The 72,089-nt window shown below is 41.9% G+C and overlaps 1 protein-coding gene and 2 long non-coding RNA genes across 11 annotated transcripts in view; 1 reads left to right on the forward strand and 2 right to left on the reverse strand.

The window, feature by feature from the left end:
- Nucleotides 1–1,542: 1,542 nt before the first annotated feature.
- LOC128341044 (uncharacterized) lies at nt 1,543–15,278 on the reverse strand. 3 transcript variants are annotated; one of them, XR_008314163.1, is made up of 5 exons: nt 13,257–15,278; nt 12,457–12,628; nt 4,177–11,726; nt 2,364–2,471; nt 1,543–2,219 (listed from the first exon to the last, which is right to left on the reverse strand). It is a non-coding gene; the product is annotated as an uncharacterized LOC128341044 (long non-coding RNA). The 3 variants fall into 3 exon arrangements; XR_008314162.1 differs by having other exon boundaries at nt 2,364–6,889; XR_008314161.1 differs by having other exon boundaries at nt 2,364–11,726.
- LOC128341045 (uncharacterized) lies at nt 14,737–52,423 on the forward strand. Of its 2 annotated transcripts, none has more exons than XR_008314164.1 (4): nt 14,737–15,021; nt 19,846–19,941; nt 25,593–25,728; nt 51,735–52,423. It is a non-coding gene; the product is annotated as an uncharacterized LOC128341045 (long non-coding RNA). The 2 variants fall into 2 exon arrangements; XR_008314165.1 differs by lacking the exon at nt 14,737–15,021 and adding an exon at nt 15,074–16,001.
- An 18,121-nt stretch (nt 52,424–70,544) lies between these two features.
- The window catches only part of TENT5A (terminal nucleotidyltransferase 5A), a 12,460-nt gene continuing 10,915 nt past the window's right edge, over nt 70,545–72,089 (reverse strand). For all 6 annotated transcript variants that reach the window (XM_053287076.1, XM_053287075.1, XM_053287071.1 and 3 more), the window contains one exon: nt 70,545–72,089. This exon is cut by the window's right edge and continues 3,757 nt beyond it. The gene's annotated coding sequence lies outside the window, so the exon portion shown is untranslated.

Genomic DNA, 72,089 nt, shown 5'->3' on the forward strand with positions numbered 1-72,089 from the left:
CTCTGGGTGGTTTGCAACAATATAAAAACAGAAAAAGTAAAACATTAGTTAAAACAAAAACCAAAAAGCTTAAAATGTTACAACAATTTAAAAAGTTTTTAAACAATATTCTAAAACAACATTAACAACAATCAAAACAATATCAGTTAAAAGCCTGGGTGAACAAATGTGTCTTAAAAGACTATTTTAAAGCTGTCACAGATTAGGAGGGTCTTATTTCAGTAGGGAGCGCATTCCAAAGCCTCGGGGCATGAGCGGAGAAAGCCCGTCCCTAACTGGCCACCAGACAAGCCGGTGGCAACTGCAGACGGACCTCTCCTGATGATCTCAATGGGAGGTGGGGTTCCTGACGAAGAAGATGTTCACTTAAATACCCAGGGCCCAAGCCAGGGCTTTATAGGTTATAACCAACACCTTGTATTTTGCCCAGATCATATGCTGATACAAACATATCAAGCTGCTTTATACTGAGAGACCGCTGACCATCTAGCTCAATATTGGCTTCTCTGATTCACAGTGGCTCTCCAAAGTTTCAGATAAGGGCCTTTCCCAGATCTTCTGCACACGCATGCACTCTATTTCTGAGCTATCCCCATTTTCCCCACTGAATGTTCCCTGTGTTTCAAAAAAACCCAAACACAAATCCCCCTGCACATGAAATGCTAGCATATCACAGAGTAAGGTTTTCATCAACTTTCTTTGTTGCATCCTTATTTCCCATCTACTCCTGCAAGTTGTTTATTCAAACATATGATCTTTTCTACAGCAGGCACACATATGCACACACAGCCTGAAGTGGTACAATCTGGAAAGGACTGCATCATGTACTATTGTTGCACATTTGAACTGGCCCTGTCACACTTGGCAAAGAGTGCCATCTAAAAGATCTCCAGCAAGTGTGGGTTGTATCACTTGTGGTTCAAACATTATGAATGTCCTAGACAAAAAAGTAGTGTGAGAGATTAGTACTGCTTGAAGATGCCTTTCTCTAAAAGTCCATCACCCATTTTTACTTTTGAAGAAGTCCTTAGAAACATCATCACAGCAACAGAGCTTTCTTCCACTGATAGATCCTTTAGGGATGTGCAAACAGATTTGATGTCAAATGGGTTTGATGTCCAAACTGGTTTGTTTCTACAGTTCAGGGTTAAATCGAACCACCCCGTTTGGTCCGATCTCGGACTAATGCACACCCCCGGCCATTCAAAGGGAGGAGTTTGTGAGTAAATTTTTTTTTAAATAGTACTTACCCGCTCCAGGGGGCTTCTTCAAGGCTTGGGGGGGGGGGGTTGTCTGCACAGGTCCCCCTTCTCCCTCCGGCCTTCCTTGTGGCAAAAAATTGCCCAGTTCAGGTATTCTTCAGCCCTTTCTGGGCTTTCCCTCCATCACAGCAGCCAGCCATTTTGGAGGTCTCTGCACATGAGCAATAGGCTCCTGTGTGGCCAGATCATGACCCAGGCCATGCAGAGGCCCATTGTGCACATGTTGTGGCCTCCAAAATGGCCACCGCAAGGGGGGGAAGGCTCAGAAAGGGCTGAAGAACACCCAAACCTGGTGATTTTTACCACAAGGAAGGCTGGGAGAAGGAGGGGGAACCTCTGCGGACAACCCCCATGGCCTCAGAGAAGCCCCCTGGAAGGGGTAAGTACTAAAAAAAATTGTCTTTAACTTGACTCATGAATCCCTTGAACCAAACCCAACCCACAGGGGTTCAGTGGGGGGCAAAACCGAACTGACCCAGTCCTGTTCAGGTCCAGCTCAGACTCAAACTCAACCAGGCCAGCCGGTTTTGTGCACATCCCTAATATCCTTGAAATTTATCTTTTTTTCTCCAGGCACTGAGCAATGGAAACAGAGAGATAGGATTATACGATATCCTATCCATCAGCCTGTTTTATCAGTTAGTAGGAAGACACAAGAAGTTGCCTGAGTGCATGACAAGGATTTCTTACAGTTCCGAATTCTACAAAGGCCCTTGCTACCCTCCTCTTAGGTGCAGTCTCCTGTTTCTGATTTTCCAGTCCATTCTGAGCCATCTCTCCTAATACAGCTGAGAAAAAACACAATGTTTTCATTTCCAATCAGCTGGGGGTTTTGCTTCATTTTGTTTCGTATGGGTCTGTCTTCATTGGAGATCTCTGTGCAGTTGAAAACTTGGCTCCATTAATACGTTTTCTAGCACCTGGAAATGTTGATTGCTATATATTGCTATATTATACCTATATGGAGAAAAAATAAATAATAATAATTTAAAAATATAGCCACACACACACACAAAAATCAAGGGTGTAAAGACAGGCAGATGTGCATACTGAAGATCAAACGCTTGCATATCAATCTTGCCTCCCCATCCACCAACTCACCTGTTTGTTTGTTTGTTTGCTTGATTGATTGCTACCACTGCCACCTCATCTGGCTGGGCTGTAACAGTGCTCCTACAGAGCTACTGCTCCATCCCTGCAGTCAGGGACCTGAGAGAGCAGTAAGAACATAAGAATATAAGAACAGTCCTGCTGGATCAGGCCCAAGGCCTATCTAGCCCAGAATCCTGTTTCACACAGTGGCCCACCAGATACCTCTGGGAAGCCCACAAGCAGGAGGCGAGCGCATGCCCTCTCTCTTGCTGTTGCTCCCCTGCAACTGGTATTTAGAAGCATCCTGCCTCTGAGGCTGGAGGTGGCCTATAGCCACGAGGGGTGTTCACAAAACCAGCTGGCCTAGTTTGGTTCAAGTCTGAACCAGCTTCAAACCAGATTTTACACTTCAGTAAAATCATAGGGACAATTTGCTCTCTCACACACAGTTATGACTCTGTCCTCACTTGCAACAGCTGCCACAGCACAGCAAGCCTTGGGGGTTCTACCCAACATTGCCACCTCCTGGAGTTGGCCTTTTGATGACTTCAGTTTTGATTACTTGAGCCAGCATACTGTAATATTTTGAGGGCTGGACAAACCCAGACTCAGATACTTATTCAATCATGAAATTGGATGGGTTACCCTGGACCAGTCACTCTCAGCCAACCCACCTCACAAGGTTATTGAGGTGTGTGCCACCCTGAGCTCCTTGGAGAAAGGGTGGGATATAAATGCAATACATAAATAAATACACAAGTAGGGTAAATGCCCATAATACTGACAAACAGCTCAGATTAAGCAGGTAAGGCTGTAATGTATTTAGGCATTGGCTTCTGTCAGCTAGCCGAGGAAGGAGAAGTACTTCAGGTCATTGCTGGACTTGTACGTTGCATGTAAGCCAAAGTCTGTAATATTTCTTGGATACTGTAATTTATTATGTTCCATAACTGTATGTCTCTCACACACACTAAATTCCCACAGTGGGCTGCAATTTCAGTTACAAATTGATTGGCTCCTGAGATATTAAAGTTGGCTTGGATGTATTAGCGCTTATTTTGCAATTGGTTTTTGAAAAAGCGATAACATCCCCCACTTTTCATATATTTTATGGCTCACATGCATCAGAAAAATTACTTTTTGGTTAGAATTCCAGAAAAGCAAAATATAATTTATCATATAAATGTAGTAGGGAAACTTTGCCTACTGCAATCACACTCTTCATTGACATCTTAGAGGTTTTCAGCTCCAATCCCATAAAAATTCCCAGGGTAAGTATATAACTGAATCCCAAATATATTATAAATTTTTCAGTACCAATAAAGCAGAGCAGGAATAGCTGAAGCTATGACTAAACTCAAACTCTGAACAAGCCAAAATTTTATTTCTAATTTGAAACAGGAGTCTAGAACTGAGGATATAATCTCACATTAAATACTATTAAAATGATATATTTAATTTACAAAAGGGAAATTTGATCAGCATTACTTGGACATGGAAGTGAAGGTGTGATAGACCTTATGCCCTTTTAATTCTGAGACTCTAATGATGGTGGTATGGCCACTTTATGTTCCTGAGCCTTCAGCTATTGCCTGCATTCTCCCCATTTTCCTATCTCCTAGGCCCCATTCTTATACAAGCTACTGGAACTTTCCAACATACTTTTTATCATTTTTAAAAACCTAGAGAAAATTCAGCCTTCCTGTCAGTGACTGGATAGGAATTTAGATGCATGCTACAAATGGCCATAGCTGTTTAAGCAGAAGCATGCCTACATCATATACATCTCAAGCATATTGTTGGATCCATTTTGTCTGCTTACCTTCTGTATTTTATGATGACCAAATTGCGGAGGCTATAACAAATTTCCTAAAGCAGTCCTATGAGAAATTCAGCATTCATCAGCTTGCCTTTATTAGAATGTCCAGATTTTCTTGAACTTGGTTCCAAAGTACAAGAGGTCATTGGCAACGCACACAAACTTTCAGGGAGAAGTCATAATCACTACATTATGAAAATAACTAATACTCCCATTGACATACAGTACTTGTGTTTTCCTGTCTAAAGATACTGTCCTACTATAAAATCCACTGAGATCAGAAGTAAGGAGGTTGCACAACATGTCCAGCAGGAAAATCAATCTTCTGGATTCTTTTTACCCCCGCTCTGTGGCAGGAGAATGCTATATAAGACTAAATTCCCATATCTAACACCAAAGACACGAGTGGCACTGGGGGTCATTCAAGTCCAGCAGCAACTGATGCTGGTGCACATTAGAGGATCCAACCAGCTAGGTCAATCCCTGTAACCCCATTCCTGTACCAGTGGCAGTGGTGGTATGAGTCACCCAAGAGACTCACACTGCTGCTGTGCCCAACACCCTCATCTACAAATTGGCGAGTTCTCCAGAGGCCCCTGTATAATCATGGAACCTCTAGGGGAGGCTCCCATTGACAGCTGGGAAGGGCAAAAGAAGAAAGAGACCTGCTTTTTAGAGTTACTACTGAGTAACTTAGTTTCTTGAGTAACTTAGTGTGGATGTCAGGCAGATTCTACTTTGTTCCTACTTCTATAAAAATTAATCCATATCTCTAAGACATGCACATTACTGCACATCGCTGTTACATTTATTTTAGGAAAATAAAACCTAAACCTTTTCCTAAACCGTTAATAAAACTAAACTCAGCATTTCATACCCTGACTTTTTAATTTTTAAAGTATACCTTAGGTAATCTACCACCATTTTCCATCTTTCAGAGATATCACTGTAATTTCCCCTTGGCTTTAAGTAGATTGTCATTTTAACTGAAGAGGTAATTTCCCCAAACCTCCTCAAATATTCACTCTGTGGTTTTCTTTTCCGCTTTCCACTTCTTCGCATAAACTATTCTTGTGATTTTTAGCATGTGGAATATTAGTTTCTTCATTTGAAAATATCTCACTCGGGATCAAGATAGTTTAATAGACATACAAAGGGTTCGTTGCTAATTGCCATTTAAGAGCCTCATTAATAACTTGCATCATCATAGAATATTATTTCAAACTCAATTCAAAACTGTTATTTGGGATCCTGGAGCTGGGTTGCACATAAGCCTGTAGCCAATGAGGAAAGAACCCTTGGCACCAGGTGCGTAGCTATAATTGAGCGAAAGGGTTCCAAGAACACAGGCCCCCAGCTCCTGAGGGCCCTCCAGCTCCACCCCTACCTATTTTCTTCATTGTCTCCCTCACTCTGGGGGGGCCGCCCGAGAGAGGGATGAACACGGGCCCCCTCTCCCCTAGCTACGCCCCTGCTTGGCACATTGCAAATAAATACCTAGAATAAAACTTGCAAACAGGTAGGTAGGTAATATTTCTCTTTGCAACTCAGCCTTACAGTATGTAGCTATGAAGCATGTGGCTTTGAGGGTGGGGTCATACATTTAGAAAAAAGATTAACACATAATGAAATTGGCTTGCACAGCCTTTGACCCACCAAGTTGAATGTTGCCCACCAGTCATGTTTGGCAGGTCACTATGACCTTGATAAAGCTCCTGTTTATGCTATCTGCCTTCAATTCAGGAGTGGCAGATGACACTAATGGGAACCAGCAAGCATGTTGCAAACTACAATATGTGGTTGGTGGCCTGCATCCAACTTGGTGAACTATGAGTCATGCATATTCTATAATGTATTTGTTGGATTCGTTTTATTTTGAACATCAATTAGGTGAGAAATCTACAGTTCCTCTCTTTTGGGAAACTATGTTTTGCGGGTGGGGGGAAACCATAAGTCTGAGGGGGAAATCTATAGTTTCCCTCTATGGGATTTTCAAGTCAGTGAAAGATGCTGTCACTTTTAATGAAAATTCACAGCATCTGGTAACAGAGACATCCTCAATTATATTATTTCACAGGGCCTCAATTCTCAGTACATGTATGTTTCTTTCACTTGAGACAAAGGAAACAGCAGAAACCGTAGGACCAAAGCTCATGCTGTGACCCCTTGTCATGCTAGCATCACTCCTCCTGGAAACTGAGTTGATGCTTGTTTGGGGAGGAGCCCCAGTACAGGATCCTCCCATGTAGTCTGGGGTTTTGACTGCTACCTATTTTTATTGTATCACTAAAATGTCAGTAGGTATGCTTAGCGGTTTTTGTTATAAGCTACCTTGCATCATAATTTGTGAAAAAAACAGAATATACATTTTAAATAAACAAACAAACAAACAAATAAGTAAGTAAGTAAGTAACCTCCAAGCAGTAGCGTACACACTGCAGATTTCTTCTGAGTAGGGGCCCTTGGCTCAGCATTCTTGTACTGGCGCAGCACTTTGGCAATTGCGTTGCATTGTGTTTGCGTGCAAATTGTTTTTATATTGAACAAATATGTTTTAATCATCCGCTATACGCCATTTGGAATGCAGTCTCAGCACAATGCTTTTGGAATTCTCCCCCTCTCATGCTTTCCAGACTGTGCAACTAATATATACAGCCAGTTCCAGACTTAGTAGGCAGATTCTAAAGCTGCTCCACCCCAATAGTTTCAAACCCATCTGGAAAAGAAGAGGGAGATTTATGTTTCTTGAACTTAGCCATTTGGCTCGTAGACCACCTAAGCCCCCTGGAGTCCCATCAGAGCTGAACTCCTCAAGACTAACAGGTTACAACAGCTGTGCCTCAAACTATTGGACATACAACATTTCATGTTTTATTGTGTAGGACAGCTTCTCCAACCCAAAGCAAATGATGTTTCATTATAGAAGTGCATGTTCTGCTGGTCTTTCTTAAAAATACTCCAATTTAGCAAGGCAGAACAACCAAAACCTCATAAATGAATAACCTAATTCAATGTTAAGGGCTTAATTTTCTGTTTCTTCTGAATTTGGCCCAAGCAATTAAAAAAAATTGGTCAACGTCCTGAATTACAAAGCACGCATGCATTTGCTATGTTCCAGAGTAAAGCAGCATAGGTAGTCACAAGGGGAGGCAACTTTCCCCGATCTCCCCTTTCCTCTGAAGTGCTTTATGACCCCCCAAAATATGCCCTTGATTGCTGAGTGATACGCAAGGATGTATTTTCAGGGGTCACAGAGTGCATCAGGGAGGGAAAGGGAGATCGACAAACATCTCCATCCCATCCCACACTGCCTTATTCTGGAACATAGCAAATGCACGTGTGCTTCCTTTGTACACTTTGTAAGTCAGCCTGTCGGCCAGTGATGTTTTTAAAATGATTTCATCTTTTTTTCCCCAAAGTGGTCAATGGTCAAATACTGAAGTCTCTGTGATTTCTCAAAGGACATTGATCTTGAAAAAGCATAAATTTTTGTGAAGTAGAATTTTAAGGCTAATAGATTCATCATGAGTGGAATATGGAATAAATTTTCAGTGTTGGCACATTACTCTATAACCTGTCAGTAATTCCTGCAATAAAGGAAGGAAAAGCCAGCACAGCACAATGAGAAATCCCAAAGAAATATATTTAGATCCTGCAACAACTTTGCATATTTATATGGGTATTCCATTTCTACATATCCTGTTCCAAAGGCTGGGTAGGTAACAAGGCTGGGTAGGCAGGTGCACAGACACACAGACACACAGACACACAAATGCAAAAGCAACTGTTAAAACCCAGTCTCCTGCTACAGTTATAGCAAATGAAAAGCATCTCTAGGATGGAGCTGGACACTGATATTCTGCATTCAAGCACTGCATACTTTCTCTAGGACTAACTTTGCAAAATATGCATGTCCATCATAAACTTCATGGTGGTTTCTCCAGTTGCCACCTTTGGAGAGAAATAGGAGGCCAACAAGATGTAACTGGGAGGGCAAGGAGAGACAGAGGGTGAGCTCAACTAAGGTAGGGAAGGTGCTGCTCTGCATCTTCTCAGATGACTCAAGCTAGCTCTACAGTACAGGTATTTTTGCAAGATCTGCTGTGAAATAACTATATATCCCTATGTTAATCCAGAGCAAGGATGGCCAGCTGGCAGGCCCTGGGCCATTTCTGGCTCTCTGCCCTTTGGTGACCCTATCGAATGTTATTCAAGGCACCTGGAAACATTTGGTTTGAGTAGTGTTGTTCAAATGGAAAAAGGAAAAACAATATCCAAATTCAGATGAAACGGGAAACTGGAGGTCTCTTCACCTCCAGTTTCCAAAGCCGGTTTCCAAAATCCAAATTGGGCAAACAGGAGTTAAGGGTGAAAAGGGACCCTTGCCAAACTCCACTCTGAACCTTCAGTCTGAGGAATTTCACTGCCCTTAGCTCTGGTTTTGCGGTGCCATCATTACAGCTGAATCCTAGCACCGCAGTTTGGGCCCCACAGAACCAGAGTTGGGGGGAAAAGCTCATCCCTCACTTGGTCCAATTGGCTGTGAGGACTGTCCTCTTGTCAAGAAGGAAGCCCGCACAGCCAGCTCCCCCACCTCTCTGCAGTTTTGCTGACTGAAGAGAAGCAGCTCTCTCTCTCACCCGAACGTGGACAGGAGAGGGTGGGAGGGGGCACGGAACCATAGGCCTATTGGACCCACGGTTCTGCATTCCATCTGAACTGGGCCATTGTCAAACTGTAAAAGATAGAGATAGTCTATACTTCTCTGTTACATCTCTCTTTGGATGTTGTGTCATGTCTCAACTATGCCCAAGGACAATTGTTGCATAATAATAGTGAAACTCTTACTACTAGATGGCCACACATTTGTGGAGCCTCAACTTCTGCGAGATAGGCAGTTGTTGTGCTAGTGTATACTTCTGGTCCTCAAAACATTGTCCAGAGCACAGAATGGTCCCTGAGAGTAAAGAAACTGACCATCCCTGCTCCAGACTGAAGCTGCAATTACCAAATGATATTCTGTACCCTCCTGTGAGCTGCCATTAGCTAATTTTTCTGGGGACATCTCTTATAACCACTCAGTCATTTATTTTAAACATATAAAGCTGGAAACCAGATTTTTGGGGAGGCTCAGTTCAGATTAGACTTGATCAGGAAAAGGATTCAGTCAGGAAAATGAAGACAGAAAGAAAAAAACATTTTTACTTGAGATGATGACAGCAGGCCATAAAAATTGAATGTGTATATCATGAGCAATTATGGTTAGATCATTCTCAACTTTCATAAAAACTCTGAGAAATTTCAAAGCAACCAATTTTTTTTTTAGCAATAAGTACAAAATATTTATTTCTTAAAACCTGGTAGTACATTTCCCTTCCAAACTTAAGCCGTTTTAAAGATGGATATACTTTCATTTGTGTCATTCCTGGACCACACATACTATTTGTTTTCACTGGTGCCATTCATATTTCTGAGTATCTGTCCTTTTCAACAACTTTCAGTAATGACACCTTCTGATTTTTTTTTTTTAAACCCTTCATTATTCGTGGACATATATTAAGAGAGTTTATAGACCAAGAAATAAATGGGAAAATAACATAGTCCAGAATCTTGCCAAATAGTCTGAGATTCCCTAAACAATTTATTTTTCCCTTGCCAAGCAAAAGAGTAAGCAAGAAATTCTCTGGAAAACCTAAAACTAGAGAAAAGGAAATACCAATAATTTGGGGCAAGCATTATGGATGACAATTCTATATATTCATCAGACTGAGATGAAATCCGTAAAGAAATTACATAAGATTTTCATCTAAAAACATTAGTCCAAAAATCCCTCCAAAACAACAACCACCTAACAACATAATTCAAAGACGAATATTGGCATAACAGTTATGTGCCAGCCTGCAATCTTACCAGTAAAATAAACCATTCTTACATAATAGTCCAAAGCTAAATAACTGTATTTTGCAAGGAGAGAGCAACAGTCCTGATTCAACTCAGCACAGATTCCCCTCCCAGTGTCTATTGCTGTTGTTTCTTGTATTTCTTTTCAGATTGTAAGCTCCTTGGGACAGAGAACCATTTTCTTATTCCATTTTCTCATTCTTTTTGCTTTGTAAACTGCTTTGTGAATTGTTTTTGTTGAAAAGGAGGAGAAGGAGGGCAACAAAATATTTTGCACTGATTTTGACATAACATTTAATTCAGTGGCAAAGAAGACAAGCATCTGGGGCACTAAGCACATTAACCAAAGTGAAGTCTGTTAAAACTTCAAGAAAATGGATAACTCTGTACTGAATAACTAATAAGCTATAATACCTAATAATGAACTATATATCCCTATTCAATTGCAGAGCAGAATCCACACATATTAGACATATTGAAAGATAATGCAAGTGCATGTATAGTGTAATTTTCATGCTTTCTAAATATTAGATCAGAAAGGATATATTTGTATGCCATAAATATGCCTGTCACAAAACTTAGTATTACGATAATTTCACTGTTAGTCAAGAGATGGTAACTGTTTGTCTAAGCTGCAAGTATGTGAAGCAAGAGTGACCACTGAACTGTTACAAACAGACTACAAAAATCCAGGCTCCTTCTTGCTTTGGGAAAATTGCTTAAAGGGTCAAATTCAAACAATAAGGACCTCAAAAAGTCATTGTTCCCTCCTGAGAGAACTCTCCATGGATGTTATCCCCATGTACATGTTTTAAGCTTTCCTGGAGCCATAGGACTTATTTGGATGATACTCCAAATGGCCCAGTTGATTGCATGGGGGAGGAGAGTGGGTCTTCCCCACACAGCATGCAGGCACTCACCTAATTGTGTGTGAGGGAGTGGCTCTCTGAACTGCCCCTTACTGTGCAGTTTTAAAATTGCACTTTGGGACAGTTTGGATGAACCATCACCACCCCACAATCAGGTGGTGGTGTGCTGAGTGGCAGGGAATCATGCATGCCCACACTCTCCTGTGCATTGAATTCAGCCAGCTTGTGATTCTGGAGACTGACAAATACCACCCCTCCCCCATAGTGCATGCTGTATGTTCGCGGCACCAGCATTCCATCAATCAGGATGTCAGCCATTGTTCGTCTTTGTTTTTAAAATGTGTATCTCGGTCCTCTTAGCAGTTACAATTAATGTCACAAAACAAAATCACAAGGCATTTTTCAATACCCTATTGAAACCATAAAAACCAACCAGCAATGATCCACATAATGGCTGGCATGCCCTTCAGCATCATGCATATCATTTAGAACCACTTGCGCCACAGTGAGACTGTAACAGACATGCATATGGAGCTGTGCAAGAGGGCTGTTTTGCTACCACTCACTCCTGTGAGGTCGCAGGTTGTGCACTACTTGTATTGAGAATAAGGGCTGCGCATATTTTCATGTAGAACAGAATGTTTCTGGGGGAAGAGGAGGCAGTCAAAAATCACCCGTCCCATACATTTACCAGCACTGCATTAGTAAAATGCAGCAGCACTGGCACTTCGTAATTGGGAATGCCAGCCACGGACTGCAATCCTGCACAGCTCTAATGATGATCTACAGGCAAGAAAAGACATACTTTATTTTGACAGTTAGCCAAGACCAAATATTCCGTCACAGAAAGGATGCAAACCTTTTCTGTCCTAAAGTGAATAGTCCTGACACACACACAAGTTATTAAAAGCACAGGAAAAATATTATCTTTTGAATCCTTCCATTCTAGTCAGCAATATCACCTCCCATTTTAAGGAAACCTGTCAGCATGGTCTAGTTACTATGAATGCATACTGTGTACTTCACTCAGGTTGGAAGTTCCAGCTGTATTCACTAAGAAACACTTCTTTTAAAGAAGCTCTTTTCTGGGGGGACAAGATGGAAGTAGGAAAGTCCCAGGTTTTTTATTACTTTTAAAAAAATGTACATGCATTTCATGTCTCTGATTTATATATTTATCTATCTTATGCCAGGAAGAAAATGTCACTGCTCTTAAAAATAGACACAACACTTGATCCTATTCAATAACAGTTCATAACAGGAAAAAATAATAATTTTGCAGGGGCTCAGGGATGTTTCTAAACCTTCGAAAGTATTGGATTAACATATGGTTGTCAAGACTAAAATGTTATGAATTGTAGTTATGAGTTATAGGCACTGGTTTAATAGCTGTCTGACACAAATGTCAGTTTTCTGTAGGAATATATTCAGAAGTATGAATGTTCAAGTAAATAATGTAAACTACAAATAAATTTGCAATATGATTTGAATCTCAAAAGTAGCGTTATCAAACCTTTGATAACCCCAGTGGTTATATGCTTCCCCCTTTGACCTCTTGGTTCTTGCAGTGTTCTCCTCATTCTCTACTGTCTCCTTATGACATTAGGTGATCTGATATTATGTGGGGCTCTGCTGTTAACCTAATCGTGATTTCATCTCCATTTCTAATCTTCATACAGATGTACCTACAAATATAAGAGCATTATCAAGGAACCTAAGCCACAGCATCAAGGTCTCTGATTCACACCTATAAAGATTAAATATAAATGAAATCTATAGCTGAACATTCCTAGCTACAGTATATCTCATATTTGAATTTCCTTAGCAACTTTTGGTTTTAATAAAGAAAAACCTGGCATCCACAAAGGACTCCCTTTTTATTATTTTGTAAATCAGAATTGCTTTTTTTTAAAGTAGCCTGTGACTGATATCTATAAACTGAAATAAATAGATATGTTCCTATGAGGCTATGAGATATCTAGTGAGCACACAAAGGGCGGAGAGTGAACAATGTGGAAGAAAGTTGGTTACAGCTCTGAAAGTTTAAATGCGCTGGGATAGCAAGGCAAACAAATTCTGAGATATGAATAGACTCCATGACAAATAGAATGCCACATTATTATGCTCCAGTTTGTCTCCAAGTAGAGGGAGAGTTTGCAAATGGGCAGTCTCAGTCTGTAAAGGGAGACATGATTAAACCAGATGGGAGTCTCTACTTAGAAAATCATAGTCCAGTCCTTCAACAACCCAAACATAATCCTATTAGAGTCAATCACATTTTTACAGAATATCATTTCAAAATTGAGGAGCTACCTGTCTCTGCATAACTGCCCACATCTTCAGTCCTCTCCAACAACATCCAAAGAAGGTTAACCACAGTTCAGTCACATTGATACATTCAAATGCTTAGATGCATAGTTTTTGTGAAATTATACAAATCTGTCCTCTTATACAATCTCTCCTATTCACTGCGTTCCAAGCTCCTGGCACCGAAGGATGATTTCTTAAGGTTCGGTTTTATTGTCTGCTATGATACAATATGGTCTGTGTTCTTCATTATTCTCTCCTCGCACAGCTTAAGTACCTGGTCATGCAAGACACTTGCTAAGATACACCCAGCCACTATCACTGTGAAACTCTTGGCTATTAACTGAAATGTTCTAATACACGGTTTGCTCAATTTTCCTATCACAATTTTCCAATTTTTGTTATTGCCTCCTTAAAATATCAGAGGACAATCATTGCAAACAGCCTTTTAAAAAAGTTTAGAACCCCAACTTTCCCCTCCAGAATCTTCCTTTTTCTTCTTTCTCCTGTGAATAAAATGATCGCTGGTTGTGCTAAATAAATAGGTTACTCATTCTATGGCAGAGCCAGGTATTCTTCTCAAAACTGTTACTAAGATTTATTCTCTTTATTTAATTTAAAAGCCATCTGAGCAACTTTATGTTGATAATTAAGACATTTAAGAGCTCTTTCTGGAGTTCCCCACCACCACCACCTATTTTTTTTCACATTTCCTGTCTGTTAATCTGGGCTTTCAACATTTTGGTTCTTTTCCATTTACTGATCTGTTCAATACATTTTGGGTAGGGATTTTGTTTAACGGAATACTCCCTTCACCTATCTTTTTAAAACTGATCTCTTACATATTCTCAGTTGTCCCTCCTCTCTTTTATATCTGAGTTATTCTAGTTTCAATGAGTCATCCTCTCCACCCACTAAGACCCAGAACTGTTTTCACAATGCCAGGATTTTAAGGAGTAAATGCCTAAATCTTCAACATTCTTTAGATATCAGAATCCTATTCCACTGAAACTTAGCTAGAGTGTGCCCATTACATTTTCAGAAGTTAGCAGGGGCATTGCAAGTTCTGAGTGGGCCCTGGGACAAAAAGTGAAGATGGGTCCCTGCTGCCCCCATGTCGCCTTCTTCAGAGAGACACAAGGGGGAAAGCAAACAGCAAGATGTCACCCAGCCGGCACCCTTATTCTCACGAGGTATGCTGAACACTTGCTCCTTCCAGCATCTTCTCCAGTATTTGAAGACTGTCAAGCTTTCCACCCTTAATCCTGATTTTTCCAGACTAAGTAGTCCCCATTTTCTCAGTCTTTTGACATGTGACCTAACTACCTTTTACGGGTATCCTTCCCAAACTTGTGATGCCCAAAATTTAGCATAATACTCTCAATAAGGCACATGGGAAGCTTCTGACAGGCAGCTGCCTGAGCAGGGCATAGGCAAGACGCCTCCGGATGACATCAGAGAGGTGCCTCAGGAAGAAGGCTGGGGCCATGCGAGGGAGGAGGGAATGAAGGGAGTGGAGGCAGCTGCCTGTAACCAGAGGGGGAAGGGTTAATAAAGCAAGGCAGGGGCCGGAAAGGAGGGTGCAGGGCTACTCAACATGCCAACAGCTATTTAAGATGTGAACTGCTTGGGATGAGGAGGCTAGCAGGGAGAGTGGCGGACTCCTCAGAAGAGAAATAAGTGACCACTGGGACCCCACAAAGCCTGGAGGAGGAGGAATCAGGTGATAGGGAACCCCTCCCCTCTGAACTCTGAAGCTTCACGGCAAGGGGTAAGGTGCACCGGAGCACAGTCATGACAAGTGGGGGGCTCACCCGGGATCGGAAGAGTAAACAGAATGTCAGACCAGGTACCGGATGGTTGAACGGGGGGGGGAGCATATAAACCCTGTGCCAGCAGCTGGCAGCCCAGAATGAAATGGTAAGGGGCCTGAGTGAAGGGATTGCAGCTCGGTAACCTGGCCCACTGGTACCGGTAGCTTGGCAGGATGGTGTCAGTGTACTGACTCACCCTTGAAGACAATATTGAGGCCTTTTTGACAACCATTGAATGGACCACCATGGCTACTAATTGGCCCAAAGCTCATTGGGCTGACATATTGGGGCTGTATCTGATGGGTTTCCACCCAGGGGAACATTAGAACTATGCCGGTCAAGAAAGTAGGTAAATATGAGAAAGTAAAAGTGGCCAGCCTCTACCAGTATGATGTAACAGAGGGAACATATCACCAAAGGTTTAGGGCCCTCAAATTCCTAAAGGGGACTACCTCAGGCTTTTGTGGCCAAGTTGAAGGAAAGGCGTTTAAATGACTGCAACCAAGGTCAGCAGGGGAGACCCGTTTGGCTGAAAAGGTGGTCCTTGAACAACTTACCCAAGGGCTGCCCCCCACCCCCGATGCCAGGGCTTGGATCATTTGGAGCTGACCCACCTCTCTCAAGGCAGCCACCAAGCTGCTGGAAAACTATATGGCAGCAGAAGGGGTGGAAGGAAAGCCAGGGCAGAGGGGGGAGAAGCAGCACTCAAGGGAAGCCCGATGGACCCCAAGAGGCACCAAGGCCTATGAACCTGGAAAGGCGAGAACATCAGGCTGAGGGTTCTAAGGAGGGGAGGGCTGAAAGGGACAATGGATACATCCTGAACCAGACAAAGAGGAGGAAGGAAGTGAGGAAACCAAGGGCCAGATGCAAGGCACCCGGAGAAGATTTGACGAACCATCAGCTGGAGCCACAGGAAGGGGTCCCTGTTTTACATGTGAGCATATGGGGCATTTCAAAAGGGAATGCCCCTACATGGAATGCAATTGTTGCCAAGGGAATGGGTGGAGGGCTACCAGGCAAGATCCTCTGATGGTTACAGTGTACTTGCCTCCTGCATCCATCACCACACCTGCCCCGTACCAGTTCATGCTTTCCAGCTGGTCCTGCCCATGGGCTTATGCAAACTCAAAGCCCTGGTAATGGAGGACCTGCCTTATGCTCTTCTCCTTGGCTGGGATTGCCCCAGTTTCTGGGCCATGATACATGAAGCCACAAGGCTCCTTACCGTTTCAGAACCCTGTGTCTATGTTGACGATGACCCTGGGGAGGGACAGGCACCCAAGGTGCGACCCCAGGTGGACATTGACCCTGACCCAAAGTGGGCAATGGATCCCGACTTCTTGCTAACTCAGTGGGATGACCCCTTGCTGAGGGAACTGTGGGCTGATGCTGAGGTGCCCTCAATGGAGAGCAGAACAGGCTGAGAGGAGGATCCAGTTGGATGGCTTGAGGTACAAGAGGGGGTCCTATGGCGCACAAGGAAGGGGGTGGGGGTGTATGAGCAACAGTCAGTGGGCCCCCAGACATACAGGGGCCAGATATTGAAGAAAGCCTACAACTCCCCTTGGGCAGGGTATCAAGGGAGCAGGAAGACCTTAGACAACTTAAAGGGGTGATTTTTCTGGCCTAGAATGGGGAAGGCGGTCCAAAAGTACTGCGAGACATGTCCGACTTGTCAAAGAGGTGACGCCCATAGTCTGCCCATTGAGCCCGCCAGGTTCCCTTTTGAATGCATGAGGATGGATTTTATAGGCCCTTACCCCGCACGGTCAGAGGATATCGCTATGCACGAATTACAGTTGATTATGCGTCACGGTGTCCCAAGGCAGTGTCACTGTGAACCATGCAGGCTGCTGGGGTGATGAAGGCCCTAATGTGGCTATTTGCACAAGTGGGGCTACCTAAGGAGATAATATCGGACCAAGGTACTTTGTTTATATTGCACACCATGAAACAACTGTGCAGGAGTCTAGGAATAAAACCGAAGGTGGCCTGTCCAAAACCCTATCCAAAAGAAGATCCTTGTCCACAGCCCCAGAAAACCACTGCCAATCAGTATACACAATACTGAGCTAAATGAACCAATGCTCTGACTCAATATAATACAATATGTGTTGTTGAAGGAGCATCTATGTGTAGTTAACCACTGGGTTACCATAGTGGTTTTATAGATTCATATGAGTATAGTTATATGAGTGGTGTGTATGGTAATAATATTCTTAACTCTTATTAGAATTATATTCTTTGTGCCTGTGTTACAGTTGATTTTATACAATATTGGTCAGTGACGTTTATTATTGTCTGTTAGCATACGAGGTATTAAATGTGATATAGATATTGTTCCCTGGTGGATTTTTTGTTGTTGTTGTTGTATTGTAGATTTATAGATCCTGGCACCCTCTGATTTTTCCACTAACTCAAAATATCAGCTTCCTATGTCCACTGATATATATATTATGGATATACCAATCCTCATAGCAAGGGTAACATTGAGAATTGCTCCTTTGGGATGAAAAGGTACAGTTTTAACTTCAAAGGTGTATCTTCCAAGCAGTTTGGAGCCTGGGCACTTTTCCTTTTATAAATTAAGCACTAATTGTGATTTTTTAATATATATATATATATATATATATATATATATATATGGTAGTTTTCTTAGCTCAAAGAGCTTCATGTCCAATCACTGCATTCACATGTAATGTGAACCTGAGGGTCCAATGGACCCATGGTTCTGCCCTCCCCACAACCTCCATATGGTTACCTGTCCTCATTCAGACATACCAGGCAGTACTTTAACTGCAGTCAGGAAGAGTGTAGAAAGAAGGAGGAACTGGCTGTGTGGGCTTCCTTCTGGAATGAAGGACAGCCCAGCAGCCAAACTCAGCCAGAGCGAAGGAGGAGCTTCCTCCCTTAACTCTGATTACTCCAGCATGCAGCATTTGTAACAATCCTGGAATGGAACCTCAGGTAGGAGTGGCAAAACTCACTATAAATCTAAGGTTCAAATTGGAATTTGGAGAGGGGAATCCCTTTGTGTCTGAACTATGATTACATGCATTCAGGCGTAAAAGAAATTCAACCTCAGCCCCCTCCAACTCCAATTTCCCATTACGTGCAAATGGGGCCATTGTTGCAGTAAAGATGTAATGAAAGGATGTGCACGGAACTGGCTCCGTGCACTCCCGGGAGAGCAGAGGGGTTCTTTAAGGGGCAGGAGATGCGCTGTTGACCAGCCAGCCCCCGTCCTGCCACTTTCCCCCTGCCAGTGCTCTCATAAAAAGCAGGCACGCAGGATTGTAGCGTCTCCCCCTGCGCCCTGGCCACTTCCGTGGCGATGCTGACGGAGGGATGCTGCAGTCCCACACACCCACTTTTTACGAGAGTGCTGGCAGAGGGGAAGTGGGGCCTGACAGGTAGGCAGCGCCTCCCTTGCAACTTAAAGAAACCCTCCACCCTACGAACCAGCTTGAACACTGGTCCATGGAACCAGTTCAGCATTCCTACAATGGAGCACCGTATGGTTCCGTGCACATCCCTAATGTAAGGTAGATCATTATTCAAACTGCCATTGACATCTCAGCAAGGGAAGGCCTTCCTATGAGGTTTCTAACTGCCATCAAGTACTCTTTCTGGAGGATTCTAACTGCCATTAAATAACTGCCATCAACTCTCTTCAGAAAGAACTGTATGGCCAAAACAGCCCTGCTCTTCTGCCCTGGACGTTGTCTCTTTGGCTCCTGGATTTGGTTGGGTGTGTGTGTGTGTGTGTGTGTGTGTGTGTGTGTGTGTGTGCTTTGGGGGATGGGTTGCTCTTTGTCCCACCACTGAGGCCAAGGCAGGCAGGATCATCACTGATATCAGGGAGGGAGAAGGCAACTCAATCAAGCTTGCTCTTATGAGGATTTAAAATGAAACTGCCATCAAGACAGAGAGTATTGGCCCTACAGAAGAGAATAGTCATCAAGTGAAGGAATGGAAGCTGTTGATTTGATCTAGAGTGGAAGATCAACATGTGGAGCCCACTCCAGCCAAAACTTTATTCAAATTTTATTTTCTTGTAAGCTACCTTGAAGACTTAAATGGTGGAAAGGCGGAATATAAATACCTTATATGAAAATAACCAAATAATTTTATTGTCCAGTACTACAGTTGGAGGGCTGAGACCACGCAAATTTCCCTGAAACTGTACAGTGACCTCATGGCTTTTATGGTCATTTGAACTGGGACTCAGTTCAACACTGAGTGACACTCAGTGAGCGTTGAGGCTTAGATCTTGCTCTTAACCACTATGCTAAACCGAGCAAAATGCTGGCTACTGGGGTTAATAAAAGCAAGCTAGATTTTTATCGACTTCACGAATCAGATGTTGTGCTAGACATCATTTTTCAGTCTTATGTACTGGAACCATTAGCTCATCATACCTCACTTCCAATCTATGTCCATATGCTGCCACAAATGAATTTCATTCCCCCTGTTTTTAATCACTGCTTAAAACTCCATCTTGACTCAAGTGCAGGATTAAATCTATAAAACACATCAGCACCTACCTAAATATCTTTTAATGAATTGGGCCTTTTATGCAATAATAAATGAAGTTGTCCCACTGGCAAAGAAATAAAAAAATATGGTCTGTTCTTGGTTTTGGATTAATTTCAACGTTTTTTTTTTCATGTTACTTGAAATATTTCTTGTAGCTTTTCATTTACAATTTGTTTTAACATCATTTTAAACGCTTTTAAAATGATTTATTTTAATTTTTCCTTTCTAATTTCCTTAAGGAGAAAGATTTCCTATTGTGAAAGCCCTGGAACTGAGTCCAGAAATTATTACAAGTGTTTATTTGTACTTGCATAAACTTGGAAGAAAAATGGAAGGTAACACACATAACTACTCCTGGCACAGATTCCATAAATACTGAGTACAGTCCTTGAAATTAATCCATATTTTTTAACTTGAATGCAGCACCTCTTCCTTTTTCATAGATTTTGCATAACCAGCATCACAACACTTCGAAATTCTGATGGGGATTGCATGTACATAAAGTGCTTTGAGCACTTTTGTTGAAGAGCAATGTATAAGAAGAATTAGTAGTAGCAGTTTATGCTGGTCTGTGACTGGAATAAATATGATTGCTTGCAGTAGCAGCAGTAGTAATAGTAGTAGTAGCAGCATGCCCTGGTTAGGGGTGGGATTCATGAGGGGGGGGGGAATCATGTTTAAAAAAACCAATCTTCCTGAACATAAAGAGGTAGCATGTTAGGGAGAAGACTACTTCCTTCCCTTTAACAAATGTAATAATAATAATAATGATAATAATAATTCCCCAGTGACGCACTACCTTGGCGTGGTTATTGGGCTTGCGTGAGGAAGGTGAGAGCTATGCCAGAGATCCAACCATACTGGACAGAAAGAGGAGCCAGACAAAGAGTGCCTCTCCCATCAACAATATGGTGAGACGTAACTTTAATAAATCTATACTGGATCGGTCATCGCCCGGGTCAACAAGGACCACGCCAGATGCTGGAGTCCCTGGACATCTGGTGGCAAGTGGGCTACAGGACTCAGGATCTTCAGTTGAGCAACCAGGGCTGGAGACCGCAAGATTACTGGAAGAAACATCGCTTAACCGGAAAAAATATATGAAAAATGCCAACAAGGAAATAATGATCTGCTATTACACGTCTAGCCCAACTAGAAGAGGTTATTTAAAAAGAATGTAACAAATTTGGAAAGAGAAGCATCCAGATACAGAAATAACAGAACAAAGGCAAGATTCATAATAAGAAAAAAAGTATTCACAGGAGTTGAGCTGGAAGAACTGCAAAGAGCAACACATGGAAGAAGAATTACCACCAACTGAAGAAGTTGCTCAGGCGCAGGTGGAGGAGGTGTTGGAAATAGAGGATGCCACTGTTGCTGAACTCTTTCAAAATCTAAACCAGGCAACCTCCCCTTTGCCTTCACCTCAAAAACCCAAATGCCGTTTAACAGAAAAGCAACAAGAACTAAAGCAAAAAATAACTGAGCACATGAACCAAACAACCACCAGGGTTCGACTTCCAGCTCTAAAAACAGTTGCCAAAAAATAACTTGCTAAGGCATTACAAGATGTCAATGCTGCACTTGAAGAAATAACAACCAATAATTTGCAAGAAACAAACCAACTAATGTACAGTGCAGCAACAATAACAACACAAGAGCTCGGATATAAGATCAGTGCACCTGTAAAAAAAGAAAGCAGTACATCACCTAAATGGAAGATTAGATTAGAAAATAAAATCTCCGGGCTCAGATCAAATGCTAGTAAATTGAAAGATATGAAAGACAAGAAGCTGAAGAATGAAAACACCAAACAGTATCTGATCCAAAAATACCACCTCGATTCAAGGAAAATTAGAGAAGTCCTGGAAATAATAAAGCAGCAAATAACAGCAGTGTCAAAGACGATTAGCAGATACGAAGCCAGAATTACACAACACAGGCAGAATCTCCAATTCCAGTCGAATCAGAGACGTTTCTACCAAAGCATAGAAAGAGAAACTGCAAGAAACGTAGAAAAACTAAATAAAGAAGAAACAGTGCAATTCTGGGGGAAATTATGGGACAATCCAATAGATTATAATAAAAAAGCAGGCTGGATGAAAGAGGTCGAAAAATGTAACCAACAAATGCAAGATCTAATAATAACACCAGAATTAATAAGTGAAAGAGCAAAGAAAATTAAAAATTGGACTGCGCCAGGCGACGATGAACTGCATGGCTTTTGGCTTAAACACCTAACAAGCCTTCATAAACAACCATCAAAATAGTTCAATAACATTTTGCAAGGAGGTGATATTGAACAATGGCTAACAACTGGGAAAACTCATCTCATCATGAAAGACCCAGCAAAAGGTGCAGTTCCAAGTAATTATAGACCAATCACCTGCCTGCCAACCATGTTCAAATTATTAACTGGAATAATAGCAGATGAAGTGATGCAACACTTATTAATTAACAAACAGCTTCCAGCTGAACAGAAAGGAAATTGCCCGAACACCGGAGGCACAAAAGACCAGCTGCTGATTGACAAAATGATTTCAGAAAATTGCAAGAGAAGAAAAACAAATCTAAGTGTTGCATGGATTGACTACAAGAAAGCCTTCGATTCATTGCCTCACACATGGATACTAAAATGTTTAGAAACAACTGGTGTCAGCAAAAACATTCAGATATTTATAAAAAAAGCAATGAGCATGTGGAGTACACAGTTAACAATCAATGGCGAGACACTTGGACAGGTTAGCATTAGAAGAGGCATTTTCCAAGGGGACTCACTATCCCCTCTGTTGTTTATAATCGCCATGAACCCACTTTCACAAATACTAAACAAAACAGGCCTCGGATACCAAACATCTAAAACTTCAAGTCAAATCAACCATCTGCTGTACATGGACGATCTGAAGTTGTATGGAAAGTCCCAATCAGAAATTGAATCACTGCTAAACACTGTCCGTAGATTCAGTAGTGATATAGCAATGGAGTTTGGACTAGACGTGTGCTGCATTAATAATTAAAAGAGGAAAAATAACAAAAACAGAAGGAATAGAACTACCCAATGGAAGCAAGATCAAGAACCTGGAAGAGAAAGAACATCACAAATATTTCGGCATTCTCCAGGCTGATAACATTGCACACACTGAAGTTAAAAGAAAAATTGGAAGTGAATACATCAGGAGAGTTCGAAAAATCCTCAAGTCCAAACTCAATGGCGGGAACACCATACAAGCCATAAACACCTGAGCTATACCTGTTATCAGATACAGTGCAGGAATAATAGACTGGACCCAGGCAGAGCTAGAGACCCTAGATCGTAAGACCAGGAAAATAATGACCATCAATCATGCTCTGCACCCCCGCAGTGATGTAGATAGGCTATACCTCCCTCGCAGCTCAGGTGGAAGAGGAATGCTGCAAGTCCATCAAACAGCAGAGGAGGAGAAAAGAGGCCTTGAAGAATATATACGGGACACTGAAGAAGATGCGCTTCAAATGGTCAATAACGGGAAACTATTCAACACCAATGAAAGAAAGCAGGCCTACAAGAAAGAACAAGTCAAGAACCGAGTAGAAAAATGGAAAAATAAGCCACTGCATGGTCAATATTTGCACAATATAAGTGGAAAATCAAACATCACCAAGACCTGGCAATGGCTTAAGAATGGCAGCTTGAAGAAAGAAACTGAGGGTTTAATACTGGCTGCACAAGAACAGGCACTAAGAACAAATGCAATAAGAGCAAAAGTCGAAAAATCCACAACAAACAGCAAGTGCCGCCTTTGTAAAGAAGCAGATGAAACAGTGGACCACCTAATCAGCTGTTGTAAAAAGATCACACAGACTGACTACAAACAAAGGCATGACAAGGTAGCAGGGATGATACACTGGAACATCTCCAAAAAATACAAGCTACCTGTAGCCAAGAATTGGTGGCACCATAAAATTGAAAAAGTCGAAGAAAATGAAGATGTAAAAATATTATGGGTCTTCCGACTACAAACAGACAAACATCTGCCACACAATACACCAGATATAACTGTAGTCGAGAAGAAAGAAAAACAAATGAAAATAATCGACAGCAATACCAGGGCATAGCAGAATAGAAGAAAAAGAAACAGAAAAAATCACAAAATACAAAGATCTACAAATTGAAATTGAAAGGCTGTGGCAGAAAAAGACCAAAATAATCCCAGTGGTAATTGGCACCCTGGGTGCAGTTCCAAAACAACTTGAAGAACACCTCAACACCATAGGGGCCACAGAAATCACCACCAGCCAATTACAAAAAGCAGCTTTACTGGGAACAGCCTATATTCTGCGACGATATCTATAACAACAACATTGACAATAAAATTCAGCCATCCTAGGTCCTTGTCTGGATAAAACAAACCAGTCAATAACACCTGTCTGACTGTGTAAACAAAATAATAATAATAATATATGCAATAAGTTTTTTATAAAGGGTGTATTTTAATTTAATTTAATTTTTAATTTGCATTTATATCTCGCTCTTCTTCCAAGGAGCCCAGAGCAGTATACATGGCTGTTTATCATCACATCAACCCATTATATTCTATCTAGTAATCTTTTAAGTTTTGTCTTTTAGAAGTGTGTCCTTGTGGGGATCCTGTAGAGAGAGTGTGGTGGGTGGAATCAGAAAGAACAAGGAGAGAAAGAAGGAGAAAAAGGGAATGGTTTCTGAATAAAGTCTTAGTTAAACCTACATGAGATGTATTGGTTTATATGAGGGAAGAAGTTATAAAACAACTTTGTGAAGCAGGTTAGGCTGACCAGCCCAGACTCACCCAGTGAGTTTTATGGATGAATGGGAATTTGAATTTAGGTATTCCCAGTCTTAGTCCAACACAATCCAATAACAAGTAGTATTAGAATATGTGATTTCTAATAGTACTCCAGCAAATGCCAGGCAGATTAAACCTTGTGTTTTTTTCCTAAATACGTAAGTCCTAAGTTAATATTACTGGTCAATTTCCTTCAATGTGGGAGTATCATACATGAGCAAGGAAGCTGCTCTATACTGAGTGATGTCTTTGGTCAAGGGAGGCTCCTGCATGAGGCCAGTGAGGCAACAGCCTCAGGTGGCGAGTGTCAGCACTCAGGCCCACCTCCTCCCGTGAGCATCATACCCTAACGGCTTGCACAAGCATGATTTTATAAACCAGAAAGGCTGCATCAGACATCTTCTATTGTGAATCCAATTCTTTGGGTCTGTATTGTACTAATCATGTTCCTACTGGCACCACAGCTGGGGATAATCAAATATTGATGAAATAATAGAAAGTGTGGTCTGAAGCTACCACGAGTGATGGCAGCACAGCAGAAGTTCAAAGTCCCACCATCTTTACTTGTACAGCTGTCATGTACTTCTGCAATAGCACATTTGATGTCAATGAAGATTAGCTTCATGATACATAAGTGGTATGAAAGTGATGTATCAATATTCATAGTAGTAGCTTCTGCGGTTTGATTGGCATTTATTTATTTATTTATTTATTTATTAAAACATTTTTATACCGCCCAAAACTTACGTCTCTGGGCGTTTTACAACAGAATAAAAACAAAGTAAAACATTCATTAAGACAAAAATGGGGGGAACACACACATTACAACAATTTAAAAAAAATTAAAATAATATTTTAAAACTGCATTAAAACCATTAAAACAACATTAATTAAAAGCCTGGGTGAAGCATTGTGCCATTAACACCCATGAATCAGTGCTACTGCTAACATCATCTACCATTTACAGTGGTCTGAAAGAGGTCCAGGTGCCTCACTGCTAGCACTCTACAGAGAACATAACAAAGCAGCATAGCATTATGAGGCAATATTTGGCAGCTGAGTCATCATAATTCATTCTTACTAACATCTGATTAATTTATCATGGTTATGTATACTCCCTGAGGGGTCTTACATTTCTGTACCTCCCCTTCACATTGCCATCTATCATAATGCATTTGTTCCAGATGATTTCTTCACCACTTTTGGGATGCTGCTGTTTCCTGGATGTTGCAATGCTAGATTCTGATCTTAGGCTACGAGTGGATTTCTGATACGATTCTAAAAGCCACCCAACCCACAGGTGTTGCTGTTCATGAGGAGGTAAGTATGTTGGATTCTTGACTCAACTCAGACAAACAAGCTGTGGTGTTTGACAGAAGAAAACACCATATGCATTTGAAGAGGGAAGTGCCCAGCTTCCAAACTGCACATACCAGCATTGCTGCAGGTAGTTCTTGGCTGACAACCAAACAAAGAAAGTATGGGTACCAGGCAATAAATGCTGCTACTACTGCTGCTGCCAAGTTCCCAACTAAAGCAGCACCAGTGCTTGCAAGGGATATCCAGGACTCACCTCTCCAATCCCGGAGAAGCCCCAAAATATACCACCAGTATTGGTGGCCATGGCAGCAGCAAAGCTGTCCAGGAGGTGGGGCAACTCAATGCCACTGATCAGCAAGGGGTAGGCTCAAGTTTTGCCAATGAGCAGGAAGGCAGGGCTGGCCCCATTCACTGCCACTTGGCCATGAGGCAGAAGAAAGGAGCCCAGCTTGTCTGAAGTCCATATGGAAAGGAGAAGGTTGGGATGAGCTGCAGCCATGAGCTACCAATGAAGGCAGAGAATCAGCAAAAGGAACATCCAAAAGGAAGGAGCCATAGCACGTAGAAGGGTGGGGCCCCAGGAAATGCAAGGGCTGCAGTCCCTGAGACCCCACCAGAGCAGAGTGAACCCAGGGAACAACAGTGGAATGGGGGGGAATCTGCTTGTCTCTTCATGCAACCATTTCAGTCTTTGAAAGAGGAACTAGTAAGTAACTAGTAAGTAGACCATTAATGTTGTCCAGGATCTTGTGCAGTGACATTCATTCCCACTGGCAGGTGATCAGATCCTGGACTGTTGATCTATGCCCTGTGTTTCATAAGACACTTATGGTTATTTACAAGTATGGTTATTTGCAAGGCATTGGCCCCTGATGTGTGTGTTGTTATGGGTTCTGCTTAAGAACTCTATTACACTGGCATAAGAATCAAGCACTGGGGTTTAGTTTTGCCCTGAGCTAAACTGACTTTTGCATAGTTTAATAAAGCATTATATGCCAACTGTGTTGTATTCATTCTGCAATTTTTGCAGGGGGCATATTTTATCGGACAATTTCCATTATGACTAATATGCAGCTTTTTCTTATTTAACATACACATTTGCATGAACAAATGTTCAAACTGATAGCTTAGAAAGGCATAAACGTAATCCAAATCTTTCTGAACCCTTTGGCTTTCCGTGTAAAGCATTATGACAAACCCACTATAACAAGTACAAACTGCCCACTTTTTTTTAAACTTCTGACCTGCAGCATTTAGAATGCTTCCAATTGTATGATGTAATTAAAAACCAGAAAAAAATGAATGCATAATAGTGGCTTAGAATAGAGTCTATTTATAACAACCCTTGAGGTGACTTTCACTGTAGAACTGGCATCCAAACTAACTCTTGCATTAGTGAAAACATGTTGCTCCAGTGCAAGGATATTGCTTGTTCCATTAAACTGGGAGCTTGCATTCTAGTTGTGCTAATGCAGCAGAGTCAGGAGCACATGTGCAAGAACTTGTGGCATATGAAACCTTTTGCTCAGGCCATATATATTGCAGAGAATGATGCTAAGCTATCAACTCTCCTTGCACAAAATCATTTGCACAAGTGGACCAAGAACACAAGAGGCTGAGCAACTTTGAGCATCCACTCACATGACCTTTTGGCATGGGTTCATCTTTCTCTGCTCCATTAATACGTTAGACTGGATGTTAGCCATTACATGGACTTTTTTGATAGAGCAAATACATTTTCAATGAAAATGCACTCATAAGCTTCCACATGGACATTACTCCTGTCAGATTTGGCTTTGTTTTATTTTTGTCCCTCACTGTTCTAGTATTAACTTTTGCATGTTTCACACACAGTCTCCCATCATCCTTATTATTTAATATTTCTTTTTAAAAAACAAAACTCCTAAAATGTACTAGTGATTGGTGGGTAGTAGCAGAATATCCAGGGATGCTTTGGAGCATTTGTCAATGTTTGGCTTTTCTTTCTACAGCTACCATGTTGATGTACATGTTTGATGTGCTGCTGTGAGTGCATGACTCTATTATGTCAGCAATATTCCTGGAATAGCAGGACTATTGAATCACCCTACCCAGTTCTTTTGCTTGCTTGCTTGCTTGCTTGCTTGCTTGTTTTTCTGCTATTGAATATATGCGATTTCACCAAAGAACTCAAGCACCTACACACAACCCAAACAATATGATTCAACATGATTAATAAAGCGGGGCATTGGTGGGGGGAAATGAAATACTTCCTCTGACGCATGCATGCCACATTCCCAATCTTATCAGAAGGAGGAACAACTAGGGGAGTCTCTCTCTCCCTCCCTCCCTCTCTCACACGCAACCAAAATACATGCTTAATGTGATGTCATTTGGCCTTAATGAACAGTACAAACCGGTGTGATTGGGGTTTTAAAAGGACAACAAATTTACAAAGAATCCAATGGTATTACTATATAAATCAATAATATACCTAAATTCACAATTATATAATGGCACATTTATTATAAACTCCAAAACAATGATTAAAAACATAAAATATACTACATAAAACATTAAAATTTAGTTGACTTTAAAAACCATAAAATCATACAAACTGCCTATGTGGTAGAGTCTTATAATGATTGGCAGGATATGTCAAACATCCAGTCTCAGCAATACAGGTTGAGTATCCCTTATCCAGACTGCTTGGGACCAGAAGTGTTCTGGATTTTGGATTTTTCCGGATTTTAGAATATTTGCACAATGAGATAACTTGGGCATGGGATCCAGAGCACCAAAACAGACGCCAGGCACCAAACTGAGTAGGGAGTGGAGGAGGGGGGCTTTCCCTTTTCCCTTTAGTGCCAAAGTGAGAACATCGAAAACATTAAAAAGCTTAACAATAAAAACAGAGACACAACTAGAGAGAAATACAGACAAAACCCGTCACTAACAGCCTTTCAAAATAAGTAAGTTTTGACTGCATGTTTCAAAACAGCAAAATTGGGTGAGTGAGTGAGCTGACGAGTTTTGTTTTTTGTTACGGCATGGTGTCCAGATTTTGGAGCATTCCGGATTTCGGATGTCCAGATAAGGGATACTCAACCTATATTCAGAATTGTATTAAGATTCCAAAAGGAAATAATTCAATGATGTAAGGAGTTCAATGGATATCCACGGTGCAGTCCACTAGATCCAATTAATAATGAAGTTAAGAACATAAGAACAGCCCTGCTGGATCAGGCACAAGGCCCTTCTATTCCAGCATCCTGTTTCACACAGTGGTCCACCAGATGCCGCTGGAAGCCTACAGGCAAGAGTTGAGGGCATGCCCTCTCCTGCCGTTACTCCCCTTCATCTGGTACTCAGAGACATCCTGCCTTGGAGGCTGGAGGTGGCCTATAGCCCTCCGACTAGTAGCCTTTAATAGACCTCTCCTCCATGGAGTTATCCAGACCCCTCTTAAAGCCATCCACCAATCCGGAAGAAAGATGAAATCACATAAACTTTCTTATTAATATTCAGGTTAACAATAAATTTCAAAACAAGGTTTCTTGGTATGTCCTAAAGGCCCACTAAATGTGTTTCAACCAAAAATGGTCTTCTTCGGTGGCTTACACTCTAGGTCTCTTGTCTTTGTAATTCTTTTTCGTAACCTAATTAACAAGGAGAAAAAATTAGATACAAGTGTCACCACAGATAGCTAATGGACTATACTTCTGTCCCTAGTATCTAAGTCAGACTTGATAGTGTGTGTCTGTGTGTGTACAATAATTCTCCCCTATCTTCTGAAAAATAATTATGTACACATAGATACCCATGTATATCCATATGTCATTATGTTTACATACACATGGGGGGGGATTATAGCCAAGAGCAACCCATGTCCTGTTACACTACCTCACTCAAGTTTTATTTCACCATACTCAACTAAAGAAACTATTATTATTTTTAGTTACTCAAATTAGGATTGCATTATTTCCAATGGTGTTAGTAAGTCCAGTTCTTAACTCTTGTGAATACACACTTACATCCAGTTGAAAAAGTTAGGAGGGTAATCCATCTATCAATAGTACATTTTTGCAGAATCAGGATGTGACACTTTAAGGATCAATTCTATTGAGATCTCATGCAATCTATTTTATTAATTCTCCTGGGTGTGCCTTGGAATGTGTGTCCCAGAGCCCAGCTGATTGGCTGGGTGGCGGATGCGCCTGATTGGCTGAGGTGCACCCAGGAGGACTGGTTGCCATGGAGGCCAGAGGTGGCGGGCCAGGCCTGGCTGTGGAGGCAAGGCCCAGGAGGGGGGAAAGGTGGGGAGGGCAGAAGTGGCAGTGGGGAGGAGAGGCAGCTGGGCCCGGAAGCAGAGACCGGGGCAATGAGGGGCAGGGGAGAGGTAACCGCTGGCCCCAAAAAGCATACAGATACTCTGTGCAAGGTAAGCTAGTGTTATTTAAGTCCATAGCAAAGTTCACACTTAGCTACAAAGAAAGTCAGAACCAAGACAATTGCTGGAATACAGTTCATAACCATAAGTTAACAGGCAATATCCTTAACTTATTCCCTACTTGTAAGAACCTCTAGTACGGGAAGATAAAGTTAGATCAGCACTCCACTCATTACCAAGTTGGAAGGCTACAGGAATTGATGGAATAGCTATAGCAATATGGCAGGCAACAAAAAAAGAATCAGTCAAGGCTCTAACCAAACTATGCCAGCAAATTTGGAGAATGACACAGTGGCCAACAGATTGAACGAGGTCAGTCTACATACCTATACCAAAGAAAGGAGACTTATCAGATTGCACAAACCATCGCACAATATCCTTAATTTCACATGCTAGCAAAATAATGCTCAGGATCATCCAATGTAGATTAAAGCCGTACGTAGAAAGGGAAATGCCGGACGTTCAAGCTGGTTACAGAAAAGGCTGAGGAACAAGAGACATCATTACTGATGCACGCTGGATAATTGAGAAAGGCAAAAAATACCAAAAAGAAGTCAATGAAGCTCTTCAGACAAGCAGAAAACAGGGTTACATTCTGAAAGCAGATAGAACCCTATTTTTACCTCATAGCAAACAGACGGGTACATGCTGCAAACCCAGCAGGGAGTGTGAGTGACAGACGATTAACTTTTTAAGGTTCTCTCCTTGCTAGCATTGTTGGTCCTCCAGCCCCGCTCATGGCAACAGCAATCCGTGAGTGGACAGAGCAAGCACATGACCCAAGGAGACCATTCAGAGGGCTCCAAGCTGCAGTCCCACTTTGTAGCTCTCTGATTGGTAGCCTCAGTTAACCCTTTCCTGGCAATTGCAGCACTGTCAAAGGAACTGAACTCCGTCCTGATGCCCAAAAGGAGAGAGAAGACTAGAGCAGCTGCAGCTGCCAACCAGCCCCAAAGGAAGAGTCACACACACACCCAACGCACTCCTCAGATCCAGGAGGGACACAGCAGATGCCCCCTGGAGCAATTGCCAGATGCCGATGAGAGCAATTGCAAGATGCCCCCATAAGTAGCCCAGGCACAAGGCAAACGCTGTACACCGCAGCATGGTTTGAGAAGGCAGAAGGGAGAGCCTTCCCCTCGCCCGCTCACCCTCCTTGCAGCTGTGGCTCTCGCCTCCGTGGCACCCCACCCCACTGTATAGTGTGTGTAGAGGGTAAAAGAGAGAACTCCCCTTGCCCCCCCCCCACTGCCACTGCCGCCATGAGGCCGAACAAGTGATCCTTACTTGGACAGTCATTCCAGCGGGCGCTCCCACTCCACCAGCAGATGGAAGGAGGAACCGGCGGAGCCCAGAGCGGTGTACTACATACTCAAGTTCCTCCTCACAACAACCCTGTCAAGTAGGCTAGGCTGAGAGAGAAGTGACTGGCCCAGAGTCACCCAGCATGTCTCATGGCTGAATGGGGATTTGAACTCGGGTCTCTCCAGTCCTAGTCCAGCACTTTAACCACTACACCACACTGCAGGCAAGGGCAGCTGCAGGCAAGGGCAGGGACACCCCTGCTCTTGTCCAGTGACTTGCAGGGGACAGAAAGGAGCACAAAAATCCCCATTCAGCCATGAGACTTGCTGGGTGACTCTGGGCCAGTCACTTCACTCTCAGCCTGACCTACTTCACAGGGTTGTTGTGAGGAGGAACTTGAGTATGTAGTACACTGCTCTGGGCTCCTTGGAGGAAGAGTGGGATATTCTATATTATTAATTCTTCTAGACAGGCCATGTGCCCTGCGGGGCGGCTGGAAAGCAGTTTGACAGTTGGATCGGGGGCGCTGTGAAGCAGCAGGGAGCTCGGAGGCTGGGGGCAGCTTCGGGAGCTGAACAGTTGGCTCTGAGGGCTGCGGGCAGCAGACGGTTGGCTGAGCTGTGCCATGAAGCGGCAGGGATCAGGGAGTTCGGAGGCTGTCAGGCGAGCAGGTAACAGCCCCTGGCAGTGGCAGGGGGAAGCAAAGACTGCGAGACAGAGATAGAAAGATGGAGGACAGAGAGCACGAGACTTGCGGAGGATGAGCGGGGGTGGCGAGAGCGAGCAAGAGCATTGCGGGAGTGGCGAGAGACTTGTGGGGGCGATTGGGGGTGGTGAGAGACTGGCAGGGGGTGAGCAGGGGTGTCAAGAGCGAGAAAGAGCATTGCGAGAACGGGCGAGAGCGTTGTGGGGGTGGAATGCCACAGGCTCAGTGCAAGATCACACAGATGCTCTGAGCAGGGTCAGCTAGTAAAATGTAAAATGAATGAATAGTATGACATGTGTCTGTGCAACTATTCGCCTTAGGGGATAGGGTTGCTATAGGAAAAAGGATTTGAGCTCCCTGCCTGGCATCTCCAGGTCAGGCTGAGCAGGAATCCTGCCTGAGATCCTTGGGAAGCCACTGCCAGTCTGTGTCGACAGTACTAAGACAGTACTAAGCTGGATGGACTAATGGTCTGACTCAGTGGAAGGCAGCTTCCTCTGTTCATATTTTCCCTTGGGCTCATTTGCAAGGTGCCTGCCACTTTAAGGAAGCTCAGTGCTGTTTGCTGGACAGGCTTTCCCCAAGCAAACTTCTGCTTGCTTTGCAGCCCACTCTTTTATCCAGTCTCTATGGTATCCCCGGGGAGGGAGCCTCAAGCAGGGTCCTACAGCGTTCCGTGGCTCCACACGGGCACAGGGAGGGGGTAGGCAACCTCCCCTGCTTGCTGAACCTGGTTTTAGAGGAGGGGCTGGGAACTGGGTGACCCTCTTTTGACAGAGCCCTGTGTGAGCACTTGCCAAGGTTCCACACAGTAGTGCTAACCCCACCTTCAGACCTCAAGCCCTGTTTTTGCTGGTTGTGAGAATAGCTTCAATATGTGCTTTATTGACTACAGAAAAGCCTTCAATTGTGTCAACCATGTAAAGTTGTGGAATGTCCTTAGGGAAATGAGTGTCCCAGAACATCTCATTGTTCTCGTGTTCTCTATATATAGGACAGGAAGCCACAGTCCAGACAGAACGTGGTGAAACAGACTGGTTCCCAATTGGCAAAGGAGGCCAAAGGAGCCAGCGTGGTGTAATGGTTAGAGTGCTGGACTAGGACCGGGTAGACCCAAGTTCAAATCCCCATTCAGCCATGATACTAGCTGGGTGACTTTGGGCCAGTCACTTCTCTCTCAGCCTAACCTACTTCATAGGGTTGTTGTGAGGAGAAACTCAAGTATGTAGTACACCGATCTGGGCTTCTTGGAGGAAGAGTGGAATATAAATGTAATAAATAAATAAATAAATAAATAAGGCTTGGCTTTATTCTTTCTCCTTATTTATTCAATTTATATGCTGAACATATACTGAGAGAACCTGGATTGGAAGAAGATGGGTGTGGCTTTAAAGTTGAACGAAGAAACATCAGTAACCTGCACTATGCTGATGACATCACTCTAATAGCTGAGAATGTGAATGATCTGCAAACTCTAGTAATGAATGTCAAGGAGCACAGTGAGAAAATGGGACTATGACTAAATGTAAAGAAGATTAAACTAATGACAACAGGTACGGTCGGCAACCAACCTCAGAATGGATAATGAAGACATTGAAGAGGTGGATAGCTTCTGCCTTTTAGGTTTGCCACCAACCGTAAAGGATCCAGCAGTCAAGAAATACGCTGCAGACTAGCATTTGTAGAGTTGCAATGAAGACTTTGGAAAGGAGATTTAGTTGCCGTGATGTTTCTATACCTACAAAAATTAGAATCATTCGGACAGTGGTTTTCCCCATGACACTCTATGGATGCAAAAGCTGAATTTTGAAAAAGCAAGATGCTTTTGAACTTTGGTGCTGGAGAAGATTTTTGAGGATACCATGGACAGCCAGGAAAACATCATAGAACAAATCAATCCAGAAGTGTCATTCGAGGCACAAATGACCAAGCTCAAACTATCATACTTCGAACACATTATGTGAAGACCCGGCTCCCTTGAGAAGTCCATAGTGCTGGGGAAAATTGAAGGAAAGAGAAGAAGAAGATGACCAGCAGCAAGGTGGATGGACTTGATTACGACAGCAATCAGAGAGACATTAAAGGCCAAGTTGAAGACAGATCATCCTGGAGAGAATCTATCTATGTGGTTGCTAAGAGTCGACACCGACTTGACAGCACTCAATCAATCAATCTCCTCTAGAAAATTGCTTATAATGTTAGATTGTCCTCCTAATTTTGAAAAAATGGATACAGAGGTGGTATAGAAAACTACATTTGAATATAGTGAAAGTTGAAACCAAGACAAATCCTAAAATATAGTCTCAATACAATAGGCAATATGATATATTGTTTAGCTATTGATAGACTGCCCTCCTAACCCTTTCAATTGGATGTATTCATGAAAGTTAAAAACTGGAATTATTAACACTATTGGAAATATATGCAATTCTAATTTGAATAATTAAAGATAATAATAGTGTCTTCAGTTGAGTATGTTGAAATAAAGTTTGTGTAATGTTGCAGGATATGGGTTGCTCTTGGCAATACATTTTCCCCCTATGTGTATGTAAGCTTATTGATATATAGACATACTTAGATATCACTAAATTGGAGAGTTTAGAAGAGGTTGGATGTCCATTGGAGATGGACATCCAGTCTCTTAGAACCACCATACATACATTATCTTCAGTAAATGGCAGGGTGCACACTGGAGGCTCAAGCTTGGAAATCTGTATCCTTCCACCTTTTCTCATAAGATCATCTACTGCTTTGGGGTCTGGTAAGATCATCTACTGCTTTCACATTTCTGGTTTATTTAGAAGTGTGACAGTTTGGGGGGACAAAACTAGAAAAGCTTGGGAAAACATTTATATGAGGCCTTTTTATTTTTATTTGTTTGTTTGTTTGTTTGTTTGTTTATTAAAACTTATACCGCCCTTCCAAAAGGCTCAGGGCGGTTTACATTAAATTTTTTCAGTGTTTCCAGTGGAAAAGGTTGACCTTTAGAGAAAAATTGAAACTTTCTAAATTATTTTCTAGGAATGATTCATAAAACAAAATGATACATTAAGGATTTAAAGTATAGTTGTTTATATGATATCCTAACAAAATGTCAGTGCTACATGAGAAGCTGATGGAACATCATGACTGACCTGCCAGGGCTACGGAAGTAGCATGATGCAAGTGCCCGCATGCTGTTTCAAGTCATTGTGGAACTACCTGTCTCCACAAGGTTCCTGAGATTGCGTTTCACATGCACAGCAGCCCTGGTGGGTAAAACATGCCCATGTTCCATTGCTCAGCATGTTAGCTAGCATTAATAAATCACATACGCCTAAGCATCCATTAATCAAAACAATACCCAGTGGTTACACATTACAACACCTTCTGGCATTGCAGCTGCATTTTATAGATTCATGGCATGTTTCTGGAAACACAAGAAACCAAGCCAATCAAAACTTATTTTGTCACTAAGGGACTATGTTGGTGGATATGCATACATATGCACACACTACCCTTGTCATTTTTCAGTTTAGTATTCAGACTAGCTTTGCTTATGTTCTTCTTGGACCCTTAGAGACAATATATTGGAGCACGGCTTTAGAAATTCTACTTCTGTTCTTTCTGCTTCATACATTATTACCAAAGATGAAAAGTCCAGAGCTGGTTTGTTGTTAGTGATGGAGCATGAGACAAAAACATGGAGTGTATGTGACCTTTCTTTTAAAAGAGCCAATGTGCCTCCTTTGCTTCATTTCTAGTGATATATATATCCACAGAGACTCAGAGTAAGATCTGAGAAACAGACTATGTACACATAGTCTCTCTATTTTAGCAGCAAGCTATTATTCTTATAGTGTCTGATTCTGCACTTGGATTTAAAACTGATAGCATGAGTAATTTTTCCTGGAAATCCATACAGAGATGTAAGTTATCAGATCAGACTTGTATTACTATATGGAAATTATTTTTATGTGATGACAAATCCTTGACATGGTTCAGTCTAACTGGACAGTAGAACTCCCACCCATGGCTGCACAATTCCCTAAACCAACCTTTGAAATGAATACAGTAACAAATACAATATGATTGAAATTAAGTATTTTCTTTTCTAAAATCAGAACACAATTTTAAATCAGATTAAATTTACAACAGTAATCACGCTGCCCTCAATAATAATAGCTCTCAATTATTCAAAAGTCTGATAAGAAAATACTGAGTTCTCTTCAGAACCCTCAGGATACACATACAGGTGAAACTCGGAAAATTAGAATATTGTGCAAAAGTCCATTGATTTCAGTAATGCAAATTAAAAGGTGAAACTGATATATGAGACAGAAGCATTACATGCAAAGCGAGATAAGTCAGGGTTATCGGACCTCTGAAAAGTATAAGCATGCATATGTATTCAGTACTTGGTTTGGGCCCCTTTTGCAGCAATTACTGCCTCAATGCGGCGTGGCATGGATGCTATCAGCCTGTGGCACTGATGAGGTATTATGGAAGACCAGGATGCTTCATTAGCGGCCTTCAGCAGTTCTGCATTGTTTGGTCTCATGTCTCTCATCCTTCTCTTGGCAATGCCCCATAGATTCTCTATGGGGTCAGGTCAGGCGAGTTTGCTGGCCAATCAAGCACAGTACACTGTATACTTTTCAGAGGTCCGATATTGTTCTATTCTTCAATCCTTGTCTTCTTGGTTCCATGTAATATTCTAATTTTCTGAGATAGTGGATTTGGGGTTTTCATGAGCTGTACGCCATGATCATCACAATTATAACAAATTAAGGCTTGACTTATCTCGCTTTGCATGTAATGTGTCTGTCTCATATATCAGTTTCACCTTTTAATTTGCATTACTGAAATTAATGGACTTTTGCACAATATTCTAATTTTCCGAGTTTCACCTGTAAAGCAATGTCCATACCACACACATATATAATCTTGGAAGCAGTGAGAGAGAGAAATAACCATTAAAAGAGTCATCTTGCCCTTGGCCAAGATCTTGTGGTGAATGCAACTTGCTTGAAGGGTAATGAAGATACCACTTGATTACAGTCCTCCCAATTTTAAAATTCTCCCCAGCACAAGGCAACTTGCCCCATTTCTGAAAGAAGGACTCTCTTCATCACCTGTAACAAATAGAAACAGGCCCATAAAATGAAATATTTGCAGGCTATAGAATCTAAGCAAATGAGTTGTGGTATGCAAGGACAAGGCAGTGGAGTTGAGTCAGAAATATTAACAGTTTAATTAAATAGATATTATATACAGAGGGGCGAGTGCAGTCTGCCTTCAGTGCTACTGGCTGTTTGTTAGTCCCGCCTCTACCCCAGGACTGAAATACAGGTAACTAAAACCCCATTCAAAAGCTGGCCTGGATTAAGGAATGGGTTAACCAAAAACACCCCACAGGCCTCCTTCTGCATCTGATCTGGTGTAGCTCTACACCCTTATTTTCCAGATTCAGAATGGATTTCCTGTATTTATTCCCTTTCATTGGAATAAGCAATTGTTGATTGTTAATTGTTGTTAATAAGGCTGGTAACAGCATGGGTTACATGCACAAGGGCTCATTCCCAAATAACACAGTTCATCAGGCCTAGTTCAACCAAAGTCTTGTGGGGAGGGACAGCATCAAAGGTCAGTATTGTTGGGAAGCTGCCAAGGGCTTACGGCCCTCAAAAGGGCCAATGTGAGACCACCTCCATGAACATAGTTAGTGGTTGTGGTGGTGGCAGGTGCGGAGCCAGCCAACTGGCAGCCTGTGTCTGACCCCACCGCCGGCCCCTCTAGTGAAGCCCTGTGTGCTTTATGCCCCATCCAAAGGGGTGTGGCTTGGGCTCCGGAGAGCCCAAGCTACCTCTTCTCCTGTCCATTTCAGGCAGCGTTTGCTGCCTGACAGCCTTTATTTCTCTTTCTCTCCCTCCAGCATATTTAAACAACCTTGTGCACGTGACCTTACGGGTTTTTTTAAGACAAAAGACAAAGCAAAAAAAACCCTGCCCTAACTAAATAAATATCTGAGCACTCTGGTTCAGTCAGTTTTCCCAGTCATGTATACCCTTGGAGAAGGGCCCATAGCTCAGTGGCAGAGTGCATTTGGTGAATGCAGAAGGTCCCAGGTTCAGTTCCTAGCATTTCAGGTAGAACTGGGAAAGACCACCATCTGAAACCATGGAGAGCTTCATGCAGACAGAAATATTGACTTAGATGGGCCAATGGTCTGATTCAGTATAAGGCTGCTTATACTGTGTAGGGATGTGCACAAATCGATTTTTTTGATTTGATTTCTGCCCCAAACAAATCACCCCAATTTGTTTTGTGTCCAAATCTACCCCCACAAATCACCTCCAGATTCGATTTGTATTTGATTCAATTCAGTTTGGTTTCAGATCGATTTGGACCACTTATCAAGGTCCTAGGGGCACAAAATTTGGATGGTGGGTAGGTCCCAATGGATGCCACCTACCACCCAGTGTTCAATACGGTGGGCTACTTGGTTGATTTTTAATGAATTGCTTTAGTTTTTACTGATTTTGTATATTTCCGCCATAGGACATAATGGGGATTCAAAGTTGCCCTATTCTAACCCTAACATGGATCCCCAGCTTTCATTTTTTAAAAAGCTAAGCTGTACCCCTCGTAGAAGTGGAATTATGGAACAAGATTTGTGGTCATTTTTCAAATGTTTTGATTCTTTGGTGTATAATAACTTTTCCTCATAATGAATCTCTGTGAGGATTCATTGCACACCTTCATTTCATCTGTTCATTTGCACTGTCATTGGACAGTGCCAACTGTCAACTGCCATGTGTCAACTAAACCCCCTACACACACACACACACACTGGGGTACTCAGTTTATTTTTATTTTTTTAATGATTTTTTGAAGTGTTTAGATTCTTTGGTGTCTTCATTACACACCTTCATTTCTTCTGTTCATTTTGACCCCACTGCTTTGCTGGTAGGGGTGGGGAATTAGTGGCATCCCATGTTCCGACTACCCCCCAACCCACAAGCCATTGGGTACTCAGGTTATATTTTAGGAATGTTTGAGGTGTTTAGACTCTTTGGTGTGTAATGAATCCGCATAGGGATTCATTATGAAGAAAGATTATTAGACACCAAAGAGCCTAAACACTTGAAAAAATTTCTAGAACATAAACTGAGTAGTACCTCACTGCCTTGCGGGTAGGAGGGGTGTGTAGTTAGCACGTGGCAGTTGACATTTGGCACTATCGAAAAGACAGTCAAAATGAATAGAAGAAATGGTGTGTAATGAATCATCATAAGGATTCATTGAGGGAAAGTTATTATACACCAAAGATCCAAACACTTGAAAAATAGTGACCACACATTTTGCTCCATAACTCCACTTCTACAAGGGCTAGAGCTTAGCTTTTTTAAAAAAAAAAGAAGAAGAAAGCTGGGAATCTGGAGAAATTAATAGGAGGGATCAAAATCTTGAATCAATTCAAATCAAATGAGGCATGATTCAATTTGGATCCAAATGTGGCCAATGAACCACAGGGGTGATTTGTCTCTAAATCACCCAAATCAGCTAGATTCAGGTACAAATTCAATTTGCACATCCCTAATACTGTGTGATGCCCACATATTATAAGATCGCTACATGAAACACTGATTTGCTGTGTGGAATCGCACTTTCTCTGCCATAAACACATAACTCTGGAATAACAAACCACAGTCATAGTTTGATGCTACAACCTCACAGTTATTGGTAGGATCCCCCATCCACATATACCACAAGATCTTAAGCTCTGCTCATATAACAAAGCTTAAACCAAGCCCACAAACATAATACAATATAAGTTTACATACATAAAATTACTACTCCAGTGGTTATATCTCCAAAATATTCAGAGTGGTTAACCAAAAAATGTACAGAGGTTTAATCTATGATTTTTGTATACTGAGTCCAAAGCATGACTATTGTTACAATAGGAATAAACAGTAACAATAATATACATCAGAACTGCAGATGAAACCACCTCCTTTGGTGAAACCACCAAAAATATCTCTGTCAGGGAAACATTTAAGGGTGTAAATACACATTAAACTAACAAAAAGTTTTTGAAAAATACATTAAAGTCACTGGCAAATGACATTGTGAACATGTTCATTATTGGGAACTGATCCCCACCCCCTTTTCTCAAAAATACATTCCACCTTCTACAGCCCAGAAATTAATATTGGGGTTGGCGGGAGGGTCAGGTAGGGTCTCAGTCTATTAAAGTTCAATTTGCAGAACGTTTAAAGTTTTTACTGCGAAGGAAAATTAACAAACACCATGGCTATCAGAAGCTTTGGTCTTTATGAACACTTTAAACAGTTGTTGCTGTTGCTACATTTGTTGTTCTTGTCACTTTTGTTATTGTGAAATAACAAGTTTTGTAAAAATAACAGATATTGACTAAGTTTGCACCACTGCAGCACAGTGATGGCTATCATTCCAGGACCATTGAATTAGACTGCCTGTTGGTTCGCATCATGTCCTCATAAATCCTCCGCCTCAAAACCAGGAGATCAGTCATATCTGCTACTGAGGAGACTTTCAGTTTTAGCTCAACAAAAAGAACTGGTTTCCGCCTGCTGCGCCCCAATTAAACATCCAAAATTCACCATTAATGTCGATGTTCTGATATGGGCAGTGTGTCACTTGCAACACTGGATGGAGTTCAGAATGATTCAGCAGTATTCCATTATACCACAGGCCTCATTGCATGAGTGAGGAAGCCACTAGCACATCACAGAGTTGATGATGTCACAGATTCAGACCATGGTAGTCCTTACTGCTCATGCTCCAAGGCCTCCCGTGCATCATGCAGCCAATGGCTTTGTAGACTAGGGATGTGCATGAAGATCTTTGGTGCCGACGGGGGGTAGCACTTTAAGGTGGGGAGGGAGGGTGTACTCACCCTCCCGCCGCATTTCCCCCGCCGGCGCGCTGTCATTTTGAAGCCCCTTGGGGCGGCAGCATTCCTCCCTGCCGCCCCGTTTCCCCCGTTGGCTGGAGGTGGCTGGAAGTTGTGAGCACGCATGCCCTTCTGCCATATGCGCGCGCACGCGTGCTCACGACTTCCGGCTGACGGGGGAAACGGGGCGGCAGGGAGGAACGCTGCCACCCCGAGGGGCTTCAAAATGACAGCGCACCGGCAGGGGAAATGCGGCGGGAGGGGTGAATACACCCTCCCCTGCCCTTAAAGTGCTACCCCTGTCGGCGTTTCGGCGCCGAAACTGCCCCCAGCGCCGAAACATTTTGGAGGCCTTCATAATGGCCTCCGCAATGTTTCGGGCACAAGCCTATTGTAGACCCTTCAGTACAGAATCATAGAGTTGGAGGGAGTATTGTAGGCCATTTAGTTCAATCTCCTCCTCTTGCAGGAAACCCAAACCTATAGCATCTCCAACAAATGGCAGTCCAGCCTCTGCTTGAAGAGCTCCAGAGAGGGACAGTTCACTTTCCCCCCTACTACCTAAGAAATTGTTTCATTGTCAAGCTGCTCTTACCATTAAGTACTTTCTCCTAATGTTCAACTGAAATCTGACCTTCTGTTAATTAAGCCCAGTAGATTTGGTCCTACGTTCTGGGGCAGCAGAGAACATTATCTTTGCTCTGTGCTATGGGACAGCTCTTCATATATTTAAAGAGTGATATTATCCGATTGGCTATCGACAGAAGGCGTGTGACTTGGCTGACCCTTTGGGATCTCTCTGTGGCTTTCAATACCATCAACCATGTTATCCATCTGGACTGCCTGGGAGAAGTGGGATTGGGTGGCACTGTTTTACAGTGGTTCCGTTCCTACCTCTCTAGTAGATTCCAGATGGTGTTGCTTGGAGACTGTTGTTCTGCAAAGTGAGAACTAAAGTGTGGAGTTCCACAAGGCTCCATACTGTCTCCAGTGCTCTTTAATATCTACCTGAAACCACTGGGAGAGATCATTAGGAGGTTTGGTGCATGGTGTTATCAATACACTGATGACCCCCAAATCTACTTCTCCATATCAACCTCATCAGGAAATGGCTTGGCTCTTCCTTTGTACGTGGCTCTATGTGACTCTGCCTTTGTACATAGTCCAGAATCTACAATTGGTACAGAATGCATCAACCAGATTGATCTCTGGAACAACACAAAGGGACCACATAATACCAATTTTTAAAAAATTGCACTGGCTGTCGATATGTTTCCGGGTGAAATACAAAGTGTTGGTTATTATCTATAAAGCCCTTAATGCGTCTGCCCAGGGTTTTTAAGAGAGCACTTTTTTTGTCATGAACCCTGCCACATGTTACGATCTTCTGGAGAGGTCTGGTTACAATTGCCACCAGCTCGTCCGGTGGCGACCTGAGACCGGGCTTTCTCTGTGGCTGCCTCAGGGCTTTGGAATATGCTCCCCTCTGAAATAAGAGCATCTCCTTCTCCGTTTGTTTCCAGGAAGACACTCAAGACTCACCAGTTCTCGCAGGCTTTTTGTTAGAATTAATTTTAATAATTTGTTTTAATAACTGTTTTATGTGATTGTTTTTATTGTGTTTGGTTGATTTTAATCAGTGACATTTTATATTGTTTTAAACCTTGTACACCGCCTAGAGATGTACATATCAGGAGGTATGAAAATATGATAGATAGATAGATAGATAGATAGATAGATAGATAGATAGATAGATAGATAGATCCCTCTCACAGGCTACTCAGTTTCTCACTCTAGGGCTTGTGTTCCAGACCCCTGGCCACATAGTGAAGGCTTCTGCCCTTCCATGGCTCTAGGCGATATTAGGTCTCACTGAACATGTGTGGAAACAATTCTGGCCTCCATTTCAGAGCAGGTCAGTTTGTGGAGTCCATTTTAGATTCCACAGCCTACTCTGAAGGATTATCTGACTGGAATTACTTTATTCTGAGATCCACCCTACCTACTAGTTCTGCTTATTCCTCGTATTAAGATTTTTGAGTTACTAAACTTTATTCCTTGGAGAGGTACATTGATCTTTTAGTGAGCTCTTTGGCAAAGCTATGACAGCAAAGCTGGGAACGAAAATATCAACAAGGTAAAGGTAAAGTTGTGCCATTGAGTTGGTGTCGACTCCTGGTGACCACAGAGCTATGTGGTTTTCTTTGGTAGAATACAGGAGGGGCTTACCATTGCCATCTCCTGTGCAGTATGAGATGATGCCTTTCAGCATCTTCCTATATCACTGCTGCCCGATTTAGGTGTTTCCCATATTCTGGGAAACAAACCAGCGAGGATTCAAACCAGCAACCTCTTGTTCCCTAGGCAAGTTACTTCCTCGCTGCGCCATTATGTGGCCATAAGTGCACAGTACTGGCCTGCTAAATGAGAAAATGCTCTAAACAGGAAGAACGAATAGGGAGTGGAGAATGGAATTGTACAAATATGTCGGCACAGTCAAAGCTGTGAGAGAACATCATCAGTTTCTCCAGATACCTTTTCACAATATTAGTAACAGCTGGCAAATTGATTTAAAGAATCTCTGAGATGGTTCCTTCAGTGAAGTTCTGGAGAGGAGTTTAAAGGTTTGCTCCCAGCAAAACACATGCAAAGCAAATCAAATTCACATAATGCTGATACACATTTTATGTGCCGAAGGAAACACCCAGGTGTCTGTTTCAGCCATGCTGTACTTAAATTCAAAACTGTACCTCAAATAACCTTATCCCAGTGCACAACTTTAGTGTTTTATCTCTCAGATATGCTGATTTGGCTATGAATAAATTCCAAAGCTGCCCACTGTAAATCACACCAGGATATGAGTGAAGAATTCTGCTTCATGCGTACAGAACTATTCTAACCTGGGCACCTAAGATAAACTTTAACTGCTAAGATTTAGCATTAGTGGCATTTTCATAGGAAAAGTGATATTTCAATTGGCTATTTCCAATTGTAAATGCAAAACTACAGCTGGAAAAATATACATATCAAGATTCACAAAATTCCCATGAAAACAAGAGGGGAAGTCTTTTAACTAAAAAGCAAATATGGAAAAGACATTAGATATTGTCACAATCTGAATTGAAGCCCGATATCTTTACCATGGGATTAATGTGGAAAAACACTGACATCACAAGTAAAAAATAACATCTATAAGAGCCGTTTGCCTTTTTTATTTCAGTTCTTCAAAATATGGAGCTTCAGATACCCAACTTAAGCACAGAAGTGGAAAATACTCATTTTAGAAAGGCTACCATTAAAGTTTCTGGTCAATATTTATGTAAGTTGTGGAATAGTTCATCCGTATCTGAGAAAATAAGGACGGGGGGCGGGGATCCAATCTTTTCCCCAGAGCTAATCATCTCATACTGCATGGGAGATGGCAATGGTAAACCCCTCCTGTACTCTACCAAAGACAATCACAGGGCTCTGTGGTCACCAGGAGTCGGAATCAACTTGACACACACTTTACCTTTAATCTTCTCACAGAGGGTGTGAAGCCTGCTAAACAGGCCAAATAGCATATGGACACTATTTTGAGACAATTCCCAAGTACTTACTTGGTTCCTGTGCTGTCTGAAAAGTGGAGAATTCACATTTTTTAAAAAGGATCTCACCAGAGCTAACAAAAGCACCCACTTGCAATAAAAAGCCTTCCCCCAAACTAGCATCCATTTTAACCTCCCTGATCCCTAGCACTGGGGCCCATAACAGCAGCGATAGCACTAGGGGGGAAAATGAGGGTGGGTGCAGACGGGACAAAGCGCATTTCTAGATGTGTGAGCTGTGTCCCACATGTTAGATTTCTGAAACAGAAATGGGGGGCAAGTGCAGGAGGGCAACTACTTTTCTGAGGGGACACTTGTCCACCCTCTGGAGCTGCCCTTGTATAACAGAAGTGAGAGATGGGAAGTGAAATGTCTCTTAACTTTGTAGTTAATTTGGGTTCTTCAGTGCATAGCCGTAGCTTCAAGCCTTCATCTCTCAAGAGTTTCCTTTTCTCCTGTTTGCTTTTTCTGGTGTCTTCCTTATAATCCTATGGAGGCACATACCAAAATTGAAGTTGGCCTGCCCATGCTTTTTCTTCTGTTTGCTAGGAGCAGCTTAGTGAATCTTTTATTCAATCACCTTCTACCTTCCTAACTCTTTCCTGTGAGGGAAAGCAGGAGGGGCGGGGTAGTGAACTACCATTTGCGAGTTTGTGAGAGGCAGGCATGTGAAATGCATCTGTTTGAGAAACCTCTCTCCTTTTGAAAACAGTGAAGCCGTTTTCAAAAGGGATTAATTGATTGTCAAAGAAAAAGGGATTAATTGATTGTCAAAGAATATTCTCGAAAGGGAGAAGAATGAATGAGTATATTCTCTATTTTCTTCAAGTTAATTTTTCCAGATGTTACTCTGTGGCTTCCAGCGGCATCTGGTGGGCCACTGGTGGGCCACTGTGCGAAACAGGATGCTGGACTAGATGGGCCTTGGGCCTGATCCAGCAGGGCTGTTCTTATGTTCTTATGCTCTTATGTGGAATATTTCTAGAGTAGCCTGGGTGATGTATGCTGTACCTCTACCTTCTTCTGAAGCCTTTCCCCAGCGGCTCTCCAGTAGTCTTGAGAGGAATTTCCCTTCATACATACATGTGCTTCTTGGATTTTTTTAAATGTCTCAAGAATAAAATATAATTTGATAAAATTGTCATGCATTATCTGCTTGCTTTGCAAACTAGACCAATGTCAGTAAAACAGAAGATCTACTTATCTCCTGAATGTAAAACAAAACAAAACAAAAAAACACCCCAATGTAGTTTACTAGCACAGGCAGAAAGTAGATTGAGATATATTGATAGTTCTAGGGGTGGTTTGCAGGCTCCCCACCACCACCAAAATGGTCCACTGAAACAATGAAAGCTTGGCAGGGGAAACTAGGAGTAAATCTGAGGATGACAGGATTGTGAGCTTAGTTCTGGTACTGAGAACAAATTAGTAACTGAGCATGCATGCTCCCTATTCCACAGTTCCAAGTGTATGTCCCCCGCCCACTCTGAGCCATTATTTTTGCGCCTGACTCTAAATGCTGGCCCTTAAGGGTTCTAGTCAAAAACCAAGTAGATTCCACAAGGCTGAAGTCTGTCCATCCTTGCAACATATCCTCACGTGAGGCTCTACACTGTATATGTACATTGAGCAAAACGAATCTTGTCCCTTCGCTTGCAATCAGAACTAACAAAATGTTTAAAATTCAGACAACTAGGAAAGGTTTTCTGACAGCAACACAAATGCAGGATTTCCTGAACAAGCCATTTTCAAAATGTCTCTAATCATACATACACTTCAGTTTTAAGTCCCACACTATACAGAAAATTTACAGCCTTTAGATGTAAGTCTCAAAAGCCTTTGCTTTTTGAGACACATAAAACCTTTGCATCTATCCTGGTTTGGGTTTTGTTGTTGTTGTTAGATTTGTGTCTGACAAGATCTCTTGCAGATGCAAACTACAAACCTACTGTCTTCATTAAATCACTCGCTGTTGCTCAGTTGTGAATCTCTGGATTTCAAATCACCCTTTCGTCTTGTTCTTGGCAAAAGCTAAGGCTGAGCTCTGTGACTATCCACACGTGCAGGGCCTTCCGCCAGAAGGCCCTGCTTAACAGCCAGTTTTTCACTTGGATCGATGAATTTAAAACCAGAGAATTTCTTTAAGGGATTGATAACTGTTTGCAGAGATTCACAAAAATCTGTAATGGCACAAAGGAAAGACTCACAAGCCAGTCATGTGCAGTAATTTGTATAACAGTATCTTTGACCTATTATTTTTTTAAAACAATGCTCCTTGAATCATTGTCCAATCACACTGTGCAGCATTTATTGAAAAGCTGCAGTCCCTTAAAAAGTGATTTATATTGGGGTCATTTCACCCTCTGACTAAATAGTCTTTAAGCTAAGCCCTTCTTAAAGCACACAAAGCATGACCCAGACTTATGCACTGGGTTACCCAAATCAGTTGTAAATACAGATTTATTTATTTTTTTAAAAGAGTACATGTTTTATTGTGTTTGAACAGGTGCCTAATACAGGAAAAGTTGAATAATATATAGGAAGCATCATTAGCTTACTGGAATAGTTACCTGAAAACAGCTGTGTTCTGCCATGAAGTTTGTTTCTCCAGATCCCGATGCTGTGATTCTACCTGGGAAAAACATAAGCCGATCATTTCCATGTGTCTTCAGAACAGTTGCTTTCTGATTTTTCAGCAGGGTAAAACTTTCTGTATTCTTTTGAATACTCTGTTCATCACCTCTCTCCCTAGCTCCTGACAATTGTTGTTCTCTCCCCTATGGCAGTTCTTGGAGAATTATTTCAGAACAACTTGAAATTACATATTAACTCATCTTGTCATGAATATAACAAGGAGGGAACCAATCCAGGGTACAACCAGAGAACTCAATGTATCTAGCGCTAATTTGATTTTTCCTCAGACCAAATAATTTTAAAGCAGAGCCTGTATGAATTAATGTTATCCCACCCAGCTGGGAGGGGTTGTTGTCAGAGGATACACTAAATATTTGCTTGGGTCAGGTTTAGTTGCACCATTTCCCTTTTCAATCACTTGGAAGTAAAAGCTGGCCGCACAAAAATTTCTGCCTCTTAAAAAAACCAAAGGCAAACCTATCCAGTGCAGAATTAAACACCCTCAAGATTCTCAATGTTGGGAAAATAATGGGCACTTGCAGGTTAATCCCAAGTGATGTTACTGGGATAACTGGCAGGAGGCTGTTTCTAATCAGTCCTATCAAGGGAGTGAATCCTTTTTAGGAGATTTGTACAGTTGAGGCAATCCAAATTGCTCCAAGAGAGTCAGTACCCATAAGCTGTCTCACACATAAACTGGCAGACTGCCTCAGGCTGGAGGTATCCAAAGTGTGAGCCACCTCTGCTGACGAGAAGTACAAACATTTTGGCTCTCACTAGCGAGATAAACCACCATCAACATACATGATGGGTAAAGAAAGCAGGGAGAGCAGAAATAAAGAGATATAGACAAAAATGTGAAATGCACTCCTTCACCATCCACCAATATAAGGAAAATAACTTTTGAAGTAATTATCAGGTTACATCATACCCCAGGAAAAATGCATTGTATTAATAAGTGCCCTAATGCTGTTGGGAAAGGTGTGGCAACAGAGGGATGTATTTTTATCTTTGGTGGGTCAAAAGTGCTCAAATGTAGTTTGATACTGTGCAGGGACCAGTGTTCCCTCTAACAGGGATTCCCAGATGTTGTTCCCTACAACTTCCAGCATCCCCAAGTGCAATGACCTCTGGCAGGGGATTATAGGAGTTGTCGTCCACAACATCTGAGGATTCCTGTTAGAGGGAACACTGGCAGGGACCCAAAGTTATATTAAGTCATTCTAGGGCATGTAATCCCCTTCAACCCACTTACAGCTTTGGGGGGTAACTAGGAGATAGAGAATATGTCAAGTACATAACCTGAATTAATAAGCCTTTGTTAAAAGCAGCCAAATTTTGACTAGCTTTCCAGTAAAATGCCACCAAATACCACCTATTAAGGGGTGGTTCTCATAAATATGGGAATTTGTTGTAACAGACCCAATATTATGTCATGCCTTCTGATGTCTGTGCAGAAGTACATGTTTTGTTTTGCTTTGTTCTGTTTTGTTGTGAATGACTGTACCTGCATTCATTTTAACAGGAAACCTACAGATAGGAAGTTTTCTGCTATACCTGTGTTCAAGCATAACATATGAATCACTATACCTGTGAACAGATCTGTTGCTGTGCACACTGTAAACAGATTGTATGAGTGTTGCATGTAACATGTGAATAAGGCTGAAATTAGGGAGAGCTGGTCTTGTGGTAGCAAGCATGACTTGTCCCCTTAGCTAAGCAGGGTCTACCCTGGTTGCATATGAATGGGAGACTTGATGTGTGAGCACTGCAAGATATTCCCCTCAGGGGATGGAGCCACTCTGGGAAGAGCAGAAGGTTTCAAGTTCCCTCCCTAGTTTCTCCAAGATAGGACAAGATTTTTTTTTTTATAGGACAAGATTTTTTTATTAAACCAACAAACTACCAAAGCATACAGTACGTTGCCAAAGCACAATTATATACAAAGTGGTTGTTTGTACATGATATATCTACAAAGATTTACACACAATGATTTGGAAACCCACAAGGTTATGAAGTATATGCAGGTAGTACTGTAACTCAGGGGTGGGGGATTTCAAGGCACATCAGGTAATCGGGGAGGGGGTTACATCCGACGTCCATTTCCACAATTTGTCCCATTGCTGTTTAGAAGAGATACTCTTGTCTTTTTGCACATAACCATACAAACTTTTCCAGAAGAGATTTACTGTCTCATCTGCGTGAACCTCTTGGTCACCCCTTCCCTCCCTATTCCTATGCAGGAGCATTGCATACATGACATACAGGTTTACTAACCTGATTACGAGGAGGGGAACATTCCAATTCCCTAGTATGAGGTCACCCGTTCTGTCCCGTTTCCTTGAAGGTTTCTTTCTGGGACCTCGAAAGGAGAGATTCCTGCCTGCAACCTTGGAGAAGCCGCTGCCAGTCTGTGAAGACAATACTGAGCTAGATAGACTCAGTATACTGCAGCTTCCTATGTTCCTAGGGTCATTTTACATCTTAATTCCAAGGATGATTTATGAGGGGAAATGGTTCTAATTTCTTACGTTGACTCTTAAAAAGTCAACATAATGCTTAATCCTATATATTTATAATATAATATTGACATTGATTTATAATATAATATTGACATTGATCAACTGTTCTTTATATAAACCAATTTTTATGTTGGTGTTGCAATATATTGTGCATTATGCATTGCATGAATTTGGTCACTGAAAAGGCAATAAGGTCATTCTCACAGGCAAAAGGGTGAGGCTTGGTGGAGAGGCAGGCTCCTCCCTGCCTCCCTGCACATGATCAACCTTCCCTATTAGGCTCTGCCACTCACACAGCACATGATTGGCACTTCAGTGAATGGCAGAGTTGGGAGCCAAAGGAAGAAGTCCCCCAGCCAGGAGCATGGTGCAGTGGGGGAGTCCCCCATTGCCGGCCGGGCACTCCTGCACACAACCAGTAACTGGGATATATAGGTGCACTTACCCCCTTCTATCTCAGTAATAGCCTGCGTTAAAAACTCGGGCTACCCGGCTACCTATTGTTCGGTCTCAATCCCAGTGCTCCACACGAGCAATTCTTCCCAAGAAGGACTGTGCAAGCCCAGATAAGGCAGAGAGCCAGCGTGGTGTAGTGGTTAGAGTGCTGGATTAGGACTGGGGAGACCCGAGTTCAAATCCCCATTCAGCCATGATACTAGCTGGGTGACTCTGGGCCAGTCACTTCTCTCTCAGCCTAGCCTACTTCACAGGGTTGTTGTGAAAGAGAAACTTAAGTATGTGGTACACCGCTCTGGGCTCCTTGAAGGAAAAGCAGGATATAAATGTAATAATAATAATATATGCATGCCCTCACCATGTAGATGGAAATTGGTTCTCTGAAATAAGAATAAGAAATGTTGGTTACAATATTGCTGATTTGCAAATGAGAGAGAGAGAGAGAGAGATGTTTGTTTAATCAATATAATTAAGCCTGGGTTCACATAATCACAAGGATCCTGGTTAAAAGGTTAACTGGGATTAGTGAGCCCAACAGAACTGATTGTGTGAACCCAGAATTTCAGGGCAATCTTAGTCAAACTGGTTAAATAGGATTCAATTTTAGATCTACTTTTGTTTCAGAACTCCTACTAAGGATCTTCTACTCCAATTCCTCACTGAGCCTTAACCAACCCCCACTGAGCCTTAACCAACCCCCACTGCTCCTTCCCTGTAGTCCTCTCTTAGGTTGTCCTTTTGAGTCCTTCCCTTTCAGCTTCTTCCAGTCTCTCTTTCCTGGCTTCTCTTCATTTCCAGCAGTTCCTTTCTCCAGCAAGGGAGAAAGGAATACTTAACCCTTGCTAACTGGGCAAAGAGGCACCTTTTAAACGTGGCGATTCTCTTTATTTAGCAGGGGGAGAGTAACTGGCCCTATCCACCCCCAGCACAGGACCTCCAGTGACTGTTGCTGGTGTCTGTCATTATTCTTTTTAAATTGTGAGCCCTTGGGGGACAGAGAGCTTCCTTCCTTCCTTCCTTCCTTCCTTCATTTCCTCTCTGGGTAAACCACTTTGGAAACTTTTGTTGAAAAGCAGCATATAAATATTTGTTGCTGTCATTGTTGTTGGGCCAGACATACAGGTCACAACAGGGACTCTTGGGGAAATGTCATCCCTAGATTCAGCAGTCCGATTACATTGCTAACACAGTTGCGGCTTTACTTTTAGGCAGCATTAATGTTCAAGATGACTTCATGCTTATTGAGTTCAGTGATTTTCATGGGAAACTTTTAACTACGTTGCTGTTCCAGCTATTGGTGGCCCTCTGTCAAGAACAAGGCTGCTGTTCTAGACCTTGTTCACTGTGGCCTTTGTTTCCCATGGCTACTGAAGCCATTAACAGAATCCATTGCTTCTGTGCTCTCAAGTGAGAACAAATGCTGAAGCTGGCGTTTCTGTTTTTTCAGGTGTACCTGAGCTTTTGGAATTTTCATGAATGGGTATTTCCTGCCCCAAGGTTACTTTTGGCAGACCTCTGGGCCTGGACTTCATATCAATCCAGAATCAATGGCCTTCAATACAATGAAATGCTTCATCCAATGATCCTATCAGTTGCTGGCGAGTTGCAAACTGGGTACAGATTTAGGCCAGTGTAAAATCAAGCTAACCTGTAACTTAATATTCCATTTAAACACATTTAAAAGATTGCTATGAAATCTAGGGAAAGTAGGTCTTAAAATGTGCTTTCAAGCTGGAAGAAGTTGATGAGAGACATGGTTGGCTACTTCCCACCATAGCTCAGTTACATTTGGAAAGGAACTTAAAATAGGTTGATGGTTGTGCTGCAATTGTTCAGGGCAATGTTTTTATAGCTGAAAAATATACTTAACAAATTGTTTCTCCTGAATTCCTCGACCACATTTAGAGACTAATTAACTACCACTCTGTACAAGTTATTAAGTTTCTCATTTCTTTATGTATTTTGTATGAAGTTGCAGAGATGTAGATTGAATTTCTGAACATGCGGAACTCCATATTCTCAAGAGGCATAATTATATTTTACGATGGGTTTCATCTCTTATAAAATGAAAGATCTCACACACACTGTTGAAGTACAATGTGTTCTGCAATATATTAGCCCAAAGAGGGAGGCATAAAGAGAAAATTCAGCTCTAATTGTGAATGTGTTGTCTTTTGTGGGTGCAAACCACACAAGGACTCACCAAGTATCAACCCGTATGGAATTCTTAGACCAAACAGTAAAATCTCTAAAGTAGGGGCTTTATGATGGAAATAGCAATCTCTTAGCCAGCAGTGGACGGCTCTTGTGGGTGCTGTGAGAATCCCAACTTTTTTAACTTGAGTTTTAAATTATTTTATTAGATTACTAATTGGGCAATTATTAGAGCCTCACTAAACTCATTGCTTGCAGTGCAATACTCTGAGCAAACCCATTTTGTGACAACGTTTTCTTATAAATTACTTATCCAGTTGAGATTTTCAAAACACTGCAATCTGATATATGTTAAGGAGATAATGCTCATGGAATACATCTGTGTCCCAGCATAATGGTTTCCTGCTGCCAGTTTAATGCTGAGAGGTGGATTTTGCAACACTGGCTTCATTTTATTAACCAAAAAGCAGCTTGTGGGCTAAATAGTTCAAGGAGGCTGTGTGGCTTTGCTGAGCATTTGCAGTATTCCATTCCTTGGTGCCATAACTAGCAATTTCTATACCCAGGGCAGACTCCCAATTCTTTCCTCCCACCCCTCTTGGGCTTTAACACAGCACACATTCAAAAGGACCATCTATCTTCTGGGAGATTATTTGCACATACTATTTCAAGAAGATAATTATAAAACTAAGTTACGCATGGTTTGACCTCTCTAGAGCATGGTAAAATTTAATCTGGGGCAACTCAAGAATGATTGTATACCTTTAATTCCAAGTTCCCAGTACTCAGACCATTCCTGATCTATAACTGAGTGGATAGATTTCTTACAGGACCTAGTTGTGTTATGAGTGTTTTTGATCCCCATGATCCACAAACCATAGCCAGAAGCAAGTAGTGGCTAGGAAGTGGATCTGGATGCAAACTGGTGACTTAGGAGTGGAGCAATTACCATGCTATATAAGCCATATAGTGGGACAAACTTATATGTACAGAACCAAATTTCCCTCTGAGTTACTACAGATCAGTGATTCAAACACACAGTTCTAATAATGGCCAGCAGAACTGCACAAAGGCCTAGTCACTCAAAGACCAATCTATTTTATTTTATTTTATTTTATTTGCAGAGGAGGAACACTGAAGCTGATAGATTTGTGATTAAAACAAGACTAGCCATGGCAGAAAAATTATATTCTTACCTGCAATGGCTGAACTATTAGGAATCAAAAACCTTGTTGCTCTACTACAAAGCACCCAAAGCTCTACTATTTGATCTGGAACTACCTTCTGCCCACCCCTTCTCTGTGGTGTGTCAGTTCTATGATAACTAGAAACTATCCAGTCCGGCCACAGCTGTATGTCTCTGAGCGTTTCATCACCCACCAACTCTGTGCAGCATGGCTGGAAGTAAAACAGATGATTAGCAGCCCCATCTCTTGCTGGGCTGTACCATTTCGGATTGTGGGTGGGGAACTGTCTGTTTAACTGCTGAGAGAGAGAGAGAGAGAGAGAGAGCCCTCTGCATACAAAATTAGCATGTCAGGGTTAAGACTCAAGTTAAACCCTGTTGCTTCCTTCAGAAACAAGCAGAATGATGTTCCGCTATTGTTAGATGGATGGGTGGGCATCCGAAAAACACAAACAAAATGACACAAGCCATTAATAAATTTCAATGTTAGATGTGAACTTGTTGATGTGTGATGTAGATAAGGGACAAATAAATATATTTACAATGGAGATAAATAAAAGAACAAGAAGTTATTTTTGACTGCTGAACTCAACTGACATTCTGGTAACAGAAAAATCAAAATATGTAAAGTATCTTCTTTTTTCCTCTAGGTCAGTTCATCTGAAAATATAACAGAAGCCTGGTTAAACTGGCTTTAAGGGGGAATAAATGTTTTTTGGTCAAATATACACTGCACACAATATGGAAACAGCACTTCAGAGCAGGGAATAATAGTGCACCAAGAAAGATGGAGCAATGACATTTTTAGGAATCTGCTTTCTTAGGTGTTGAGCCTTAAAGATAGTGCCATTGGATTATACAGGACCACTTCGAATTAAGTGGTTTGAGGTTTGCTGCTTGAGTTTGGTATTCCATTACTACCCCATCATGCTTGAAATGGTCTGATTCCTGCATAGTCTGAAGATATGTAAACATGCAATAAAGTGTCATGGTCTACATCGGGTGTTTTATAAGGCCTTTGCGGTTGGAGGTTAGTTTCAGTCATGAAATGTTAATATGGCATATGGTACTCTTATTGCCTATCTGAAGATTAACAAACTGCAAGCAGCACAGCTTCTGACATTCTTCTTACAGTCTATAAATGATGCCTTCACCATTTACAGGTTTATTAGTGCTACTGCAAACAATCATATTTGACAATCCTCAAAAGTGGATGTAGCCAAATGTATTGAATTTTACTGAACAAGAAACATTGCAATTTTTGGCAGTTTTATTATGCTATCAGAGGATCCACCAGAAAATTCTGGCACCAAGGAGAGGTACACAGCGTACTGGAAAATCAATCTATAGCTTGCATAGGAGATTCTGGAGGGAACATTCCATTACTTAGGTTTGAAATCGCTTATCCGCAAACTCATAAAATCCTTGTATAACACAGGCTGCACGTCACCTCGCTCTCAGCATGGCTCAACAAAAGCTTAGTCCTAGGGGTGTGCACAGACAGTATGGCACAGTTTGGTCTGAATTGGACCAAACTGTGGGTATGTGAACTGATTTGGTCGAACTGATCAGCTGGGCCAGTCAGTTCGATGAACCAGCTCAAACCGGTTTGAAGCTGTTTGCAATCAAACTGCTTGAACTGGCCTGGTTTGCAACAATCCAGTTTGTAATCAAACCGGTTCTGCACATTCCTATTCAGTCTAACCTTTGTAGAGGATTTATGAACATTGCACAAACAGGCGGATCTATATGAAGCAATCTATCATCCTAGACATCATGCGATGGTGATGATAAAAGCAAGAGCTTCCCTCTATCCTCACACCAAGCAAACCTGTTACAAGGATATGAACAGGCAAGAGGTTCCAAAGCCAGTGAAGAAGGGAAAGATAGATTTGGGATGGGGAGAAACAGAAGTATGATGCCTCTCTTATCAAGAACATTTATGTATTATAAGTTTATTTGTATCCTGTATCCTTAGCCCTAAAAAAGAACACTGAGTGGCTAATAAAATATATATAACAATTCATATTAAAATAAATGATAATAAAACAAATGCTGCTGCAGCAACAATGCCAGACAGAAATCTTAAAGCAGAAAAGGCATCAATTCAAGAGCAGAGGATCAAGAAGTAGAAACAACAATAGAACTAAATATCATTTTAATGTGTCACCCTCACATGCACAATGCGGGGGCTTACCAGATCATTTGGGCAGCCAGTTCCATTGTCTGAGGGTGGCTACAGAGAAGGTTCAATTACATGTCCCTCCCTCCATAGGAGAGACCCAAATAAGGACAGAATAGTTCATATTCATTCACTCACCTCTTAAAACTGCAAGATGATCTTCCCCGCATGTAAGGATTTGGGAAGCCTGTACCTATGGCCCCATTACACAGTGACCATTATGCCATGGTTACACCAGCATTAAAGGTAAAGTGTGCCGTCAAGTCAATTTCGACTCCTGGAGCCCACAGAGCCCTGTGGTTTTCTTTGGTAGAATACAGGAGGGGTTTACCATTGCCTCCTCCCACGCAGTATGATATGATGCCTTCCAGCATCTTCCTATATCACTGCTGCCCAATATAGTACCAGCGGCGATTTGAACCAGCAACCTTCTGCTCGTCAGTCAAGCATTTCCCCGCTGCGCCACTTAAGGTGACTTACACGAGCATTATATCTGCATGAGCCATTTTTTGAAGGGCGGTATAGAAATCAAATCAAATAAATAAATAAATAAATAAATAAGTCAACATCCTATATATTCTGAGCAGTCAAGTTGAAAGCAAAATAATATGTGTAGCAACAAAAGCTTATGTAGCAATTCCAACTTCCACTCCCCCCAACTCCCTGCTAACACTACCACAACCATCAATCACGTTGCACTCCAGTGTTGCTTCCCGACACACATGGTCCTCATAGGGAGTGCACCAAAAGTACCCAGCAACTGTGGAACATCCCTATGACATCACTGAATCAGTGGTGGCTCATGGCTTCTGTGCACCTGAGGCAGGATGCTATCCCCCCCCCCCCGCATCATGTGCATCCTTCTCCATCTCTTCTTCATCTTCACCCCCTTTTTTCAAAAGCAGGGGGCAGAAGGGCATCTTGCCACTTCGCTGGAATGCCAATGAGCTCCTGCTTGAGGCCAGTGCCTCATCTCGTCTCATGGAAGGGCGACCCCTGCAGCAGATTATCAATAGGTCAAAATGTAAGCCAGTAGTGGCAGCATGTGAAATCGCAAGTTAAGCAGGAAACATCTCTCTACCATAAATGAGTTCAGGCCTTTGGGGTCGATAAATTGTATCCTAGGGTACAAGGATGAAGAGTGGGGAAGGAGAAGCCTTCAAATTATATCAGTGGCAGCCCCTCCTCTCCCACTTGGTGAATGGGCCTTCTGGAGGCTCCTGTGCCATCACAGGGGAATTCTGGAAAGAAGGTCTTCTGCTGGGAGTAAGAAGAAGGGCAGGGGAAGGTCAAGGCCCTGTGAGTCTCTTGTGCCACTGCTACCTTCTCCCACCTGCCTCCCAATCTGCAAATGGAAATATTCCCAGGGATGTTCCAAGAACTTCCAATTTATAAATGGGGAGATGCGTGACTCACTGCAGTGCTACGTCTCCCAGCACCCTCCACATGAACCCTGGAGCCTCAGGGATTAGCCGTGGGGCCTCAATCAGGGCCTGGCCTGGCTTACCTCTGACACTGCCCCCAAACAGTGCTGAGCATGGTTAAGCGATTTTATTTCATTTGTTGTTCTTATTGGCTTACATGATGTGCAGTCTTCCATCGATGGAAAGGACCCATCGGGACTGCTGAGCAACTTCAAAGGCAGCCCCGATGGTGCAGCAGTGGGGCTGGTGTGGAATGTGTGCTGCATTGCTGCCAAAAAATAACTGTAGAAAATGGAAGTAACTGTAGAAAAAATGGCTGATCCAAATATACTACATGTATTTTAACCTGCCCTTCTTCCAAGAAGCTTTCACGGCTATTTTTTAAAATGTTTTTATTTTTTTTATTTATTCAATTTATATACCACCAATTAAAACCAGTTAACAATTAAAATCAAAACTATAAAAATTGAGTAAGACCAATTAATTAAACAATTAAACAGTTAAAAACCCTGAAGAACCAGGCCAAACATTTAAAACAATTTAAAACTGTTTACAACAGTTTAAAAACACTGGAAGGCCAGGCCAAACAGATAGGTATTATGGGCTCTCGTGAAAGACAGTAATGAACTCAAATTACGGATTTCTGCCAGGAGTGCATTCCACATCCCAGGAGCAGCTGCAGAGAAGGCCCGCCTTTGAGTCGCCAGCCACCAGATGAACTGGTGGTAACTGGAGATGGACCTCCTCAGATGACGTTAATGTGCGGTGGGGATTATGCAGATTATTTAACCTCATGACTCCATGAAGTAGGTTACACCCAGGGTCACCCAGTTAGTTTTCTGGTTGAGAAGGAATGTGACCCATGTCTCCAACACTTCAACCACTACACCATGGTGGCCCAAAGGATGCAGCTCACAACTAGCACCACTTATCTCTCTTTCACATGGATATGCAGTTGCATCTGTATTGCCACTTAGGGATCTGTGAACCAGTTCTAGATAGAACCACTCAAGCTTGGCAGTTCTAGGTAGAGCCTAAACTTTAAAATAAAAATTAGAGCTGGTTCTAGGTCGAACCGGACTGAACCCAGTTCTAATAGAAACAGTTCTAACTAGCTGAAGTGGCTCGAGCCTCCATTTTGTGCAAGAAAGAGACTGTCATCCATTTTGTGACACTTGTGTCACTTGGAGCAATTGGCTGTGCTGCAGATCCCGATTGGCCAGATGTGTCTGGCCCTTTGAGTGGCATTGAAAGTCTGTCACTCAGGGACACTTGTCACCCCATTGGTCAGGGGAGAGAGACAAGGAGCATGCCAGCAGGAGTATAACCCCAAGGAGGGTTATTCAAAGTATATTTAAAGTCCACCTTGTGGCTTAGAATATCTGTCTGTGCTGCTGCTCTGCCTACTGCCTGAGAGAGACTGAGGAGCTGCTACTGGTTGCCTCGCCTTGCGGTCTTGACTGGTGTTCTCCAGAAAAAGGTTTCACTAATTCCTGCTTTCCCACCCATGCCTCTATTTATTTATTAATTATTAATTATTATTATTATTTCTTGTTTACACAGTCAGACAGGTGTTATTGACTGGTTTGTTTTATCCAGACATCGAGTCCTTCCCAAGGACCTGGGATGGCTGAATTTTATTGTCAATTGTTCTATTCCTTCTGTTTTTGATATTTTCCCTCTGTTCATTATTAATGCAGCACACTTGTCTAGTCCAAACTCCATTGCTATATCACTACTGAATATACGGACAGTGTTTAGCAGTGATTCGATTTCTGACTGGGACTTTCCATACAACTTCAGATGTCCATGTACAGCAGATGGTTGATTTGACTTGATGTTTTAGATGTTTGGTATCCGAGGCCTGTTTTGTTTAGTATTTGTGAAAGTGGGGTCATGGCGATTACAAACAACAGAGGGGATAGTGAGTCCCCTATTATTATTATTATTATTTCTTGTTTACACAGTCAGACAGGTGTTATTGACTGGTTTGTTTTATCCAGACATCGAGTCCTTCCCAAGGACCTGGGATGGCTGAATTTTATCATCAATACTGTTGGTTATTATAGATATCGTCGCAAAATATAGGCTGTTCCCAGTAAAGCTGCTTTTTGTAATTGGCTGATGGTGATTTCTGTGGCCCCTATGGTGTTGAGGTGCTCTTCAAGGTCTTTTGGAACTGCACCCAGGGCACCAATTACCACTGGGATTATCTTGGTCTTTTTCTGCCACAGCCTTTCAATTTCAATTGGTAGATCTTTGTATTTGGTGATTTTTTCTATTTCTTTTTCTTCTATTCTGCTATCCCCTGGTATTGCTATGTCGATTATTTTGACTTGTTTTTCTTTCTTCTCAACTACAGTTATATCTGGTGTATTGTGTGGCAGATGTTTGTCTGTTTGTAGTCGGAAGTCCCATAATATTTTTACATCTTCATTTTCTACCACTTTTTCAATTTTATGGTGCCACCAATTTTTGGCTACAGGTAGCTTGTATTTTTTGCAGATGTTCCAGTGTATCACCCCTGTTACCTTGCCATGCCTTTGTTTGTAGTCAGTCTGTGCGATCTTTTTACAACAGCTGATTAGGTGGTCCACTGTTTCATCTGCTTCTTTACAAAGGCGGCACTTGCTGTTTGTTGTGGATTTTTTGACTTTTGCTCTTATTGCATTTGTTATTAGCACCTGTTCTTGCGCAGCCAGTATTAAACCCTCTGTTTCTTTCTTCAAGCAACCATTCTTAAGCCATTGCCAGGTCTTGGTGATGTCTGATTTTCCACTTATATTGTGCAACTATTGACCATGCAGTGGCTTATTTTTCCATTTTTCTGCTCGATTCTTGACTTGTTCTTTCTTGTAGGCCTGCTTTCTTTCATTGGTGTTGAATAGTTTTGCGTTACTGACCATTTTAGGTGCATCTTCTTCACTGTCCTTGATATATTCTTCAAGGCCTCTTTTCTCCTCCTCTACTGTTTGATGGACTTGCAGCATTCCTCTTCCACCTGAGCTGCGAGGGAGGTATAGCCTATCGACATCACTGCGGGGGTGCAGACAGAGGCATATCTAGGAAAAATAACGCCTATGGCAAGCACTGAAATTGCAGCCCCTGTCCAAACATCTGACACCCATCTTTCAGATAACTTTACCATAATATCAGCTCAAAAATACAAGTCAAGCTTGTTAATCTTTTAATATTTCAAAAAGTACTTAGCAGTGGATGTAGCCAGACCAAAAAATGCTGGAAAACTACAAATTTCAGTATGCTGGGGCTCATGAAATACCCAAATACTATGTGGATGTGTACTTGGAAAACTAAACAGAAGTGCCTGTCTAGTTCTCTACTATGCACTGTAGCATCACTATTACATAAGTTTTAAAAATAAATGGAGAATTTGACTTTTCCCAGATACTCTGAAAATAATTAAAGGATATGCAGAGTAAATTGTGTCACTGTTTGGAATATATTCTCGTATTTCAGAAAGACAGTTAAAATAAGAGAAAGAGAGCAAAACACTCCCAGTGGGCCTTAATACTAAGGATTTCATACTGATTCAAAGACAAACTCACCATTAATAGCCATATTATTAAGACATCACATTTAACTCACTTGTCACAAGAAGCAAACTAAGATCCAATGAATAGAATCCTAGCTCATAAGCCTCAGCTCAGTATTCACAAGCCCTGATTCTCTGTACATAGTGCCAATCTGTATATGTGTACAGTGACTTATATTATATTAAATTTTAATTTTTTTAACCTGTTGCCCCTTTGAGGGGCTTCCTAAAGGCCATGGGAGGGGGTCTGCAAAGATTCCACCGCTAGCCTCTAGGGCCTCACAGGAACTGTTTGAGCATGTGTGGTGGTCATTTTTAAAAATATTTTTTTCAAAAAAAATGGCTGCTGAAAACAAAATGGCTGCCGTGCATGCTCAAATGGCCTCTGCAAGGCCTGGCACGGCCTAGGGCCTCACAGAGGCCATTTGAACATGCACAGTGGCCATTTTGTTTTTGGTGGCCTTTTCTTTTTTAATTTTAAAAAATGGCGCCCCCCTTCAAGTGGCGCCCGGGGCACGTGCCCTACCTGCCCCACCCTAGATACGCCCCTGGGTGCAGAGCATGATTGATGGTCATGATTTTCCTGGTCTTACAATCCAGTGTCTCTAGCTCTGCCTGGGTCCAGTCTATTATTCCTACAGTGTATCTGATAACAGGTATAGCCCAGGTGTTTATGGCTTGTATGGTGTTCCCGCCATTGAGTTTGGACTTGAGGATTTTTCTAACTCTCCTGATGTATTCACTTCCAATTTTTCTTTTAACTTCAGTGTGTGCAATATTATCAGCCTGGAGAATGCCCAAGTATTTGTAATGCTCTTTGTCTTCCAGGTTCTTGATCTTGCTTCCATTGGGCAGTTCTATTCCTTCTGTTTTTGTTATTTTTCCTCTGTTCATTATTAATGCAGCACACTTGTCTAGTCCAAACTCCATTGCTATATCGCTAGTGAATATATGGACAGTGTTTAGCAGTGATTGGGGGGTCCTATTCCATGCCTCGGGCTCTAGGAAGCCGCATGATACCTATGTGTCCCAGAATGCTCAAAGGAGTGCATCTGCTATTCTCAGGTTTTTTAGGAGTAAGGGGGGGCGTTTTATACCCTCTGCTATCAAATTTTTTTCTTGCCAAATCTCTTGCTCAGCTTACATATGGTGCACAGCTAGGGCCTTTATCTAGTTTTCAGCAGGTGGAAAGAATTCAATCTAAATTTCTTAGAGCTATACTTTCGACCCCCCCCGTTGTGTCTCTAATGCCAGATTGAGACTGGAGATGGGTCTAGTGAAGGTGGAGGCTAGATATTGGATACTTACGATTTTTTACTGGATTAAAATCCATCACTCCCATGGTAGTTTAGTATTTCTCACATTACAAGATTCATTTCATGCCTCCTGGGAACGCAGAATATTTACTAAACTGGCAACATTGGGGTTGCTTCCGCTTACCCTGCTCAAAATGGAAGTATCACAAGCCGGTGCCTTGGTGAAACAGAAAATATTAGACACGGAGTGGCAGGAAGATTTATCTAAGTCTCCGGGTTTCTACTGTAACGATACCACAAGGTACCTTGTTGCTCCTTTATTTTATCTGCAACAATTAGACATCCCCAGATATAGGTTGGCTTTTACACAGGCCAGATGTAGATGCCTTCCCTCTGCTGTCCTCAAAGGTTGTTACAGTGGGACTCCTTATGCGGAGCGTCTATGCCCCTGTGGTGATGGGGAAGTTGAAACAATCGAACATGTTTTGCTTTATTGCTCCTTTTATAGGGACTTACGTTTAGAACTAATATCTCCACTGTTATCTCGTTTCCCAGGAAATTCGTCTAGCCAACAAGTGGCTTTCCTGCTTGAGGACAGCATACCTGCCATTACTCGGAAAGTGGCGGGCTTTTGTGCAGCAGCTCGAAGAGTGCACCAGTTTTTAATTAACAGTCCTAGTGCTGCTCTATAACCTTTTAGTTATAACATTGGGTTAGACTGTTGACTTGTTTGTTTGTTTTTAAAATTATTTATATTTTAATTGTATTGTTTCCCCCTCCCCCCTTGTTGTGCTGGTCATAGACCGTAATAAACTTTGATTGATTGATTGATTGAGCAGATGGTTGATTTTACTTGATGTTTTAGATGTTTTGTATCCGAGGCCTGTTTTGTTTAGTATTTGTGAAAGTGGGGTCATGGCGATTACAAACAACAGAGGGGATAGTGAGTCCCCATGGAAAATGCCTCTTCTAATGCTAACCTGTCCAAGTGTCTCACCATTGATTGTTAACTGTGTACTCCACATGCTCATTGCTTTTTTTAAATAAATAACTGAATGTTTTTGCTGACACCAGTTGTTTCTAAACATTTTAGTATCCATGTGTGAGGCAATGAATCAAAGGCTTTCTTGTAATCAATCCATGCAACACTTAGATTTGTTTTTCTTCTCTTGCAGTTTTCTAAAATCATTTTGTCAATCAGCAGCTGGTCTTTTGTGCCTCTGGTGTTCGGGCAGTTTCCTTTCTCTTCACCTGGAAGCTGTTTGTTAGTTAATAAGTGTTGCATCACTTCATCTGCTATTATTCCAGTTAATAATTTGAACATGGTTGGCAGGCAGGTGATCAGTCTATAATTACTTGGAACTGCACCTTTTGCTGGGTCTTTCATGATGAGATGAGTTTTCCCAGTTATTAGCCATTGTTCAACATCACCGCCTTGCAAAATGTGATTGAACTGTTTTGATAGTTGTTTATGAAGGCTTGTTAGGTGTTTAAGCCAAAAGCCATGCAGTTAATCGTCGCCTGGTACAATCCGATTTTTAATTTTCTTTGCTCTTTCACTTATTAATTCTGGTGTTATTATTAGATCTTGCATTTGTTGGTTACATTTTTTCACCTCTTTCATCCAGCCTGCTTTTTTTATTATAATCTATTGGATTGTCCCATAATTTTCCCCAGAATTGCACTGTTTCTTCTTTATTTGGTGTTTCTACATTTCTTGCAGTTTCTCCTTCTATACTTTGGTAGAAACGTCTCTGATTCGACTGGAATTGGAGATTCTGCCTGTGTTGTGTAATTCTGGCTTCGTATCTGCTAATCTTCTTTGACAGTGCTGTTATTTGCTACTTTATTATTTCCAGGACTTCTCTAATTTTCCTTGAATCTAGGTGGTATTTTTGGATCAGATACTGTTTGGTGTTTTCATTCTTCAGCTTCTTGTCTTTCATATCTTTCAATTTACTAGCATCTGATCTAAGCCTGGAGATTTTATTTTCGAATCTAATCTTCCATTTAGGTGAAGTACTGCTTTCTTTTTTTACAGGTGCACTGATCTTATATCCGAGCTCTTGTGTTGTTATTGTTGCTGCACTGTACATTAGTTGGTTTGTTTCTTGCAAATTATTGGTTGTTATTTCTGCAAGTGCAGCACTGACATCTTTTAATGCCTGAGCAAGTTGTTTTTTGGCAACTGTTTTTAGAGCTGGAAGTCGAACCCTGGTGGTTGTTTGGTTCGTGTGCTCAGTTATTTTTTGCTTTAGTTCTTGTTGCTTTTCTGTTAAATGGCATTTGGGTTTTTGAGGTGAAGGCAAAGGGGTGGTTGCCTGGTTTTGATTTTCAAACAGTTCAGCAACAGTGGCATCCTCTATTTCCAACACCTCCTCCACCTGCGCCTGAGCAACTTCTTCAGTTGGTGGTAATTCTTCTTCCATATCTTGAGCCTGTGTTGCTCTTTGCAGTTCTTCCAGCTCAACTCCTGTGAATACTTTATTTCTTATTATGAATCTTCTCTAGCCTTTGTTCTGTTATTTCTGTATCTGGATGCTTCTCTTTCCAAATTTGGTACATTCTTTTTAAATAACCTCTTCTAGTTGGACTAGACTTGTAATAGCAGATCATTATTTCCTTGTTGGCATTTTTCATATATTTTTTTCGGTTAAGCGACTTTTCTTCCAGTAACTTTGCTGTCTTCAGCCCTGGTTGCTCAACTGAAGATCCTGAGTCCTGTTGCCCACTTGCCACCAGATGTCCAGGGACTATAGCACCTGGCGCAGTCCTTGTTGACCCGGGCGACGACCAACCCGGTATAGATTTATTAAAGTTACATCTCACCATATTGTTGATGGGAGAGGCACTCTTTGTCTGGCTCCTCTGGTGAGACCTGTCCAGTATGGTTGGACCTCTGGCATAGCTCTCACCTTCCTCAGAGCACACAAGCCCCACAACCACACCAAGGTAGTGCCTCACTGGGGGATTATTATTATTATTATTATTATTATTATTATTATTATTATTATAAAATACAATATTTAAGTATTTTCCTGGCTAGTTGTAGTGTGCTTAAAAATTTTTGAGTGTGTCGTGAGTGAGTGTGTGCTGGGGCCCGAATCCTTCCTCCTGCTCACTGCCCAGCCAGTTAGCCTGGCTTCAGGCCTCTGGGTCACACACACACACACACACACACACACACACACACACACACACACATTTTAATCCCCTTTTCTAGCTGCCTTTCTTTTAAAAAGGATTTTTTAAATCCATTTAAAATTTATTTCTGATTATTGAAGCAGCTGCTTCCTTCCAATTTTTCTTTTGGAAGCTCGCTGCCTGTCTGGACCTCTATTATTTTTTTTTAAAAAAATTAAAAAATATTAGCAATATGAAAGTATTTTATTTCCTGGCTGGCTGTAGTATGCTTTAAAAAAAAATTGTGTCGGGAGTGAGTGCATGGTGGGGCCATAATCCTCCATCCTGCTTGTTGTACAGCCAGCTAGCCTGGCCTTAGGCCTCTGGCCCATTTTTCTGGCCCATTTTTTCTACATAATAAATCCCCATGTAGAATCTATGTGCCATCAGAGAATCCAAAACATGTGGATTCTCTGATGTCAATAGTGTTGGATTATCTGATGGAACATATATTCTACATGGGGATTCATGATGTAGAATTGATGTGACATCAAAGAATCTACTCCCCATTATTCTCTATGGGAGAAATAATAAAACTTTAAAAATATTCTTAAAGTCATTAAAAAATCATCCCTTTGACTGATTGCTTTGGGGCTTGAGTGGTAGTTCACAATCACGGGAGCCTACCACACACCCCACTTTGACACATCTCGGTTCTACCCATAGGGAATAATGGGCCAATTTGGGCCACATTTTTTCCTATGGAGAACTTTTTAGAACTGGTTCGAGGGGGTTATAATTAGAACTGAATCACAAAAACTGGTTTTGTGCACATCCCTATTTTCATTCTGGGAGTATCATCAGTCTCTTCTTCACCATTTTGCCTGTTTTTACAAATGCAGCATTTGCACATATGGGAAGAGCTCTGCAGCTCCAGCCTGCCAAACCACATGGGATTGTTTTGTTACCACCACAGCAGCAGGATCCTATGTGGTATTCCACAAACAGAAGGCACAGCGGTGTATCTGGTCATGTGTTTTTCACATGCAATTGGATCCTTTAAGGAGTTTGTGGGTAATAGTTATTCCGTGCATGCAACATCCAGACTGGATGGAGAAGAGCTTTCTGAAAAAATGAAGTGCCTCACATTTTATTGTTTTTCTCCTCTTCCTTTTCAACCTGAAAACCATGTATGCAAAAATATTTAATGAGTATTTTTCCTTGTGTGCATTGTCACAGTTCTCATTTATTAATGCCATTTACATATTATTTGAAGAAAGCCACAAACATTTCTCCACAGCCAACTTTTTATGACCATGTTGCCAGATTTTTATAGACTCATGCTGTCTTTCCTCTTTTCTCTCCAAACACTTAAACAAAACAAAACAAAAAAACCCTCACAATTGAATTAAAAACGTTCCCTATTCTATTAATGCCAAAAGAACTCAACTTTCCCCTTTAAAAAATGCCCTCCTGGAATTATTCATTCATTCATTCATTTATTTTTAAGGTCAGGTTATGTCCATCTAATGCAACAACAAAAAATCAAAATCAAATGCTAATTCCACAATAAAACATAACTCAGTAGTAGTTTTCAGGGCATACATATGAAAATGCCTTATAGGTTTTTTTGTTTATTTGTTTTTTGTATACTCTTTTAAAAGTACCCCCTGCAGTTATTGGACTTCAGCTCTCAACATCCCCCACCACAATGGCAATGTTGCCCATTTGGACCAGCAGAGTCTCTCCAAAATCCCAAGCCGGAGGTTTTCCATCCTAATAAGATGGGAAATAATACGAGCAGGGGCGCTTCTACTCACAAAAGGCCCTCCCCAAGCAGTTACATTGCCAGTCATGCCACTCCACTTGTGTGTGTCAGTGCATTGACACTCTCAGAAATAAGTGTAGTTGTAAGCAAGCAACAAACACTGGTTTTCGAATGCCCAGGACCAGTGTGTACTGTGACAGCCATGCACATCCAGATTTGAATCTGCATCTCTATGGATTGTGCACAAAGAATGCTGCATCCATTTTCAAATCTCACTGGCTGAATCAGGTCATTTCTCTTTTTGCTCAGCACAGTGGAGTGTTCTGAATCAGTTTTGTATGTTTTCATGTGGCTGATTTTATCCTTAAGGCAGGAATCCCACGCACATATTGTTAGAAGTCCTCACAGTGGGACTTATTTCTCAGTAAACATAGAATCAGACATTATCAATTTTATGTAGTGATGGGATTTTTTCTTACACAAGTATGCTTTAGCATTATTCCCATGCAACAATACTTACTGAAAGTACCCTTTTAGAAAAAAATCCACATAGATTTTGCAGGAAAGGTATGCAGACAGGATGCAAAGATATCTGCTCACAGAACCGCCCTGCAGAATCTATAGATCTGTTCAGTTTGGGAATAATTCTAAGCACGCTCATGAAAGGAAGTCTTCACCTTGGAACTTCATCATTTCCATACTAGGGACTTGGATATTAATCCTAAACATACTTATTAGGGGATAAACCCCACTGTACAATGTAATTTATGTCAAAGGAGGGTTTAGGATTAGGGTTTGTTTATATATAACATTTATATCCCACCCTTTGTTCAAGGAGCTCAAGTTGCTTTACATTGTTCTTCCTCAATTTTATCCTCACAACAGCCCTGTGAGGTAGGGTAGGCTGAGAATGAGTGACCCACTGCACAGTCACGTGAGCTTCATAGCTGTGCAGAGACATGAACCCAGGTCTCCTCAGTACTAGTCTGAAACCTTAACCACCACACCCCACTGCCCATTATAGGATACAAGTACCTTTTAAATGGAGTTAGCAGTAACTCCTTCTTCCAGAGAGTCCTGGGAATTGTAGTTTGGGGTGGAAAGAGGAGCAAGGCTCAAATTCTCAGCCATCCCAAACTACAAGGCCTGAGATTCTTTGGGGGAAGCCATAATAGTTGAAGTGGTATGAGAATGATGTATATTTCTGTCTGGTGAGGCTGGCTGTCCTTACCTCCGAGAATGGGGTGGTGAGGGGGCCCAAGGCGACAGGGACAGGTGGCGGCCAGGGAGAAGCAGAGGAAAGACTGTCAATGACAGGGAGAGATTGGGCTTCTGTGGAGGAGAAGAGCCCTGAAAAGGCCAAAGGGGAGGCGTGGGAAGATAACACCAGCAGCATGCCACCCAAAGGGAGGGGGTGTGAGCAGGAGGCGGGAGAAGGGGGAGAGGCATTGGCAACAGCTGTAAAGGGTAAACAATTACAGGGAATAAAGAGGGGCATTGCCCCTGTAATTGGGGGCGGGCGATGCATAACCTGTGAGGAGGCATATAAGAGCCAGCTGGGGATGAGAGGCTGGCTGGTGGCAAATGTCAGGGGGCCCCCGGAGAGGGGCAGACACAAGGAGCAAGCAGTCTGGGGCAGAGGAGGCACAGAGTGACACTCAACCCCCCCCCCCCCCTAGTCTCTGCTCTGAGGCTGGACCCGGTAAGCCCAGCCTGGCTTGGTAAAGGAGACAGGGACATGTAGCCGGACAATTTCTTAGCATAGTAATGTGGCTTTGGTCTCATTCAGCAGTCACATCACATTCACATGACAAGGCAGCAACTACTAATGCATAGATAGCACTCATTCTAAATTAAGGTGAAGCCATCTGTACGACCCATTCCTCCATTGGCATGTGCCAGTGGCCACACTCAAGCTCCCATCTGAATGTGTGTTTGCGCACTAACATGAGAGGAGAGCTGGTCTTGTGGTAGCAAACAAGACTTGTCCCCTTAGCTAAGCAGGGTCTGCCCTGGTTGCATATGAATAGGAAACTAGGTGTGAAAGCACTGTAAGATATTCCCCTTAGGCAATGGAGAGGCTCTGGGAAGAGCATCTAAGTTCCAAGCTCCCTCCCTGGCATCTCCAAGAGAGGGCTGAGAGAGATTCCTGCCTGCAGCCTTGGAGAGGCCGCTGCCAGTCTGGGTAGACAATACTGAGCTAGATAGACCAGTGGTCTGATTCAGTATATGGCAGCTTCCTATGGAAAGAGACCTCAGTGTTGCTCTTTACCAAACCAGTGTTGCCTCAATTTCAGGAAGGACTGATACTGGCATAGGAAAGAGCTACAGCGTGGATCCTCCCATATTGCCCATGACTATCTTTCAGGCACAGGAAGGGACCATGCTCAGCAACCATCAAAGCTGTGAAAATCATCTTACAAGGCTCCTAAGGCTCATTACAGCAGTGTAGGCCTTCTTCTTCTTCTGAGGATTGGGAAACACCCTTACATACATCTAGCCTTTATGTTGTTTCAGAAGTGTCAAACAAAACAGCAAAAAATCCAAGTGTTATAAAATATTTATTTTGTAAATCCTTATAGCTCCAACATGCATTTATACTTTTCTTCAAGGATTGCCTTTCATATTTGACTGAGAGATTTGCATAGTAATGTTACAGACAGGTTCCTGAAGAGGAGTTGTCATGAATGCATAAATTTATAGTATTTTATAGCAACCTTGGATTTATTTATATATTTATTTTATTTTATCTTTCCTTTATTTGACGTTCATGATTACTGTAGCTCTTTTGCTTGGTTTACTTATCCAGATGATCACTTTCTCTCACCATCTGGCAAGGTCTGCATGGTGAATGGTTTTGTGAATGCATCCAGCCTTTTTTGAGGTTCCCAGAAACACTTGTGAAAGTGCCCAGTGTACTGTGTCGTAGGCATGGACAGCATAAACCAGGGGTTTGCAAAATTGGGTCCCCAGATGTTGCTGGATTATGACGCCTATCACCCACAGCCACAATGGCCTTTGGCAGGTGGGGAGTGATGGAAGTTGAGGGTAAAAACCCCTGGCATAACCATTCACAAGAGCAATCTCCAGAAGGAATCCACCATAATGTGCTTGCACATCACCTCATGGTGGGAAAGAAACTAAAGCAGAATTCATCCCAGCTTTATCCAGGCTTCATAGTATCTTCTGCCTTGAATTCAATGGGATGTGCAAAGACTAAAGTAGTGACTAGCATCAAGGGTGAGGGAACATGTATCTTAGGATTTAAGTGACTCAGTAATGAGCGGGGCTACTTCTGAAAAGAGCAGCAACATCAAACAAGAGTAAGAAAAGCATGCAGCTTTTGAGGCTTGCTGCATGAGGACTGAAGCCTGATAGCATTTTGATTTTTAGGTTATTTACACTGTTATTTACACTACAAGCAAATATTTTGGTACCAGCTAGCTGGGTTATTTTGTCACTGGTGAAACCCAGTCTCACAGGTTTTATTGTCTTCCAGTGAAAAAGCTGCTTCTCAGAAATATGCTGCTTGTTCTACCAGAAGATGGTTTTTACTCCTCTTTAGCAGGCCCAGACTATTTTAGACACTGAAAATATCAGACACAAATAAGTAGAAAAAATAACATCATTTTTATTTACAAAAAAATCCAAATATTGGATGCTGTAAACAAAATTCACAATCTGTTCTCTCTAGCACTGAAGCAAACGCTTTTGTTGGTCAAAAGTGTCTATTTTCCACCTGCTCTTTGTTTCAGCTTCCAACAGAACTGAGAGCCCAACAGTTCCAAAAGAGCAGTTCAGGAGGCAGTTTGCTGCAACAGGATGTCTCACTGAAGACAACAGTTATGTGGAATTCTGAAGGGGAGCAACATTGGCATCACTTCCCACAGACTGCAAGTGTTTGTGGTGTTGTATCCAAACTGACTTGAAGTCTGTAGGCCTTTTGGATAGTTAACTAGCTGCAATAATAGCCTGCTAACAAAGCAAACAGCAAAACCTGTAAATGGATTTTCTTCCTTGCAGTGGAAGTCAGAAAGCCCCCTACACACACACACACACACACACACACACACACACACACCCAAAAAAACAAACAAAAAAACCAGGGGGAAACAAAACAAAAAGTAAGTGCTGAATATGTCATTAGATATATCTCCCTCTCTTTCTCTTTTTCCTTACTTATTTTACTTTTCATGAACAATTTAAAGCTTTCTCTGAGTTGATGAGCCTTCAATATAACACAACACGCATATAAAGCATTGTACAGCAGGCATTTATAAGCTGTGCATGAAATTTTGTACAATACATAGCAGCAAAAAGGTTTTAAAGCATTTAAATAAAAGAATTATTCAAACAAGAATCCCGCTGGCATTTGTGTCTTCTAGTTCTGTTTGCTTCCTTTCAAAGATTTTGTTTTTGCATATTACAGATTATATATATATACAGTACATTTATCTGAATGGCCTGAGGCTGACAATGAACTATTTGAATAAATGAGTGTGATATTTACATAGGTGTAACAAAGATATGTGATCACCTGGGGTCCACACAGCGGACATGGACAACATTTTCAGAGTAACCAACATTAAAATACTGTGGATTGTGCCCAAACAAGTCTAGGTCCTCACTTAATTCACAATTAACCCAGCAGACAAACAAACCACTTGCTTGTAATCAGCTCAACAACTTAAATTAGGTTAGCATTGCAAAAAGAAGCCTTGTTTCTTAAGAAAACATTTTAAACTTAAATTCTGCTGAATGAATAGGAGAACAGGAGCCTTAAGATTATGAAGCATTTTCTCCATGTGAAAGTATTATGAAAGTATTAGTTTATTAAACTTGGAGAGGGCTGTGAAGCTAGGGAATGTTGCCTAGCAGTTTGCTAGGTGAGCAAACCGCAGAGGCCAACAAGTTTTGAAAAGGTGTCCTTATTTTAGTGTTGGCCTGGAGTCATGGCATCTCCCCATCACTAACACCAGACACTCTTTCAAAAACAACCAGCCAATTACAACAAAGCCTTCTGAGTCTCACTACTTGGGTATGCATACGGACTAAGAGAAGAACCCACTGAACCCTTGTAGTAAAGAGAGAAATCATTTCTACTTATCAAAATGTCAAAATGATTGGAGCCTTACAGCATTCACCAAAAAGATCCG

This window comes from Hemicordylus capensis, chromosome 1 (assembly GCF_027244095.1).
Source record: "Hemicordylus capensis ecotype Gifberg chromosome 1, rHemCap1.1.pri, whole genome shotgun sequence".
NCBI lineage: Eukaryota > Metazoa > Chordata > Lepidosauria > Squamata > Cordylidae > Hemicordylus > Hemicordylus capensis.